The sequence below is a fragment of the Pinus tabuliformis genome, chromosome 6, assembly GCF_031772625.1.
Source record: "Pinus tabuliformis cultivar Carrire ecotype Pingquan chromosome 6, CPIR1, whole genome shotgun sequence".
Classification (NCBI taxonomy): Eukaryota; Viridiplantae; Streptophyta; class Pinopsida; order Pinales; family Pinaceae; genus Pinus; species Pinus tabuliformis.
Window position 1 is genome coordinate 1,004,085,436 of NC_142292.1, and position 72,089 is coordinate 1,004,157,524.

The window sequence follows — 72,089 nt, forward strand, 5'->3', positions numbered from 1 at the left end:
TCTTGGACTTGTAAAGGCATGAGAATCATGAATTGGGAGCTAGTCATAAAACAGAAAAAGCCCTTGGGATAAGAAGAAAGAACTAATGGTGCAGATGGTGGTGGATCCAAGAAGAGGAATAAGTTTTCAAGTGAAGACACCATGAAAGGTGGAAATATGATGGATACTCCTAAAAGGAGGGAAGGAATCCCTAAGAAGTAGTATGAAAATACACACAAAATACCACAACATCATCATCATCAGTAGCACCATGAAGAGAGGAGGGAAAAATATGATATAGCAGAAAAGTTTAAGAAGGCTAAGCCCCATACATTTGGTGAAGTGACGAAATTAGAATATGTTGAGGCATGGCTCATTGGGATGAAGAAGTTCTTTAGGATTCATAGTTATTCCAAGAACAGAAACACACGGGCTTAAAAGGTAAGGCTGACATCTGGTGGGAAGATTTAAGGAATGAAAATTCATAAAATAAGAAGAGTTTTCCTAAAAGGAATTTGAGGAATATTTCAAGAACAATTATGTATCTAGGAGATACTTTGAGAGCAAGGCTAAGGAGTTATATGAGCTCAAATTGGGAAAATGTCAGATGAGGAGTATACCACCAAATTCTTAAAGATACTAAGGTATATTCCCTATCTTAAGGAATAAAAAGAAAAGATTTAGAGGTATGTCAGTGGACTACCACAATCCTTCAAGCATATAAATGAGTTCAATGAGCCTAAGATATTAGAGGATTGATGAACACTAGTATTTCAGCAAGGATGCCACAACTCTTGGGCTACCAACTTTACTTATCAATCAAGGTTCGTACAAACTTGGAGGTGACAGTGCTATATGCACAAGTAGAAGTGAAGGTCCTGCCTATTGTCACTTGTTCATCTGGCGAGAGACCCCAGGGGTTCCAAGTTAGACTTATATAGAGTCAAAAGAAGCTTGATTCTTTGATGGAAGAGGAGAAAATCTATTCTAAGAGAGCCACTCTACTGCAATAATGAAGAAAACAACATGTAATGCTAAATCACACCATATCCTAATTAACCATTTAGATAGCTATGCTAAGAAAAATTGCTAAATCAACACTAACCTAATGCTGTTATCTAAGTTACAGAAGTAAAGAGCATCAAACCAAACTAATGTGTGAGCAAGGAAACTAGTCTAAATCTGTTTTCACTTTTCTGGTTTTTTTGATGATCGGATAGTGTTAGAGTCTGATTGAATAACCAAATTGAAACTCAGGAGTGGCAGCGTTTAAATGATATGCAGAACAACGTTCGGGAAGGAATCAAGCGGAAGAGCAAGCGAAGATCGAAATCAGCGAAAGGAAGACATAATGAAGCAATAACGCACAGGAAGATGAGTGGCGGAGATCTTATTGCGGGATATTATGTGAATAGATGGACAAACAAGATTAACGAAAAATGAGTGGCGGAGATCGTATCACAAAATATTGAGTTAATAGATGGTTGAACAGGATTAACGGAAGATGAGCGACGAATACCTTATCGCGGATATTAAGTGAATTGATGGACGAACATGATTAATGGGAGATGAATGGTGGAGATCTTATCGCAGGGGATTAAGTGAATAGATGGATGGATCACATTAAGTCACGTGGTGACAGAAGGAAAAAAATGTGTGGAATGATGGAGTGGTCTTCGTAGGTGGTAAGCAGTTTCTCACGCACCCTCAAAGCTGTAAGTGGAATTCCTAAATTTTGCGCAATTAGCCTAAGTGAGTGACACATAGCATGAGAAAACCACTTTTCTCGTGGGCTCTCGAGCGGATATTGGTTGTGCAAGAATTCGTACGAGATTGTGTGATAGCTGTTAGATCATGCAGATTGATCAACGACGGAGATCGGCCAAGTTAGTTGGTGATCGAGTGATGCGATAGCCGTTGGATCAAGCAAAACAGATCAACGATGGAGATTTGAAGTGCCTAAAGTCAAATGTTGAAATGAATATGGGTGGTAAATAGTTTCTCGCATGCCCTCAAATCTGTAACTGGAATTCCTAAATTTTACGTGATTAGCCTAAGTGAGTGACATGTAGCATGGGAAAACCACTTTTCTCGCATGTTCTCGGGCGGATATCAGTCGTGCAAGAAATCGCACAAGATTGCGCGATAGCCATTGGATCATGTGGGATTGATCAACAGTGGAGATCGACCAAGCTAGTTGGCGGCCAAGTAGTGCAATAGCTATTGGATCAGGTGAGGTAGATCGATGATGGAGATTTGGAGCACCTAAAGTTAAACGTTGTAATGAATACGCACGCGATTGACGGTGATTGGCCAGGTTTGTTGTGGATCGGATGGTAAGGAAATCTACAGGCATAATCTGATTAAGATGTGATTTATTAGCTTCCGCATATATTATGCATGGAGAAAGTGCTGAAGGAAACGAGAATATGAGTGAGATCTTATTATAGAAAGATAACGATGAAATGAACCAAGTACTGAATCAAGACGACAAACTCCAGAGCTCATGCGAGAACTAGAAATCTGTGTTTTTGGGGTTGCTGAAGGGTCTCTTCCTCAAGTCATGGTCCTAGAGGGAGGGGGTGAGGCTGAGACACCTACTCACAACCTTATGGGGATATTTTTCTCCTTGCTAACCTGGAAATTGAAAGAAGGCACAAATTGAAGCAAACCAAAACATAACCAATCTACGCTACACTATTGTAATGGAAATGCAGCTACTTAAGCAAATGAATGATTAAACCATGGATCTATGCACTACAGTGCTATAATGGAAATGCAGCTATTTAAGAAAATGAACGATTAAACCATGAATCTATGCTAGCATACATGTACAATAAAGAGGAGCCTTAGTTTCTAGGTTTGGGCCCTAACCTAAGAGCTTCAACCCTCTGAGTTAACTCAGTGCTAGCTCAAAACAAAACTCATTCTTATTATCAAAACAATGGATTACATAAAAAACTGTCACAAGTCTTGCAGCTCGAAAATAGAGTAAAGTTTTACAATCAAAAGTCTGAATCCTACTATGGTCCTAGGCCTCTCTACTTATACGATTGAAGTCTCCAACGACTTCTTTAAAACTAGGGAGGCTCGACTAGCAAACTCAAGATAAACTGGTGCTTTGACTTTCACTTGCTTGGCTGCCTTCTAGTCCTCATGATTTGGTTGTTTGCACTCCGAGCTGATGGAGGAATATTCAAATGGAGGGGTAGTAAATGAGGAGGATTTACCTCCTATAATTCCTCTCCCTTGTCCCATTTGAATTTTGACCAAGGTCTTTGTTGGACACCTAATCCTCTATGTGTTAGTGTGGAAGCAGAATAGACTAAGGAAGTCCAAGAGACCTTGGGATGTGGAACCCAATGGTCAAACCATGTACTATAAATGTATATGTTTTGTTAATAAAAAATGTACTCTCACGTTTTATCTTTCATTCTATTTCTTCCATGTGTGTGTTTAACATGGTATCAAAGTAGGCGTATTCCTGCCCTGCATAATTACTTTGAGCCATTTGTATTATGGCCTTTCTGTGCAGGTCATTTTGCCATCAGTTTTGCATTTCATGAATATTTTCTCAGCTAAATTCTAGCTGCAACCTCTGTCATTTCTCCAGACCCCCTTTTTTTAGCTTCCCTCTACTCCTGTAACTCCTATTTACCTTCATTATTCCCTGACATCGAGAAAGCGTTCTCTGCTTTCTACATTGAACAACTTGGTGTGTGTGTACGCTGGTCTGGGTGCTTAAATGAATTGAAGGCTGGACTGTGATTGTGCGTTGGCTGGACTGTGATTGTGCGCTTAAATGAATTGAAGGTTGGACTGTGATTGTGCGTTGATTATACAATCTACTCTGCACGTTGATTATGGTTGTTGAAATCAATACCCTGAACTATACCAGTGCATTGGATTGTAAGATCTGCATTGAGTTCCTTTTATATGGAAGTAAACTATACTATATGTTGAATCTATGCAAAATTTTTGGAATCCGTTGAACTAATTTCGAAAGCTGATGAATCAATTTTGGTAGTTGTGCACATGCATTGGTTCTTATTGAATACTGGATTTATGGTGCATTTGAACTATGCATTGGAACTATGCTGGTGTGATGTGCGTTGAACGATGTGTACTCCTGCAAAATCATATGTGTATGAGCCGTCATTGCTGATTGCATATATAATCCAAGTGTTGTCTTTAGGGTTGGTTTTGTGACTGCTGTATTGGAGATGGTATGTGCAATGGAAGCGTCGTGAACCTGATGTGAAAGATAGTTGTGGTGCTGGACCGCACTCTATAACCAACGGCGGGCCTACATTGAAGCCCTCGAACCGAGTGTCACTCTGTCCATCAAATTCTTCAACTTTCCCTATATGGCCGCTCTAATATAATGCGAGGGGGCAATTGCACAATCTATACATCAACATCCTTGTGTGGTATAGAATTTCCAAGGATTTGTTGTGTCTGCAGGTGGCCTGGTTCGCCCAAATTTGTCCTCCATGTGAGTTGAAGCTTGCCAAGGCTGTTGCTTCCTTCAACTTCCACTAATCTAGAGTCAACAGAAGGCTGTCTCAATTGATATAGGTAATTTCAAATTCCCCATTAGTTCTAATGAGATCTGGTGCCTTGAAGATGTCCCTAATTTTTGAATCAACTTCAGAATTATCACCATCATCTGTCAAAGCAGTTGCAGTCCAAGGTTGAACAGGCTCAAATTGGACCTGATCCATGTAAAGATGTGACTTTGTGTGATTTTCAATGCAAGCTTCAAAAATGTGCTTTCCTTGACAGAGCGCACCTTTGTTCTCACTGAAAGTGGATTAGCCACCACAAATTTGAAAAACTGAGGAAGATGCTTCTGCTCCCCATCTGCATCAGTGTACACCGCCATACAAACCAGCGTGTGTGCTCCTAATTCTTTAATGTCGTGTTCTATTATGAAATCATAGCGTCCCCCTGCTCTTATGGACTCAACGAGTGACTTTGAAGTGTCTGAAAGTACCAACCACTGTCATTCTGTTTGCATTTCTACCTTAATGACCACATTACCCTTATCATGGGAAGAATCACCTTAGTTCTGAGTCGAGTTTCTGGCTGAAGGGACGAGATCCTATCACTGTTGAGAGCCATATCGAATTCTGAGTATGAAGCTGAACCTACCTCACTAAGGGACCGATATTATGAAGTGATTTATTAGCTGTGAAGAGCATACAAGAGGCTGCTAAACCAGTTGCCCCAGCAAAGAAGCCAGCTGCAAAGAAGGCTGCTCTAGGTTATGTACATTAACTATCTAGTTATATACACTGTTGAACACTATCCATAAATATAACATTGTCCATATACATCGTATTGTCTCATTCTTTGTGTGTCTGTTGCGAGACCTGGGCGTTATCTGAAACTATATATTTATGCTGAAACTATATATTTATGCCTTGTTTGTTGACACTGGTCAATTCAAAGTGTTGAATTGGTTATGTGTGTTCTCAACGATATATATATTGAATTGAATGTGGTGAACATATATGCCTTTAATTACAAATATGTTGTTGATTCATAAGATGGCATACATTGAATCAATTGAGATTATATGATTGTATGTGCGCTGGCTATACTTTGGAGTTAAATATGTGATTTGGTTTCAATAAATTTTATATGTGCATTGAAGACAAACTTATGTCAGTAGAAGAGTCACAGTTGTAGGAGCGGTTCTGAGTTTGAAAAAATTTATGCCATTCAAAGAGTGAAGTCAGCAAATAAAAGGATTTTCCAGTAGGAACACATACTAGTATTTTGGCATTTTTGTTTGCAGCAGGTGTTGAGATATAAAAGTTTTCAATAAGAACCAATCTGCATTGTCTAGTTTGTTGGCTCCTTGCAAATTTTGGGAAAGAAAGAATTATAGTGTTGAATGAATACTTAAGCTGCTTCATGGTATGCTTCAAGACATTGCATAAGGCTTAAAGTTTATATACTTGCAGTATTTTCAATTAACATAATTTTATGGCACTTGTGTGTCATCTAAAATACAAGCAACCTATGATTTGGAGATCGAATGGATACAAACACAATCTACATATATATGCATTGATTCCTTGTTACTTCAACTGCTGCATAAGAGTTTGGTGGGTTGTATAAAGGCAATGATTGTTTTGACAAATAAAAGTAGTCTTTTGTGGAGGAAAGTTTAGTCGGTTGTATTGTCAGAACATAGTGCTGGTCATGAGTAAACTCTTATTTTTATGTAATGGATTGTAATTGGTGCTTGCTGGTTACACACTGATCATTTTCTGCACATTTATAAAGGATATTGCTGTGTACTATGAGTAGGTATTACTTTTCTACATTGAGTAGTAGTTGTGATCAATTTTTAAGGTGTAATTCTAACATTGAAAAAAAAATGGCCAGAATCAATGAAGTATTAGAGTTCCTCAAAACTCTGATATTTTCTACTACTCATGGTACATTAAGAGTCAACAAAGTTTCTCTCACAGACATTCAAGTCTGTCTACAAAATGCACAAGAGAAAATTGAGTTTTTTCAGTTTGAATCTCAGTTTCAACAAGAAAAGCTACAACATCACAAGCATCATTTTGTTTAGAACATTGAGATAAACTCCCATCAGCAGCAAGCCAATATTGTTGAAGTTCATTCAGATCCAGTGCCCAATAAAGCAACAGAGTTACATGCAAATGCAAAATTTGAGTTTGCACTTCCCAAGACCATCATCAGACTTTGGGAACAGCTTGTCCACAACAAGCACATAACTGGTCTTGGATATGACAAGGATGTGTCCTTTCATATTCCAGATTACTCAAAACCCATCCAGCTTCAGAGTGCTAGATTTCTTCAGGACAGTTCATCTTCACCTACTCTTCATGACAGTTCATCTTCACCTGCTCTTCATGACAGTTCATCTTCACCTGCTCTTCATGAATGTTCAGCTGTTTTAGATTCTGGTTCTCTTCCATAGCAGCCACAACAGATTGTGAAATGCCAACACTGTGATTGAGTTGGCCATCTGAAAGATCATTGTTTTGATCTTCATCCATGTAAGCACTGTCATAAAACCAGTCATTCTTAAAACAGATGCTTCAGAAACAAACCTCCTGCAAGAACAAAGATTCATCTTGGATGGATCGCTTCTTGGCAATGGGCATCAACAACCAAGAAGATATTCCAGTCACATGTCAGAACTGTTCAAGAGTATTGAATAGTCTTGCAGTTGAGTTTTCTCCATCATCTCACCTTATACCTGACAGGGGGGAAATTATGGTCATCTACAAGATTCAAAGCAACATCAAGCAAGCCTGAGCCACAACCTGCCACATTAGTTTCAGAGTTGTAGCCAGAGACAAAATGCCCCTAAGCATGCCTTCAGTTGGTAATCTGGGACACTTCCTTTATCAGAAAACTTCAGCGTCTTGCCAGTTTCGGAAGAATTCTAGGAATAGAGTTGGGGACACTTCCTCTAGTAGAAGACTTCATCTTCTTTCCAGACTTGGAAGAGTTCCAGGGATTGCATTAAGCATTTCAGAGTTGTTGGTCATCCTTAAACCATCGCAGGCTGAGACTTCCCTTTTCAGGTTGAAGCTCTCCCTTTTATGTGGGGTGATACCTCCCTTTATTGGTTGAAGTTTCCCTCTTCAAAACATTAGGAACACTTCCTCTAGCAGAAGAATTGAGCTTCATGCCAAACTTGGAAGAGTTTCGAGAACTGCACTAAGCGTTCCAATGTTGGCTGTCATCCTTAAACCACCGCCCTTTATACCAACATTCTAGAGAGCACATTTAGCCTAGTGTTGCCATGCATTTTTTGCACATTTTGTATTACAACTCTCTTAGACTCATACATAACCCTTCAGATTAAGGGGGGAATGTTGGACACCTAATCCTGTATGGGTTAGTGTGGAAGTGGAATAGACTAAGGAAGTCCAAGAGACGTTGGGATGTGGAACCCAATTGTCAAACCATGTACTATAAATGTATATGTTTTGTTAATAAAAAATGTACTCGCATGTTTTATATTTCATTCTATTTCTTCCATGTGTGTGTTTAACAGTCTTTGCCAAAATTCCTTGCTTTTATCCTTTAATCCTGCATTAAATGCACATTATACCACAAAAAAATATCCAACTCTAACTCATCTCATAAACAAAATATAATCAAAAGTATGAAATAAGTTGTGAGAATAGTTGGTTTGACTAAGCTAGGAGGTGAATTAAGGCCCATATAATTATCCAATGATGAGGCTCATCATCACCCCCCACTGAAAGTGTTGCTCATCCTCTGAACAACTTAGTCAATTTCCATGTCCTTCATGGCTCTGGTAGCCTCTCTGACATCCCATGCCTCTATTGTGGTCTCTTCTTCTTGTTCATAGAAGCCTACTTTCCTTTCTACTTCTTCCCACTGCCTTTTTTCCTCTTCTTCTTTTCTCCCTTCTAGCATCCCTAGGAGTAGTGGTGGACTGAGTTTTAGGCCTATCCAATTGACCTTCAACCTTTGCATTTATTGCTTATACATAGGTGTCCTGTTGAGTGCCTCTCTCAACCCTTGAGGGGAGTGATATTCTCTGATCTTCAAGTTGTGTGGAAGTGTGTTCCATCTCCTGAAGAATGCATGTATACTATCATCTCCTAACAGCCTAAACATATCCTCAAAATGTGAAAGTGCTTGCTCTTGGGTAGCAAGATATCTAGATGCCAGCTAAGGATCATTTTCAATTAGATTATGGGTACTGATTAGGGCCTTGGGATTTGATTTTTCAGCTCTGATGAAAAGAGGTTCATTCTACTCTCTGGCCAATATTCCTTTCATCTCTATAGCCCTTGACTCCTCACGGTTCATCCATGATGCCAAAGCCATTAATTGTAGATCTCCTAGCTTGGCATTAGGATCCCAAACGTTCATGTCTGTGAGGGCCATGTGTACAAGTAAAACTCAGCCATTTTGGCCCTATCCTCTGCTGTACTTTGATCACAAAGATCAGTAAATTGCTCGTAGTCCTGAAATGGCATGGTGCCCCTTTGTCCTAGTGTTTTAATCTAAAATTGCAGCCATTGTTCTTTGAGATAAAGAGCATAGGATTTAGCTAGCATCCTACATTGGATGGCCTCCAAGGAGAGGCTGGCCATACATGCTAGTTGGTTTTCCCTTTCCTGCAGCTGTCCTCTCAGCCATGCATTTTCCCTCTCAAGTTGATCTCTCATTATTGCTTCTCTGTCCCTTAAGCCACTTAGCTCTTTGTTTTTCTTATCTTCTTCCTCTTGCTGTTCTTTCTCATCTCCATCAGTTTCTTCCTTCATTTCCTCCTCTGTTTCAGCATCATCCTCCTTCTCTTCTCCTTCATCATGTTCCTCTATATTAGTTTCTTCTTCATCCATCTCATCCCCATCTAGCTCTATATCTTCTTCTTTTTGTTTTGCCTCCTCCTCACTGACAGAAGGAATAACATCATAGGTGAGGGTTTTGATGTCATCCTCTATTGGTAAGTCTCTGAAGACTGACCATGTTATAGGAATACAGAGGTTTTGGATGGAATCCTTAATGAGGATCCTGATCAACCCATGGTGAGCCAACTGTTGGGAATTCCCTTCCTTTACTTTTTTGCTGGAGTCTATGAGTGATTGCATCAAGAAATAGGGTATGCTAAGTCTTTGGTGAACTGGTGTTTCTACCCAAAATCTTAATTCTTAAAGCATCCTAAAATGGTAGCCATAAACAACACTGTATCTATGGACTTGCAGATGAGGTGACGGGGTACAATGAATGAGGTGGATGGTAATGAATGAGGGCGGTGGATGATGTGGAGGAGATTGGATGGAGTGGAGCGACTGGGGTGGCTTGCTGTGGCGGTAGGGAGTGATCCAAAATGGATCCTAAAACCTCTATGTCTTCATATACATATTATCAGAAAACACTATCGCAGAAGAAAAACCATGAAGAATGGTGGAAAACAGAGTAAAGCGAAGGTTGAAGTATCATTGAATCAGAGCCATCGGATCGGACCAATCAACGGTCCAAATCAAATCGGTGGATCGCATCGGAGGGTTTGGCGATATTGCATCGGTGAAGTGTATCGGGGACGGCCCGAGGGGAAATGCAACTGCAATCGGTGACACAGCGCGAACCGTTGATCAAGCGCGCAGATCAACAGCTGCGATTACACCATTGCATTGCAGGTTTCCAAGGGAAGGACTTACTAAAGGCCCGAAGACCATGCGATATGCGATTGCTATATATCGCATCGCAATATCGCATCACAACAATACAAAGGGGCGAAGACCCATAGTCCATGCGATTTGCGATAGCAATCAAGGCAGACTCGAAAGGGTTTGTAAATGTGGCTCTATAAATTTTGAGTTCTGATATAAAAGTGTTTGTCGGGCTTTTTCTGTGTATTGTTGTATTTCCATTATAAAACCGAAATACAAAGGAGACATGGCATATGGTGCTACAGCGATAAAACATGGACCCGAAAGGATTTATGAATGCAACTTTATGTTATTTGGGTTCTGTGGCAAAAGGTATTTTGGGCAGGCTTTAGGTGGTAAGTGGTATTGGACGGGCTCTGCCCGATCCCATACACTGACCGACATGTAGCACACAACAAGGAGAGAGAAAACCACTTTTTTGGGTGGGTGATCTCCACTCAAGTCATGTGAAATGCACATCAGCCCTCAGATCAAATGGTCGCAGATCAAAGGTGCAGAATGTACGAGCAGGTTGGATGATCGGGATGGATGTGAACCGTCAGATGAGAATAGATCTATGGTGTGGGATGCCAAAGGACCATTAACGGACAAGTCATAACAATCGTCTGATTCCTCTGTTTTAGAGTTTTTCCTGTGTATTTCTCTATGTAAATAAAGAAGCAATTCTTTGGGGTTTTTCACCACGCTAGTCTTTCCGTTTGAAAATAGGTGGCCACCATACCTTAGAGCATTTTGTAATGATTGTTTAACGCTCAACAGGGATATGAACGAACAATAGCTGGGAGCCAGAGAGCCCGAAAAGGAATGCAAATCGACAATGCTGATAGGCTTAAAAGCCATTCAATGGTAGCACAAAAGGAAGGTCAGTTGAAGACAGTCACAGAAAGACAGTCAGTCAGTCAGATTGAGGCAGATTGAGTAGAGGAACAGGACAAAGGGAGAGTTTGTGCACTCTTTTAGACTCGAGGTTTTTGAGCAGATCCCTCTTTGATGTCACTGTAGTTGAGACTCTATTTTTGAGCTCACTCTTGTAATAATCTGTTCTTAAAGACTTAATATAGAGGTCGACACTAAAAGATGGACTAGGAGACATAGCCAGGAAGTCTGGTGAACTCCTTCATTATTTTGCTTGTGTTGATGTGTGTGTTTGTTATGTTTTCTAACTGCTCATTGTCTATATTATTCGCAATCTTTTCAATCCGTTGCATTAAGTAATATAGGCATTCCTGCACATGAGTCTGTAATACCTTAATATTGATTTAAGATCTCATTTTCAGATCAAGTGGTATCCTATTCTTAAAGATTTAATATAGAGGTCGAAACTGAAAGCTGGACTAGGAGACGTAGCCAGGAAGTCTGGTGAACTCCTTCATTATTTTTCTTGTGTTGATGTATGTGTCTATTATGTTTTCTAACTGCTCATTGTCTATATTATTCAAAATATTTTCGATCTGTTGCACTTAGTAATATAGGCATTCCTGCACATGAGTCTGCAATACCTTAATATTTATTTAAGATCTCATTTTCAGATCAAGTGGTATCAGAGCATTTGGTTTTGGTTTTGTTAAGGTTAGACAATCTTGTGTTGGATTTTGAATTCTAACTAGATTAAAGCTCAAACTAGGAGAAGGAGAACTTGTTGAGACTAATCTAGAGATTGGAAGAGTATATTCTCAGAGGAGAATGGCAGAAGAAACTCCACTGGGATCAGAATCTCAGTTCATGGATAGTTTTATGGCCATCTGAGCCATGGTGGAAGAGATGTATTTGGAATTTAAGAAGCGTCGAGGTGAAAGCACTTCAACACCCAAAACAGACAAAGGAGCAAAGGAACCTTTTCTAGTTGCCCCTCCAGAAGGCATAGGGAAAGGGGAAATTCCTCCTCCACCATCTTCTCCATCATCACCTTCATCATCCTCATCATCTTCTAGCTCTTCTAAGAAGAAGAAGAAAACTTCCTTAATCAAATTAGATGTGAAGTTTGATTTGCCAATTTATGATGGAGAAATCAATGCAGAAAAGCTAGATAATTGGATAAGACAAATTGATGTATATTGCAGGGTACAAAACGTTGATTAAGAAATGAAGAAGACTCAGCTGGCTAGCCTTCGACTTGGAGGAACTGCACTAGTATGGTGGGAAGACAAGACACAAGCTGATCTAAAAAGACATGGTAAAATCATTTCTACCTGGAATGAATTTGTTTCTGCTATCAAAAAGCAATTCTATCCTTTAGCTTACATGCAGCAGGCAATGATGAGTTGGCAAACCCTTTGACAGTTGAAGGGTCAAATTATACAGAGTTATACTCAGGAATTCAGAAAGAGAGCTTTAACTCTAGGTATATCATTAGACTCACTTGAGAATTTATTGAAGTATATAGGTGGTATTCATAACTATTTAAAGCATACTATTCTCATGTTTAATCCCACTAGCTTAGATGATGCATTAGTTTAGGCCACACATCTAGAAGCTAGAGGTAAGAATGTAAACCCAGAGGTTGGGGGATCATCTAAATATTCTGTAAGCAAGAGTAAGGAAAATAAGAAATTGAAATGGAAGGAGAGGAAAGTAAACACTGTAAAGAGGGATAACCCTTCGTGCACTCATTGCAAGAAAGAAGGACATGAAGGCACACTACTAGTTTCTGCATCCAGAATGGAGACCTAAGAGGTTTGGTGGAAAGAAGAAGAAGAATGCTACCGCTATTCAGCAGGACTTGGGATTAGATTTAGGCGATGAAACAATAGTTTCAGCCACAGGTATCAAAGGTAAAGATTCTGAAGCATCCACAAGTAATTTTGCACAATATGTTGATAATGAAAATAATGAGAGGGAAAGAAATGAGCTTGTTTGTATTAGAGTAATTTCCAAGCATAATGAGACTGATACTTTATTTGATAGTGGATCACAAGTAAATTTGATTTCTGAAACAATTGTAAATAAGTTGGGATTACAAACAAAACCTCATGAGAAGCCATATCCATTAGGTTGGGTGTGTGATAAAACAAAGCTACAAGTAATGAGACAATCTAAACTAAGGTTTGCTATTGGATCAACATTTGTAGATGAAGTTGAGTTAGATATAGTTCCATTGGATATATGTGGTATTGTTTTGGGAAGTCCATACTTGTATGATAGGAAAGCTATTTTCTATAGAGCTGAGAATAAGTATCAACTCACTAAATATGGAATAGAATATATTGTAAGAGCTCATAAACTCAAAGGTAACTATTCTCTCATAAATTCAGGACAGATGAAAAGAATTGTGAATTCAAGTAAGCAGTTTTTACTAATGGTTGTAAAGGCAAAGGATCCTTGAAAATCCAATGCATTTGAAGGCTACGATTCTAAACAAAAAGCTGATTTAGTTAAAGTTGTTTCAGAGTATGATGTTCTATTTCAAGTACCAAAAGTTCTGCCACCCAAGTGAGAAATAATACATGATATTTGTTTGCAGCAAGATGCTCCATTACCTAACATTGGAATGTACAGGTTGATAGCTTTAGAGAATGCAGATATAAAGAAGCAGGTACAGGAGTTGCTCGATAAATGGTTTATACGACCAAGCACATCACCATGTGGATCTCCAATCATGCTGGTGAGAAAGAAATATGGTTCATGGAGAATGTGCCTTGATTATAGAGGACTAAATAAAATAACGATCAAGAATCTTTATCCTTTTCCTCGTATTGATGACTTATTAGATCAATTAAAAGAAGTAGTTTACTTTTCTAAGATAGACTTGCAAAGTGGTTATCATCAGGTCAGAGTTGTAGAACAAGATGCATGGAAGACTGCTTTCAAGACAAAACAAGGACTTTATGAATGGTTGGTTATGCCTTTTGGCTTAACTAATGCTCCTGCTACATTTATGAGAGTTATGAATGATGTACACAGACCATTTATTGATGACTTTGTAATTGTTTATTTAGATGACATTCTTGTTTTTAGTAAGACGTGGGAAGACCATGTAAAGCATGTAAAGCATGTAAAGAAAACTTTAGATGTTTTGAAAAGAGAAAATCTCTATGTAAAACTGTCAAAATGTGAATTTAGCAGAACATCTTTAAATTATTTGGGTTATATTGTAGGGGGTGGTGAATTGGAGATAGATCCCTCTAAGGTTGAAGTCATTGTGAACTGGCCTAAACCCAAATCTGCTACAGAGTTTAGGAGTTTCCTAGGGGCAGCACAATACTTGAGAAAGTTTATTGCTAACTTTTCTTTGATTGCAGCTCCATTACATGCTTTAACAGGATTGAAACAGGTGTTATAGTGGGAAGGCAAACAACAGAAAGCCTTCGACACCTTAAAATAGAAAATCAGTACAGCACCAGTACTAGTACTGCCAGATCTTCAACATCCATTTAAGATTGAGATAGATGCTAGTGACTATGCCATGGGAGCAGTGTTGATGCAACACCAAACCCTTCTGAGACATTTACTTATGTAGTAGTTAATTATCCCACATATGATAAAGAATTGTATGCATTAGTACAAAGTGTGAAAAAGTGGAAACATTGCCTAATGGGTAAGGAAACAATCATACACACAGATCATCAACCACTTCAATATTTGCACTCACAAACTAAATTGTAGCAATCAAGACATTATAGGTGGATGGGTTTTCTACAGCAATTTCATCTTGTCATCAGATATAAGAAGGGCATACACAATAAGGTTGCAAACATGTTATCAAGACCAATCATAAATGCATCTACTATACTTAAGCATAACTCAGTAATGCATGAAAGTTACATTGAACAATATGCTCAAGATGTAGATTTTAAAGATGTATATGCAACTTTAAGTCATGACAAGCTTTGGGATGAGAATTTGTGTTATGTTCAGCATGCTTACAACTGTGCTAAGCACTCTTCTACTTAGATATCTCCTTTTGAGACTTGTTTTGGTTTTATACCAAAGTCTCCCTTGGATTTTGTCTTTGGTAAAGACATAGCAGTTGATGGACACAGTGATGTGGACAAAGCAACCAAGTTGATTGAACAAATCCAGGAAATTCACCAGGCAGTACAAGAACAACTGGAAAGAAGTCAAGCCAAGTACAAGGAAAGACATGATAAGCATCGAGTTGAACATAGTTTTCAAGTTGGTGATCAAGTCTGGTTGTACATCAGCAAAGACAAAATGCGAGGTGAAGGTAAGAAGCTAAAACCAATAAGGTATGGACCTTTCAAGATACTTGATAAAATTGGTGAAAATGATTTTTGCCTTGACTTACCAGCTTATATGCAGAACTATTCAGTCGTTAATGCAGAAAACTTGAGATTGTATGAACCATCAATGATTGAAGATCCTAAAGAGTAAAGTCAGTTGCCTTCTATTGAGGATCTATTGCCTAGATATCTCAATGAGTTACAGGAAGACACAGTTTTGGATAGGAAGGTGAGAACTATGCGTCGAGGGGATGTTGAGTACCTGAGAGTAGGGCTCAAAGGTTCAAATCCAAGCAAAGCACGATGGATAGAAGTTAAACAAGTGAGGGAGCTATATCCTCACTTGATTGATGCCTAAAAACCAAATTTTGGTGGTCCAAAAGCTTTTCAGTGGGAAGGCGTGATCCAAAATGGATCCTAAAACCTCTAAGTCTTCATATACATATTATCGAAAAACACTATCACAGAAGAAAAACCATGAAGAATGGCAGAAAACAGAGTAAAGTGAAGGTTGAGGCATTGTTGAATCAGAGCCGTCGGATCGGACAGATCAATGGTCCAGATCAAATCAGCGGATCGCATCGGAGGGTTCGGCGATATTGCATCGGCGGAGTGTATCGGGGATGGCCCGAGGGGAAATGCAAATACAATTAGCGACACAACACGAAACGTTGATCGAGTGCATAGATCAACGACTGCGATTACACCATCGCATCACAGGTTTCCAAGGGAAGGACTTACCAAAAGCCCGAAGACCATGTGATATGCGATTGCGATATATTGCATCACAACAATACAAAGGGGTGAAGACCCATAGCTCGTGCGATTTTTGATAGCGATCAAGGCGGACCCGAAAGGGTTTGTAAATGCGGCTCTATAAATTTTGAGTTCTAATATAAAAGTGGTTTTCTGGATTTTTCTGTGTATTGGTGTATTTCCGTCATAAGACCGAAATACAAAGGAGACATGGCATATGGCGCTATAGCGATAAAACATGGACCCGAAAGGATTTATGAATGAAAATTTATGTTATTTAGGTTCCGTGGTAAAAGGTATTTTGGGCAGGCTTCAGGCGGTAAGTGGTATTGGATGAGCTTCGGCCGATCCCATACATTGACCAATACGTAGCACGCAGCAAGGAGAGAGAAAACCACTTTTTCGGGCGGGCGATCTCCGTGCAAGTAAGTCATGTGAAATGCACATCAGTCGTCAGATCAAATGGTCGCAGATCAACTGTGCAGAATGCACGAGTAGGTTGAATGATCGGGATGGATGTGAACCATCGGATGAAAACAGATCTATGGTGTGGGATGCCAAAGGACCAATAATGGATGAGGCATAACAACCGTCCAATTCCTCTATTTTAGAGTTTTTCCTGTGTATTTCTCTATGTAAACAAAGAAGCCTTTCTTTGGGGTTTTTCACCGCGCCAGTCTTTCTGTTTGAAAATAGGTGGCCACCATACCTTAGAGCATTTTGCAATGATTGTTTAACGCTCAACAGGGATTTGAACGGACAACGGTCGGGAGCCAAAGAGCCCGAAAAGGAATGCAAACTGACAGTGCCGATAGGCTTAAAATCCATTCAATGGTAGCACAGAAGGAAGGTCAGTTGAAGACAGTCACAGAAAGACAATCAATTAGTCAGATTGAGGCAGATTGAGTAGAGGAACATGACAGAGGGAGAGTCTATGCACTCTTTTAGACTCTAGGTTTTCGAGCAGATCCCTCTTTGATGTCACTGTAGTTGAGACTCTGTTTTTGAGCTCACTCTTGTAATAATCTATTCTTAAAGACATAATATAGAGCTTGACACTAAAAGCTAGACCATGAGACGTAGCTAGGAAGTTTGGTGAACTCCTTCATTATTTTGCTTATGTTGATGTGTGTGTCTGTTATGTTTTCTAACTACTCATTGTCTATATTATTCGCAATCTTTTCGATATGTTGCACTAAGTAATATAGGCATTCCTGCACATGAGTCTGTAATACCTTAATATTGATTTAAGATCTCATTTTTAGATCAGGGAGTGTACGAGATGTTCATCAGGCTTGAACCCCTCTGCAGCAATCTCAAGACACATTGATGTCATGGTCAACTGTGGGGGTTGAGCCTGAGTTATAACTCATGCTCGTTGCTCCTCCGTAGAGCACTTTATCTACCTCTCAAACCCACGCTTACTCAAATCTTGTGCTATCGCTTGAACTTTAATATGGGTCGGGGCCCCACCTTAAATCGTATTTTAATGCCATAAAAAATCACTGTTTCGGACTCTTGCATTCTCTTTTGATTTTAAAAATAATTTCCTTTTTGCCACCTGACTATTTGCTTTGTCGAAGGTGGCCAAGTTAATTGGCCACCTTTTCACTTATAAAGGACCTACCACGTAACCCTTACAACTTTTGATCAAATGATGCATATGAGTGAGTGAGTGAGAAACTTACCTGTGGTCTTGATGCCATGCTGCAGTTGTCAAAGATCAGAGGTGCTTTGTTGTTTATTTGTTGCATGGTCATTCTTCTTCCTCCTCTGCTGTCTGTTATCTGTTGTCTACTGTCTGGAGCTCCTGGATCATCCTAGAAAAGACCTATAGTTGATGATTGATATTATGTGGGATAGGCTACTACAGGACCTAACCAACCTACCATTCACCCTCGGATTGCTTCCTGTAGGTTTTCGGTGGATCCTTTAAGAAACACAGCCTTCACCTAGATAAAAGCAATGAAGTGAAAAAAACAATGAAATTGATGGAGAGATGCATGGTAAGGAGTGGAGGAGATGAATATATGTGAGGTAGAGTTTCCTTTCGATCTCTTTTCTCCTTGATTGTCTTTCTTGCCCACCTAAAAATAACAATTATGTCTTCTTCTTTTTTTAAAAACACCTAGGCTGCTTCAGAGAGGTTTTCACCCTAGTTGTTTGCCCTGGGTGCCTCAAGGAAGGTTTTCACCCAGGGATCTTCTTATTCTTATTTCTATTTTTTCTCATCCTTGGGCCGCCTCACGAGGTTTCAACCCAAAGATGGGACTCAGACGCCTCATGGAGGTTTTCACCTGAGTCCTTAATTTTTTTTGCAGTGACCTGATGAGGGAGGAATTGGAATTTGCTCCACCATCATCATGGTTTTATTGATATTGTCAATGAACTCTTACTTTGATAAAGGCCTCTTGTACATTTTCAATTAGCGTCCATTAACAAGCAATGGCATGGCTTCTTCATCTATAGTTTTGATTTGCACTGAACCATTATCATGGCATCTTTCCACCACATAAGGTCTGAGCAGTCTTGTCCTTATCTTTCCCTTGAAGTCTTTATACCTAGAATCATATAAAAATGCCCAATCACCCTCTTGAAATCGCTTCTCCTTAATATGTCTATCATGCCAGATATTCCTCTGAAGCTGAACTATCTCTGTATGTAGGAGGGCTTGCATTCTGAATTCATTCAAGCCATTCAAATGGAACAATATTTCTATCTGTTCATGACTGAGATCCAAATCTAGTTGTGCTACCATCCTCAATGTGTTATATTCAAACTCAATGGACAATAAAGCATTTTTCCCATAGACCAGCTCATAGGGTGTAAATCCAGTGGTGGTCTTCCATGTTGTATTATAGGCCCAGGTGGCCTCAACTAGTCTCTCTGCCCAATCCTTCCTGCTGCTGCTCACTACCTTGGTTAAGATGCTCTCCAATGCCCTGTTGGTCACCTCCACTTTCCCATTAGCTTGTGGATGATAAGGAGTGGAGGTCCTATGCTTGATTTTGTGATGGCTAAGCAGTTATTCAATCATGTTGGAGGTAAACTGGCTGCCTTGGTCTGTGACTAGCTCTCTAGGGTACCCAAATTTGTAGAATACATTCTCCCTTAGGAACTCATCCACCTTCTCTTCTGTTGTTGCCTTAATCACCTTGGTTTCAGCCCACTTAGTCAAATAATCAGTGCACACAATAATGAATTGTTTTTTCTTTGAAGGAGGGTTGGTAGTCCCAATGAAGTCCATGCCCCACTTGTCAAATGGTTCGAAAGTCACTTGAGGTTGTAGGGGAATTTCATCTCTTGGAGTAGGCTTTCCCATCCTCTAGCATCGATCACATTAACTAATGTACCTTTTCACATCCTGATGAAGAGTGAACCAATAATAGCTCGCTTGTAACACTTTGAATGTTGTCCTTTTTGTTGCAAAGTGACCTCCACAAGGCCCATCATGACAGGTCAGAAGGATGTCAAAAACTTCCTCTTCCCTTACACACCTTCTCAAGATTTGATCTGGGCCAAGTTTTAAAAGATTTCCCCCAATCTAGGTGAAGGGGGCGCTTTTCCTAACTATATTGCTCTTTTCTTTGGAGGGAAAGTTTGTTGGGAATTGTGCTGATACCAAATAGTTTGTTATATCAGCAAACCATGGGGAGAGAACTGAAATAACAAACAAATTCTCGTTTGGTAACTGGTCATCCACCATTCCTTCTTCACCTGCAGGCAGATTCATCCTAGATAGAAAGTCTGCAACAACATTTTCCTTATCAGGCTTATTAACAATAGTTAGATCAAACTATTGTAATAAAAGCAACCATATTATAATTCTAGCATTCACATCTAGTTGGTTCATTAAATATTTGATTGCAGCATGGTCAGTATGCACAAATGTTTGGTAGCCTGTAATGTAATGCCTAAATTTGTTTAATGAATGCATAACATCCAAGAGTTCCTTTTTAGTCACAGTATAATTTAGCTCAGCCTTTGATAGGTTCTTATTGATAAAATAGATGGCATAGTGCAATTTCTCCTCTACCTGACCTAAGGCTGCTCTTATGGATTTGTGTGAGGCATTAGCATGAATATGAAAATGGAGGGCCCAGTTTGGGCCTCGAAGAATTGGTGCAGTGGTTAATGTTGGCCCTCAGTTTTGGTCTATTTTTGCTTAGGGAAACCTACTTAATCCTTATATTTTCCATCACATCCATCTCATTTTGATGTATTTTATGCATATTCAGGTGTTTAATTTTAATTTTGCAATTTCTAGAAGTTTTTATGAAAATTGAGTTTCAAGTGCAATTTTGGACTGAATCATAAATTCCCGTAATAGCTATGTGGATGACATGTTTGTAGGACACTTGGGCTCGAGTTTGATGCATGGATGGACAGCTTGGGAACTTGGACTAAGCTAACTCCACTTGGTTCGGTCAGAACAAGCTTTATTAGGCCCGGTCAAGGCTGGTCAAACATGACTAGTCACCAGAAAATCCCTAGGAAATGGGGCAGTTTTGAGATTTTATGGGATTGACCATATTTCTTGGGATGAATTGGATGAGTTTGACTTAGATAGGTGGATATGAGTAGATATGAGTGTTAGAGATAATATAGATCAGTTTGTTTCATTAAACCTCTATTTAAAGCCAAGACTTTGATGGCTTTTGTAATGGAATTTGTATGTAATTGTTGTATAATTTGAGTTGGGAGCTAATTTGAAGAACTTGTTTCATTTCAATTTGTTGTTCATGCTTGGTTGATTTACTAAAGTTTCTGTAGCTGAGATTTCTTCAAGTGTGCAAGGCAAGGGTGGAGGGCCCCCACACCAAGCTAAGTACACTTCGTGGTTCAATTTTCATAGTTTTCATAGACTAGTTTTTGTTTCAAATGTATTTAGATGTGTGATGATTGCTGAATGAATATTGGTTTAATTCTAATCTACATATGAATGGACACACAAGAATTTAAGTTAAATTCTCCTTCTATTTAATCTTGAACTAAAACTGAATTTCATTCTCCATTTCTCATTTGAAGTTATTTATGCATTTCTGGTTTGAAGCAATGGTAATTGTGATATAGTAGGATTGTGAAGGAGGAAAATTTGGACCTTCTTAGTTAGGAGCCTCTTCTTTTACATCTTCTGCATCATAAACCATTTTTAATTAGTGCTCTTAGATTTATCTTCATGAAAGTAGTATTGTGGGGAAGGACAACTTGGTTCTCCTAAGTTAGGAGCCTCTTCCTCATATATTACATAAATGAAGTAGAAATTGTTAAAATAGGTTTATATTTGTAAGATATACTTCCTTAATTCTTCAAATTTTATCTTCTAAACTTGATTATATCTAATTTCCATATACAATGGATTTGCCTCCAAGTTTTACAAACCCGAATTGATAATTAAATACTTGTGTTAATTTAGTCAATAAATTAGCCCAACATTTTGGCGTCGTTGTCGGGGAGGCAATTATCAGCATAGTCAAATAGAAACACTAAAAATTTAGTTAAGATACATTTCTCTTAGTTATGTTTCTTTATGCCTAGAAATAGAGATCCTAAAATTAGGTTTCCAAAACAAAACCCCCCAACAAAAACATAAAATCAAAAAAACAAAACTACAAAATCCATTTACACGACAAGATCTAAAAATGATTTTAAAGAATAGGTTACAACACTACTCCATTCTTCAACATTCTTTCTCATAAAATCTTTATGATCAAATAAATTTTCATGTCCAAACATTCATTAAAGTATATTTTTCAAATTTGGATATGAGTTTACTTATGATCTTGTTACGAAAATGGATGCACTGGAAATTCTCTTATACTTGAGAGAATGAATTATTTATTTAAAAATAGAATAGGATAGGATAGGATAGAATAAATAAACAAGTAGAATGAATTCACAATAAGACTACCATAATAAATTTGTTTCAAACAATTTCTTCAAATCATTGTTCAATATTCATTTGAAAGGACTACATGGCAAAACGCAGTAAGAACAAGCCTATTTTGGGTAACCATATAGGATCATTTTGAAATCATGTTGTTTTTTTTACATATCACTTGAAATCTACTTTTGGAATCCATTTTGAAGTTCTCAATTTATATCACAAATAAAAATGTGATCAAAATCAAAACTAGGTCTCAAGTGAAATGTTGAGGACAGAGTTAGTACAACCTATATCTGAAGTGTCTAATGGAAACATTTTTATATAAAATTCATAGGGAAAATATCCCTTTGAATCTAGTTTCCAAATAAATTTGAATCACTTTAATCAGGTATTATATGAAAAAGTTATTCTTGAAATACTAACTGCTTGTCGAAAAATCTGCATGGTGACGATTCTAGGTCTTGACTGTTCATTGGCATATTTGAAGTACCAAATAATCTTCTTTTCAAAACCTGTTTATATTGGAGATATATATTCAAGTCTAGTTTAAGACACAATTTGAATCATCCCATTTGAAGATGAAATGAAGAAGTTATGCCACATTTAGTGACTGCATGTCTTCAAACCAGCGTAGTAAAACTCTGCCTCCTAGGTCTGTTCATCACCAATTTTGTGATATCAAGCCCAAGAATTTTTAAAACATGTTTCTACTGGAAATACAAAAATGAATATACTTTAATCTCCAAGTGGAATTACATTGATATGATCTTTATCAAATAAGTTACACTTCAAACAATGACTGTTGGTCTAGTTAAAAATTAACAAGCAGCTCTATCAAACATGGCACTCCTTATAATTTTTACCATATCATTTTAAACTATTTTGAAAACATGTTTATACTGGAGGTAGCCATATGAATTCACTTCAACTTGGCTTTGGAATCACTCTAATTCGATATAAAACGAATATTTTGTAAACAAAATACCGCTAGGAGGTCTAGGCTGGCCACCATTCCTCAAAGGGGTAAATAAATGCATTATGTTTGTCTATCATATTTGGACTTGTTTTCTAAGCAATGCTTGTAATGATTTACATTTTTATTGGAAGAAGAGAGACTGTACACCTCTCTTCCTCCATCATCTAATGTTGTATTGCAGGCAAGTGCTATGTTTTTGCAGGTCATAGGAAGAATGAAGGAGTGAACTCCATGGATGAAGTAATTTTCAAAGTCAAATTCATATTCTAGAATGTGAATACAAATGTTCAAGTCAAAGCAAAGTGAAATTCAACTGATGTTGAGTTCATTCAATGAAACTCAAACTCTTGAAGCTTGCTCTTAGATGCTGACCACCAACATCAACAAACCCTACAACATGATCGAGATCAAGGCAAAAAGACATGAAGCTAATCATCAGAAGAAGCAGTCAAGTTCAGTACCATGTCAAGTCACATCAATCTCCAAAGAACCCTTTCATATTGAATTCATATTGTTCATGATTTGATCCATCATCTATACTGTATGTTAAGCTCCATGACCATGCATGTTGAAGTCCAAACTTATTATCTATCCATTTACTACTTCAATATAACCTATTTTCATAAGCTTTTCATACTTCCCTACTCCATTACACCCCACCTCCATTTAGAAAAGAAAAAATAAAAAATAGAAAAAGATCAAAAATAATAAAGGAGTTTGGTTGTGAAAATCCATGAAAGTGGCACAATACAAACTCGAACTCATATTGGAAAACCAACCAGCTTGGCCAATATGAATTCTCTATTTTGTTTTACCATTTCCTTAGTTTAAGTTTGCAGGAATCATCCTCCACAATAAACAAGACTTGAGGACAAGTCTTCCCATCAGCAAGGGGGAAGGTTCGCAAAAAAGAAACTTAGTTGTGCAGCTGAATTGACGATGGAACTTGTATTGTTGGCAGTTGGGACCTGAAATATTTTTGAAATAAATTGCAGAGGGACCTAAAATGTTCACATAAACATGTATATAAAAATGTACATGACAGAAGGGACCTGAGTTATCATGAATCAATTACAGAGGGACCTGAACAACATCAACAATTAATGGACCAGAATCAATGAAGGATGCTAGAACATGAAGCATAAATAAGCTCTATGTTTCTATCTATCTATGCTATTTGATCACGACAACTTCATCCAATATTGTTCATCCAATACTACAGGGAAGTACAAGTATAGTAAGTTCTCTTGCTCTTGTAAATTCAAATTTTTGTAGAAATTTTTAGACTTTGTTAAAATTGAGTTAATACCTAAATGCATATTTTATATTCATTACATTTACCTTCATCCTATATCCATTCTTTTATGCCCATTATCCTATATTCTACACCTAATCCAATGTACATATGTACATATTTTTCATTCCATAACCCTTATAATTCTATATTCCCTTCATAATTTCCATATTCATTTCAAAAACCCTAACCCTAAGTATTTTTCTTCTAAGCAAAAAAAGGATCAAAGTGAGAATTTAATAGGTTGAACCTGCACAAACAAAGCAAGCATTAGTCCTATGGAAACAATTTTAAACATGACCTAAAAATGGTCATTTTAAAATTAAGGAGATATATTGCAATACATATGGAATAGGTGCATTTTGAGAAATAATCAAATCAAACAAATCGAAATGATTTATGTATTGAGGTTATTATGGAAAATGCAATATGATGGAAAGTGAGAGCATGACTCTTGAAGGTTTCACAATGAAGTGAGATACATAGTATCAAAATCCAGAGGGCTCCATGCAAATAATGTGCATCATGGTTCAATACGTTGGAGAAAATATGAGTTCTATTGAAAGAATAATAGTTTGCATTTGAAACATTTACCCATGTTCTTGAAAGGAAATAAAAGAATGCATGCGAAGGACTGCATAAAATATTAGCCACGTACTCATATGTTGGGCATCCAATAGAATGAGTTACAACCTTATGAAACAATTTTTTTTTTTAATTACAGCAGCCTCAATATCACGGTCAAGTTTTCAAAAAGTCTACAGTTCTGAACTTTTAAAAAATTACGCAGTTATGAAATGATGTGAGCAATGCTGATTAGCCATAGACGATACTCTGGGCTGTAGAAGGATATCCGAGCCGTGGAAAGAAGAAAATTACGAAGAAGACTGCCTAATAAACGTAGAAAGAAACCCTGTGTGGAGAAATGTGTAGCCACTTGCGTTCATACAGCACAATGAAAATATTTAACAATGAAAAAATTTAAACACGGTTGCAATTATCAGTTTGATGGTTATGCACGGCGTACCAGACTGCACTGAAATGGTCAAAAACGTTTTTTTTTTATGATCAAGCAATGTGAAGTGTCGTACAGGAAATGGGTCAAAACGTTTTTAAAAAAACACAGAGAAAAAAACCACGTTGCATTCCAGTCAGAGCACAACAAAGGTAATAAGAAAACAGTCAAACGTTTTTTAAAAAAACAACAGCGGAAACCCTGTACAGCTACAGTCAATGGTAAAAACGTTTTGAAATGAGCCCTGTACGTTCAGCAAAGAAGAGCTCTACCATTGTTGCAGCTCAGAATCATGAATTTTTTCCATCACAGCCCTTGAAAGCTCAGGAGAATAGCAGCCAGAGGATTAAAAGCGTTAAAAACGTTTTGACAGAGGAGGTAAGTAAAAATAGCTGAGTCTATGCAGAGATAAGTGGGTAAATAGTGTCGTTGGTTGCCCAAAATCTCGTGGAAACAAATCAGATAAGACTAGATTTGATTTCCTTCTACTTTGAAAAAGATTGCAGAGGTAAAGTCGGGATCATGATTGCCGAAGTCTTTGTTCAGAATTGTCTGTCATTTATTTAAAATTCCTTTATGCCACCAGTCAACAAATAAGCGTGTTTAATAGGGAGAAATGATATGAAATGCAGCTAATTGGGCCATGAATCAAGGGGATCACGACACTTCAACAACAATCTAGTAAATCGATTTCGATATTCCATGAAATCGCCAAGTCTGCTAATAAAAAGAAGTGTTTATACAATGAGCTTAAATGCACATGCAGTGGGCTTAATTGCACAATCAATAAATGGTGACATAGCCGGAGATTAAAAAAAAAAATGAAATGAACTCAGTGGTGCATGAAAAATCTTCCACGGGAATTTAAAACAGAGTCTGTTCATATATTTTGATTGCATGAAATAAGGAGCTTTGTGTAGTTTTGTAAAACGTATAGCAGCCAAGTTTACAACTACAATTTATCAAACAGTATGACAGGAATTTCAGTTTGATTTCAAAATGGAAATGATCAATGAAAACAGTGTACAGGGTTCATAATGAGAAAAGCAATTCGTTGATTATAAGGTACGAGTGCACATACAATGGCTTCAATTCAACAATCTTAAGAAAAACGAAAATCGAAAGGAGGAATTATGATATGATTTCGTTTTTTTGTATATTTCTTTTCCAAAACAGAGTTCAATTTCTTTCTTACAGAAGTGTGTATAAAGATGGATATTTTGTTTGCATGAAAAGAGCAGAGATGCTGCAAAGACAGAGACAAAGGAGTTTTTAAAAAAAAATTGATGAAACAGAGGATAGAATATAAGAAATAGATTAATAAAAACATGTTTATTATGTTTTTATAATCTTTTTATATCAAAGCTTTGTGTTTGCGGAAGCAGTAACTTCACATTTTTGGAGGATTGGTCTCATCTCTTTGTCAAGGGCATTAGAAAAGAGGTAAGCAGGATGATGGAGAAACATTTGAAGAAAAATTGATTTCAAATTGAATAATCATTCAATCTCAGGAATACATTTCAATTTTGAGAAGCTACTATTTTTCGTTGCTTTTTCTGAGCAAAATAAACTGAAATTTAAAAAACGAAAACATGGGTTTTCTTCAGAACGAGCCTAATTAGGCTCCATGCAGGCAGTTTTCTCAAATTCATTTCTATTCGGGATATTTTTATGGTTCTTTCAACCCCTATTTTGCAGATTGCATGGGTAAATGAGTGGCTAAGTTGAAAGTGAATGCCTAGACATAAAAAATTTGCTTCTTTTAATAAGATGTAAGAGCAACTGGATATTGGATCCTTTGAGTAAAATTGTTGATTTGAGAGGGACATGAATCCTGTGTCGGAATGTATTGCAAAATTCAAGTTTTATTTGTCGTCTGAAGTTGCTCATCCAGAATGATATATTGGTAAAGAAAGTCATCCACAAGAAAAGAGAAGAAGTACATGAAAGCATAGATATCCTTTTACAAGTAGCTCAAGAGAAAGCTTCATCTTCAAGGGACAGAGCCATCGGTAGAACAGCAAGGGAGGTCAGCATACAGAGGCAGAAGATCAATGAGACAAAGACAAGCATGAGGACATGCTTGAAGATCAGCAAGGGGGAGATGTTGGCCCTCAGTTTTGGTCTATTTTTGCTTAGGGAAACCTACTTAATCCTTATATTTTCCATCCATTTTCCATCACATCCATCTCATTTTGATGTATTTTATGCATATTCAGGTGTTTAATTTTAATTTTGCAATTTCTAGAAGTTTTTATGAAAATTGAGTTTCAAGTGCAATTTTGGACTGAATCAGAAATTCCCGTAATAGCTATGTGGATGACATGTTTTCAGGACACTTGGGCTCGAGTTTGATGCATGGATGGACAACTTGGGAACTAGGACTAAGATAACTCCACTTGGTTCGGCCAGAACAAGCTTTATTAGGCCCGGTCAAGGCTGGTCAAACATGACTAGTCACCAAAAAATCCCTAGGAAATGGGGCAGTTTTGAGATTTTATGGGATTGACCATATTTCTTGGGATGAATTGGATGAGTTCGACTTAGATAGGTGGATATGAGTAGATATGAGTGTTAGAGATAATATAGATCAGTTTGTTTCATTAAAACTCTATTTAAAGCCAAGACTTTGATGGCTTTTGTAATGGAATTTGTATGTAATTGTTGTATAATTTGAGTTGGGAGCTAATTTGAAGAACTTGTTTCATTCCAATTTGTTGTTCATGTTTGGTTGATTTAATAAAGTTTCTGTAGCTGAGATTTCTTCAAGTGTGCAAGGCAAGGGTGGAGGGCCCCCACACCAAGCTAAGTACACTTCTTGGTTCAATTTTCATAGTTTTCATAGACTAGTTTTTGTTTCAAATGTATTTATATGTGTGATGATTGCTGAATGAATATTGGTTTAATTCTAATCTACATATGAATGGACACACAAGAATTTAAGTTAAATTCTCCTTTTATTTGATCTTGAACTAAAACTGAATTTCATTCTCCATTTCTCATTTGAAGTTATTTATGCATTTCTGGTTTGAAGCAATGGTGATTGTGATATAGTAGGATTGTGAAGAAGGAAAATTTGGACCTTCTTAGTTAGGAGCCTCTTCTTTTACTTCTTCTGCATCATAAACCATTGTTAATTAGTGCTCTTAGATTTATCTTCATGAAAGTAGTATTTTAGGGAAGGACAACCTGGTTCTCCTAAGTTAGGAGCCTCTTCCTCATATATTACATAAATGAAGTAGAAATTGTTAAAATAGGTTTATATTTGTAAGATGTACTTCCTTAATTCTTCAAATTTTATCTTCTAAACTTGATTATATCTGATGTCCATATATAGTGGATTTGCCTCCAAGTTTTACAAACCCGGATTGATAATTAAATACTTGTGTTAATTTAGTCAATAAATTAGTCCAACAGTCAACTTACCCTTTAAACTGTCTAAGGCCTCTTGACAGCTTTTTGACCATATAAACTCGGAATATTTGACCAACAACACAAATAAGGGAGAGGCCAACTTGCTGAAGTCCTTTATGAACCTTCAGTAGTATCCAGCTAACCCCAAGAAACTCTTGACATCCCTCTTCTTTTGTGGAGGTGGGACCCTTTGGATGATTGCTATTTTGTTCGGGTCCACCTGCAGTCCTTGCTGAGATATTGAATGACCTAGCATGGTCCCTTCAGTCATTAAGAATTCACATTTTTCTGGACTGAGAGACAGGTTCATTTTAATTCATTTGTGCAATAATTTGCCTAGGTTAGTCAGGGCTTCTTGAAAATCAAATCCATAAGGTGTAAAATCATCCATATAAATTTCCACCACATCATATACTAATTCAGCAAAAATACTCAAGACTACTCTCTAGAAAGTGGCAGGAGCATTGCATAGGCCAAAAGGAAGGACCCTATATGCAAAATTACCCTAAGGACAGGTGAATGTGGTCTTATCCTGGTCTTCTAGGAAGATTTGGATTTGGTTGTACCCACTGAATCCATCTAGGAGAGAAAGAAAACTTCTTCCCTGCCAAGCCATCTAGCACTTGGTCAATGAAGGGGAGGGGAAAATGATCCTTATTTGTGGATTTGTTCAACTCCTTGTAATCGACACAAATCCTCCACTTACCATTTTTGTTGGGAACTAACACTAAAGGAGGGACCCATTCATTGTCAGAGATAGGGTAAATGAATCCTGCATCTAGCAGTTTTTGCAGTTCTTCTTTGACTATATCTTTAAGAGCTGGATTCATCATCCTTTGTGGTTGTTGGATTGGCTTGCAACCTTCTTTGATGTAAATGTGGTGAGTACACACTAAGGGGTGTACTCCCTTAATTTCCTTGTAACTCCAAGCGAAGGCTTCTAGTTTTTCTCTCAACATGTTTCTTAGATTTTCTTCTTCAAGAACATAAAGAGATGGATTAATTTTCAAAGTTTTCTCTGGGCCGAATTCTATAGTTTTGACGGGTTGGAATTGGCCAAGCATAAGTCAATTGGATGATTGTTTTGGGTTTCCCTTCTTCTTCCAATGGTAATGAACTAGGAGTTGGACTTTGGAGCAGGTGTTCAATTAAGTCATCCTTATCTTGCTGTCCTCCTCCTATGGTTGCTTCCAAAGCATAAAGTTGGGTGGAATAAAACTCATTTTCCTCCTCCTCTCCAACCATAAAGGTAAATCATGCTCTAGAGAAGGTTGAGCAGGAGGGTATAGGACTAACTATTTGGACATATGCCCATTCTTGATGGTCATATTCCTAGATCTGCAGCTAATGTAAGCATCAACTGTGGCCAACCATGGCCTCCCAAGGATGAGAGGGTAACCAGTAAGCTTAGCCTTAGGCTGGAGAACTAGAAAATCTACAGGGTACTCCCAGGAGTCAATGGAGACCATCACATCCTCCACAATTCCCTCAGGGGTGACTGTGAATTGGTTTGCAAGTTGCAGAACTATTGTGGTCTTCCTCAATGACCCTTGGAGGTTGAGCTTGAGCATGGTGTCCTTGGCATCACATTAATTGCATCCCCAAGATCGATCAGAGTGTGTGGGACAATGGTGCCATTGATGTGTACATCTACTACAGGGCTTCCAGGGTCCAAATATTTCGGATATATTACCTGCCCCAGCGTTAAGTCATGCAGCTACCCAATGAAATTAATGGTAGGGGGATACCTTTTTATTCTTCCTGGATGCTTGAAGCATTTCTCCTTAATCAACTTATTGTAAATGGGAACATCTTTTATTGCCTGGAGAAGGGGGATCTTTACACATAGATTTTTCAATTCTCCCAGAAGTTTAGTTTCTTCTGGGTAGGCTAGAGTGGTTGGGCTAATATCTCAGGAAAGGGTGGATTTACTTTAATGTTGCTTTCCTCTCTTTCTTCCTCAACCTCCCTATGTGGAGAGGGAGGTTGGTTATCTGGGAGAATTCTCCCAGATCTTAGGTTGATCTCCTGGATTTCCATAGCATAAGCTAGGTATGATGTCTCTTCATTGTATACTTGTTGAGCCTACCTATTGTTCAGGCTCGTATTTGGCTGGGTAGGCATCTGGGGTTGCTTGGGTGGTGCAGAGTGTAGGAGTTATGGTTGGGTAGGTGGTGGAGGCAATATAGATGGAGCATTGTTGTATTGGGGTCTCCACCCCTAGAGTGGGTTATTCCACTGAGGTTGTTGCAATATGTAAGGTTGAAATGACTGGCTGAGAATGATACTAAGATGCATAGGACCAAGGAGGGGGTGTAGACCAGGAAGGATGAGCAGGGGGTCCCCAAGAAGGTATAGTTGTGGTTTGGTTGGGGTTGTAATATGCATGGGATGACCCTTGTATACCCTGCTGGTATGGTCTAGGCCTAGGAGGTCTCCTTTGGTTGATGTAGCAAAGATTCTCAGTGACCCCTTTAGCTCCTTGATATACAACTTTCAGTACGGGTAAAGAAGGACACTTGTCTGTGGAGTGGTTTTCTTCACAAACCGAGCAAATCTCAATGTTGTTCAATGGACATTCGTTCCTAGGATGCATCCTGGTGCATCTAGGACAAAAGATGGCCAAGACTCTCTCTGCTTCCTCTTGCTTCCTTTTGATGTTCATGGTGTCCAATTGCAAGGCAAGGGTTTGCAGCATCTCACTTTTGAAATCTTTTAGCATATTTCCACTTTCACCCTTGATGGATGAGTTGGAAGATGATGTACTGGCCATAGGTTGACTACTCCTACCCTTTTTCCTGACTGCCCTAGAATGGTTTCTAAAGACAATCTTGGTATCCTCATAGGATAATTGATATATATCCCCTCTTGCTAACAAATTTAAGGTATCCATAAGGTCTTCCCTTACTCCTCTAAGCAGGACCAACTTTAGTGACTCGGGGTCAAGTGTGCGCTTGACCCTTTTGTAAATGAGCTAGAATATTTCTTCCTAGTCTTCTAAGGATTCATCCTGGCCCATGGTCATCCTAAAAATATCTTCTTTAGTATCCTTTGACCTACAGTAGTCCCTATATTTGTTGTTAAGAGCCTGTTGCATCTAAGCCCAAGTTGCGATGCTATCTCCAGGTAAACCCATGAACCAGTGCAATGCTGCATCCTTGAGGGTAGATGGAAATAGTTTTAACTTTCGCTCATCATCTATATAGTCATAGGTTTGGCATATAACAAAAAACTCAATTAGGAAAGTGTCAGGGTCCTCTATGGTCAGGCCATGGAAATGAGGTAGAGCAGAGGGGCTTATCTTCTTCATCTTAGTGTCTATATTGGTTTCCCTGATGAGGAAGGCACCCTCAATTCTCTCTCTATTGCCTCTATAATTTCAGTTTTCATCCATTGGTTCAGTAGGAATAGATTCCTATTCTTGTTCTTCCCCTGTAGGTTCTTCAAATATATCAGCTTGCTCACCTAAAGGTTCCTCTAGTTCACATCCACCGAAGAAGAGAGAAGGTTGGTTGTTGGATGCAGTGAGAGGTATTTGGCAAGAATTTCCCTACATTGTCCCTACTCCTACGAGGCCTGAAAGGAAATGTTTTTGGGTTGGTTTTTGTAAAAAAAGATTCAGCTGGAAAGTACTTTGTAGAATGAAATTGTTGATTGAATGAAAACTACTAATAGAAAAAAAAGAAAGTTAATTGCTAAATTGAAATTGTACTTGTAGAATGGAAAGGAAAGCAGATAATGACAACTAAAGGAAAGGAAGCTACTAGATTACTTTTGCAAAAATAAACTAATGGAAAAAAATTGAAGACTAGAAATAGAAGAAAAGAAAGCAGACTAGAAATAGAAGAAAAGAAAGTAGTACTCACATTCTACTCAGACACCTCCCCGGCAACGACGCCAAAAAGTGATGAGCACCAGTATTGCAGCAAGGATGCTACAACCCATGGGCTACTAGCTTTACTTATCAACTTGGGGTTCATACAAACTTGGAGGTGACAGTGCTATATGCACAAGTAGAAGTGAAGGTCTGCTTGTTGTCACTTGTTCATCTGGCGAGAGACCCTAGGGGTTCCAAGCCAGACTTTTATAGAGTTAGAAGAATCTTGATTCTTTGATGGAAGAAGAGAAAATCTATTCTAAGAGAGATACTCTACTACAATAATGAAGAAAACAACATGTAATGCTAAATCACACCATATCCTAATTAACCATTTAAACAGCTATGCTAAGAAAAATTACTAAATCAACACTAACCTAATTCTGTTATCGAAGTTACAAAAGTAAAGAGCATCAAACCAAAATAATGTGTGAGAAAGGAAACTAGACTAAATCTATTTTCACTTTTCTGGTTTTTTTATGATCGGACAGTGTTAGAATCTGATTGAATAACTGAATTGAAACTCAGGAGTGGCAGCATTTAAATGATATGCAAAACAATGTTCGGGAAGGAATCAAGTGAAAGAGAAAGCGAGGATCGAAATCAGTGAAAGGAAGAGGTAGAAGCATCAATGCACAGGAAGATGAGCAACAGAGATCTTATCGTAGGAGATTACGTGAATAGATGGATGAACAAGATTAACGAAATATGAGTGGCAGAGATCTTATTGCAGGAGATTGAGTTAATAGATGGTTGCACAGGATTAATAGAAGGTGAGCGGAAAATATCTTATCGTGGAGTTTAAGTGAATTGATGGACAAACAAGATTAATGGGAGATGAATGGCGGAGATCTTATCACAGGGGATTAAGTGAATAGATGGATGGATCACATTAAGTCACGTGGCAACAGAAGGAAAAAATGTGCTGAATGATGGAGCGGTATTCGTAGGTGGTAAGCAGTTTCTCGCGCGCCCTCAAAGCTGTAAGTGGAATTCCTAAATTTTGCACGATTAGCCTAAGTGAGTGACATGTAGCACAAGAAAACCACTTTTCTTGCATGCTCTCGGGTGGATATCGGTCGTGCAAGAATTCATGCGAGATTGCGCGATAGCCATTGGATCATGTGGGATAGATCAACGGTGGAGATCGGCCAAGATAGTTAGTGATCGGGTGATGCGATAGTCGTTGGATCAAGCAAAACAGATCGGCGGTGGAGATTTGGAGTGCCTAAAGTCAAACATTGAAATGAATATAGGTGGTAAGTAGTTTCTCATGTGCCCTCAAAGTTGTAAGTGGAATTCCTAAATTTTACGTGATTGGCCTAACTGAGTGACACGTAGCACGAGAAAACCACTTTTCTCGCGTGCTCTCGAGCGGATATTGGTCGTGCAAGAATTCGCACGAGATTACGCGATAGCCATTGGATCATGTGGGATTGATTAACGGTGGAGATCGACCAAGCTAGTTGGTGATCGGGTGGCGAGATAGTCGTTGGATTAGGCGAGGCAGATTGACGATGGAGATTCGGAGTGCCTAAAGTCAAACGTTGAAATGAATACGCATGCGGTTGACGGTGATTGGCCAGGTTTGTTGTGGATCAGACGGTAAGGAAATCTATGGGCAGAATATAATTAGGGCATGATCTATTAGCTTCCGCATGTATTATGCATGGAGAAAGTGCTGAAGGAAATGAGAATATGAGTGAGATCTTATTACAGAAAGATAACAATGAAATGAACCAAGTACTGAATCAAGACGACAAACTCCAAAGCTCATGTGAGAACTAGAAATCTGTGTTTTTGGGGTTGCTGAAGGGTCTCTTCCTCAAGTCATGGTCCTAGAGGGAGGAGGTGAGGCCGAGACACCTCTTGACAACCTTATGGGGATCTTTTTCTCCTTACTAACCTACTAATTGAAAGAAGGTGCAAATGGAAGCAAACCAAAACATAACCAATCTACGCTACACTGTTGTAATGGAAATGCAGCTACTTAAGCAAATGAATGATTAAACCATGAATCTATGTGCTACACTGCTATAATGGAAATGAAACTATTTAAGCAACTGAACGATTAAACCATGAATCTACGCTAGCATACATGTACAATAAAGAGGAGCTTTAGCTGCTATGGTTGGGCCCTAACCCAAGAGCTTCAGACTTCTGAGTTAACTCAGTGCCGGCTCAAAACAAAACTCATTCTTATTATCAAAGCAATGGATTACGTCAAAAACTGTCGCAAGTCTTACAGCTCAAAAATAGAGTAAAGTTTTACAATCATAAGTCTGAATCCTACTGAGGTCTTAGGCCTCTCTACTTATACGACGGAAGTCTCCAACGAATTCCTTAAAATTAGGGAATCTCAGCTCCCAAACTCGAGATAAACTGGTGCTTCGACTTTCACTTACTCGGGTGCCTTCTAGTCCTCATGATTTGGCTGTTTGTACTCCGAGCTGATGGAGGAATATTCGAATGGAGGGGTAGTAAATGAGGAGGATTTACCTCCTATAACTCCTCTCCCTTGTCCCATTCGAGTTTTGACCGAGGTCTTTGCCAAAATTCCATGCTTTTATCCTTTAATCATGCATTAAATGCATATTAGACCACAAAGCAAAATATCCTACTCTAACTCATCTCATAAGCAAAATATAATCAAAAGTATGCAATAAGTTGTGAGAATAGTTGGTTTGACTAAGCTAGAAGGTGAATTAAAGCCCATATAATTACCCAATGATGAGGCTCATCAAGGATGCAATTCACAAGTTGAAGTATTATTATGAATATTCAAAGTGCATGCTAGAATTCAAGATGGATTAGAAGGTGAAAGGAAAAATGAAATATAAATAAAAGGGGTATAAGAAAGGATGGAAATCCAAAACCATAGGAAAGAGATAAAATATAACTTCATTGTTCAAGGTCAACCTCAGCAGAGAGGAAAATCAATAGATATAGGTCATGTTAATCATCCTGTGGGAGGAGAGAATAATGGTGATGACGATGGATCCACTTAAGTGTTAGACTTGTGGATAAAATCACCACAAAAGAAATTCTCCATAGAAAAGGGATGTTGGGCTACGTCTTTACAAAGATCAAGACGCCCAATTAGTGGGAGATATATCTCGTATTTTTCCTAGAATGTATGCTGTAGTGGATAATAGGCAGGCTAACCACCAGGCTTCCATAATCAAAATGGAAGGTAAGCTATCCAGTCAATTCATTTTTGTTTTAATGGACCCTAGATCAATTTACACTAATATTAGCCCAATACTCATAGAACAACGTTAATTGAATACACAAGCACACGCAAAATCATAGTTAGTTAAATTGGAAATAGGGACAAGGAGAAGAGTTGAATATTGGGTGAGATATTTCCCAATTGAATTGAATGGAATTTCAAACATTGTAAATCTTAATGTGTGACCACTAGGAGCATATAAAATACTTTGTGTATGGACTAGTTATACATGCATTGTACCAAGGTAGCTTTCTTTGAAAAGGAAATCGAGTGCTTAGATGAGTGTGTGGAAAGAAGGATATTGTAGGGAAAGTGAAATCCCATATCATTAAGATTAGTTATATCCATGCAAGGCAAGAGAAGCTATAGGGAAGTGATGCATTATATTTGATGTGAAAATTTTCATCATTGTTGAAGCTAACAATAGTGTTAGTGAGAGAGACAATGATATTCTATCAAAATATCCAATTCTAAAATAGTCCTAAGATGTCTTTCCTAAAGAGATACATGGGTATCCTCCTCATAGAGAGTTGGATTTGATCTATACTGAATTAATTCGAATAATAGCTCCAAAATCCAAGGCTCCATATAAAATGAGCACTCCGTAATTGGTTGAGTTGAAGCTACAGCTCAAGGAGATGTTGGACAAGGGCTGCATAATGCCAGAATTGTCTCCATGAGGAGAACTAGTTCAATTCGTGAAGAAGAAGGATGGCACACTCAGACTATGCATCAACTATATAAAACTGATTAAGGGGATCATCAAGAACAGGTATCCTTTGCCACAGATTGGTGATATATTTGATCAGTTAAGGGGATCAACAGTCTTATCCATGATTGATTTGAGATTAGGCTACCGCCAGGTGCACATTAAGGACGAGGATATCCATAAAATAGCCTTCAGAATAAGGTATGAGCATTACAATTTTGTAGTAGTTCCCTTTGGGCTTACTAATTCCCTTGCAACTTTTATGTGCCTTATGAACAATGTGTTGTGCCCTTACTTGGATAAGTTTGTAGTAGTTTTTATTGATGACATTTTGGTCTATTCAAAGACCAAGGAGGAACATGAAGAGCATTTTGTCGCAGTACTATAGTTGCTAAGAGAGCATAAGATTTATTCAAAGCTTAGATAATGTGATTTCTTTCAATTGTTGATCCATTATTTGGGGCACATTGTCTCAAAAGAGGGAGTAGTTGTTGATCCAGAGAAGGTTAATGTCATCATGAAATGGCCAAAATCTAAGAATGTGGCTAAAATTAGGTCCTTTTTGGGCTGGCAGACTATTATAGGATGTTCGCTAAGAACTTTTCCAAGATTGGATATCCAATCATTGTATTGCAAGGGAAATAAGTTTGAATGGATAGTTGATTGTGCTGCAAGATTTTATTAGCTAAAACAATTGTTAACTAATGGGGCTAATGTTAAGAATAACATATTCTAAGAAGGATTTCATCCTATGCATAGATGGTTGCAAGGAGGGACTTAGTTGAGCCTTGATGCAAGAATTCCAAGAGGTTTGTTATGAGTCTCGAAAATTAAATGAACATGAGAAAAATTATGTAACTCATGAAATGGAATTGGCTTCCATCATCCATGCATTGAAAATGTGGAGACACTACGTTCTTGGTAGAATATTTACACTAATGACTAATCATGGAGGGCTGAAATATATGTCTCATCAATGCAAGGTGGGCTAGATGTTTGGCCAAACTCGTTGAGTTTTATTTCAAGATCAAATACCTTAAAGGAAAAGAGAACATATTGGTCAATTCACTCAGAAGGTGAGTGCAAATAAACCATATAATAGCCATAAGTTCCTATGGAACTAATCTTGAAGAAAGGATCAAATATGTTGCCAAGAAAGATGAAAAATATCAGTAGTTAAAAGAGAAATTGCAACAAGGGTATGAGGGTGATCAAGACAAGGAATATTTCCTCTTAGAAAATGGATTGGTTGGATTCAAGAATATAATATATGTGCCAAATCATGGCAATCTAAAGAAGTTGATATTGAAGGAATTTAATGTTAAACCATACTCCAGTCACCTAGGTTATCAAAATACTCTGTCAACCATCAAGAAATTTACTATTGGCCCGACTTGAAATGGAGGTGGTTGATTTCATCTCCAAGTGCATAGAGTGCCAACAAGTAAAGGCTGAGTGCAAGAACCCAACTAGATTATTGCAACCTATTCCCATTCCAGAATGGAAGTGGGAAGTGATTTATATGGATTTTATTATAGGGATTCCAAATACTTCTAAACAACATGATGTAATCATGGTAGTGGTTGACAAGTTGAGAAAAGTGGCTCGCTTTGTAGATGTCAAGTCTACAAATTCAGCGAGTGATGTGGCTCAAATTTTCATAAAGGAATCGTGAGATTGCATTGAGTTCCCAAGAAAATAATCTTGAATAGAGATGCCAAATTTACTTCAAAGTTTTGGAAATAAATATTTGCAAGTTTGGGAACATAGTTGGCCTTTAGTACAACTTACCATCCTTAAACTGATGGGAAAATAGAGAGGACAAACAAAATTCTTGAGGACATGCTAAACACATATGTAATGCACCATCCAAGGAAGTGGGAAGAATATCTTCCACTTATATAATTTGCATATAACAATGGATATTAGGATTCACTAAAGATGAGCCCATTTGAAGCACTTTATGGGAGGAATTGTAATACTCCTACCACCTAGAGTGATCTAGTGAATAGGGTCATCATTGGGCCTTATATGTTGAAGGAAATGGAACAATAAACGCAAACCATCAAAAGGAGTTTAAAGGTGGAAAGGGATAGGAAAAAGAGTTGTACGTACTAGCATAGAGTTCACAAGGAGTTCCAAGTTAAGGAATATGTATACCTGCAAGTTAGACCCAAGAAGAGCTCCTTGAAATTTGGGTCATGTGCCAAGTTGGCACTATGGTTTTTTGGGCCATTTGAATTACTTGAAAGAATAGGGCCAGTGACCTATAGGTTGGGCTTAACACCATCGGTGAAACTTCATGATGTTTTCCATGTTTCCTTTATTAACAGATATGTACAAGATTTTAATTATGTAATTGATTGGTCTATGTTATAGGTAGAACTAGAGGGAGAGTTCCAACCAAAACCTCTATTCATCTTAGATCAACTCACACTCCAAAATTTGTTGAGAAATATAGGGCAATAGCATTGTGATATTTCTCTAGAATGATAACTGCTTGTGAATTCTTTTTACTTCTTTTGATTAGGTTCTTCTCTTTGTTTATATTATTATAGTGTTATTATTCATCAAACAACTACCAAAGCATAAATAATATAGAGACAAGAGACACATAATGTAGGCGATCAACGAGGGCCAAAACCTCTGCAACTTGAGAGGAAAACCCAAACAAATTCTTCTTCTTAAAGAAACTTCAATTGATGAGTACCAAGACAAGGACCCTTGACACAACAATAGCTCCAAGACCAAGTCACAAGCCTTCTTTAATTCCTTCTTCCTTGAGTCAACAATGGTAAACCTTCTTACTTCTCCCTCCTTCTCATCTATCCTTCAGATTTTGGCTTCTTGGATCAAACCTGCAACCCTCAAGCTCTTCATAAACCTTAGTTATAGTACATGTGATGGATATTGATCAAAATTTTCCCTTTCTTGCCTTCGCTCGGATGGAAATAATTTATTCTATAATTTAGCTTGATGAAACTCTTGTCTTCTCCCTAGATTCAGCCTCTGGGATGACTTTGCTAGCCTCGGTCCTTTTATGCAGTAGATGACACCACTCCTCTTCGTATGTATGAGGTATACTAGCCCAAAACATGTCAAAATTAACTCAGTTATGATCCTCCTTCTTTTTCTTGATAATTAACTTCTTATCTTGTGAACTTTGCACTCAATTTTCTATCTTTATACTTGATCGAATTCTATGCTAAGTGAGGTCAAACTCACCCCATATATAGTGATCTTTTTCCTTGAAATAGGCCGACTTGTGCCATGGGGTAGTATGACTTGTCATTATGGAAACATCTTCATCTCTTTTGAAGGTTGACATGAGGGAGAACTTGTGACAAGGTCTTGGAGAGTTTGTGACACAATTAATTTCACTTTTTATAATTTATAATATGCCCAAATGGGTCTTCAACTTTTGAAATTGACTCAATAGACTTTATGACATGATGACCAACCCTAAAGGCTCACAATGGGAGCTTTAACAATAAAATAAAATCTATTGAGCATGAAACCCATGACTCAAGCATTACCAAATAATTTTATTTTCTTCTTTACATGAATTACATAAAATCATGATTATACTTGTCATTATGAAGACCAAACCTAGTTACATTTTTCAACATAATCGAGAAATAGAGCAATTCAAAGTGTAGTGGAGATACTTTGGACCTAAGGAGTCCACATTGGAAATGACTGACCAGATGTAGGAAACATATCCTTTTTTGTCTGTTGGTTGGGGAAAATGTAAATAAATGTTGTAAATGTTGTATAAAGCTATGTATATAAAGCTCCAAATAAACTGTGCTTGGTTTTAAAGCATGTTTCTATTTTGCATTTGGTTATAGAAAATTGAGGATAGTATTCCTCCAAGGGAGAGGGGTTTGTGATAGCCCTAGGCTAATTCCCCTTCATTGTAAATATTTCATATAATTTGATTATAATTAAAAGGGATGAGAGTTGGGAAACAGATTCTAGACTTTGAGGAAGGAGATTTCTTGGGATTTGAAGGAACCTTAACTGGTTTCACGATAACCATTAAAGGTTGGAAGGTGTGCCTTAAATGGACTAGATTTATAAATTAATTGAGCAGCTAAGAAGGACAACAAATCCATGCCTTCCTTGGATAAATACACAAGGAAGAGAGGACAAAAAAATTAAGGAGGACAACTTATGTTGACAATGGGTATAGCCTGAAGTCAACAAAAAAGAAGTGGAAGGGGAGTTGGCACAACAACATCCCCACCACCACTCAGAATTGAGAACCACCGTGGTTGAGCTAGAGAATGGGCGATGATAATTTTTTCCCATGTAACCCAAAATAATTACAGCAGTGTAATAGAGGACTCATGGAGGGGGGAGCATCTCTCAAGTTACTTCACACATTGAGGAGAAGGGAGGATCATTCTACACACATATGGAAAAGAATAGAGAACACAAGGAGAAATCTATATGGACAAGAATAGAGAGGAGATGGTAAGGAAAAATGTTTCATTAAACAATTGCAAAAACCATAACTATGCTTACAGAGGAAGAGAAAATACACATAGTAAGAAGAAAAGAGAAGAAATCTCTATGCTACTATTAAAATGCAAGGAGCATAGCAAGCATTCGATTGAGCATTGGGAGGTGGAAGAATATCTCTCCTTTGAGGACAATCATCTCTAGATTCCCTGTTAGATTGGAGGGTGGAGATGGTTTTGTCTAAATTCCCTTGACAACTTGGGTGGAGGTTTATTCCTTAGACTCCTAGAAGGAGAGTTCTTTAGTCCCCTCTGCTTATTTTCTTGGTTTTTATAGTGAGATCTGGAATCCCTTACTAATTTGTGGGTGGAGGTATAACCTCTGGATTCCCTTGTTGGTTGAGGGTGGAGATATAGCTCAGGATTCCCTTCTTGATTGAGGGTGGAGGTATAGCCTCTCTGATGTAGGAAAAAATTAAAGTTTCCCGCAAATTCAACTACTCTAGATCACACAACAAATCACTTCATCATCAAGTCCTTAATTTGTTCTGTAAAAGTATTTCATATAAAAATCCTAATTTACTTACTGTGAATTCTAAAACATGCACAAATTATAACCATTATCAATCACATATATACCCCAGATAATTTGTGAATATAATGAAAATTCCTTTCATTAATAAAATCAAGTCCATAAAATTACAAAAGTATTCATTCCTCTCTTGGCTTGATCTCACATTCATTTGGCCATTAGCTTTTCTCGTAGGCTTACAATGATTAAATACAAAGTTAGAATATTTTTCTACATCCATAAATCACTCCTGATTTATTCCCTAAAGCTCTCATGATTTATTCCATAAAGCTTTCATGCTTTTCAAGATAAAGTAGTTTTTTTCCTTATGGAAAAATCTTTCCTATCCATAGCTTTTTCTAAAACTATTCTATAATAATTAAAAGAACTAAGAATATTTACTATTAAGGAATTACAATTCCTTTACAATATAATAATTAAAATAACTAAGAATATTTACAATTAAGGAATTACAATTCCTTTACAATATTGAAACCCAGTTTGGAGCTTTATCTCCAAAAATCTTGATGACTTGGAAGCTCTAATGCTCCTGCATGAGACTCCCAAGGTAGAAAAAATTTCATGGTCTCCTGACCATGAGTTGTTGTTGTTGACGTCCTCTTGGATCCCATACATAGTTTTGTTGTTGAGTATTGACTTTGTCATGTCATTGTATTGTTCCTTCTTGAATTCCACTATAATTCATCTTTTTCCTTCCTTGCTGCAAACTGGTTGTCTTCACCATGTTGTTTCTCACTTTCTCAAGTGAAAGCCTCATTTCATGCTTGTAAAGTTGCTGCCTTAATTCTTTGCCTTGCTTCAATCTATTGATTAAGCTTTGTTCCCATTCTGCGAGTAAATTCCACGTCCTTTTAATTTGTTGTATTTACCTTCATAACAACTTTTGTAAGTTTTTCACCCTTGGTTTCTATTCCACTTGCATCAGTTTGAAAAATGATAAGCACTTTTGTTGCACCTGCATGCACACAATCAATATGAAGACTGAAATTCGCATCTGCCTTTGGCTCATCATTCTTTATGAGCATCCCATTCAAGTATTTCTCCTCCTCTGTCCTGAGAATAAAATTTGAACTTTGTTCTCCTCTATATTCTTCTTTATTCATGACAATTTCAAAGGGTTGGTCATCATCAATAACACCCACAACCATAAGCAAATCATCAGAGATAACATAAGGATTTGCAGCCTCATTTGATGTCTCAAACATCAAATTTCCATTAACATTGCTATCTTCTCCATGGATTTCTCCTTGCTCACATTCACCTCTGTGAATTGTCTCCTCACTCTTAGTAGCTTTGAGTTCTTCCTTCAACCAGTGCCTTAGCTTCTACCTTTGCTTATTTCCCCATAATCTTTCAATATGCCACTTAACCCTTTTCCTTCGTTTCCATCCATACCTGTGGTTCTCCTCATTATGTTGTAGAAACTCTATAAGCGCATTCAACCATGCTTTTATCTCAACCAATTCCCTCTCAAATTCTTCATAACTCATTTTCCTTATGCCATTTGCTTTGGCATTTCTGTGGCTTCCCTTTGAATTATTTAAATGACTTCTCATAGTCATCTTCATCTTCCTCTTTCATGAGATTCTCGCTGCTCACTATGACCTGCAAATCACCTCTGTAGTAGTAGACCTCTTTCTTGCTACACATGCCTCACCAAGCTTCCCACTTGTACTTGGTCTTTTGGCATTCATGGTTCCCTCTTGTGGATCCCCTTTCAAGCACTCCTTGCTCTTCAGGTTTCCACAGTCACTCTGTCACTGTCTTAATCTCATTCTAATTTTTCCTCCATACTTTTGTGCAAAATTATTCTGATGTCTCAAGATCTCCTACTATGGTACCACTCGATGCAGGAAAAAATTTCCTTCAAATTCACCTTCTCTAGATCACACAACAAATCACTTCATCATAAAATCCTTAATTTGTTCTCCAGAAGTATTTCATATAAAAATCCTACTTCACTTACTGTGAATTCTAAAGCATGCACAAATTAGAACTATTATCAATCACATAGATACACCAGATAATTTGTGAATATAATGAAAATTCCTTTCATTAATAAAATCATGTCCATAAAATTACAAAACAATTACAAAAGTATTCATTCATCTCTTGGCTTGATCTCACATTCATTTGGCCATTAGCTTTGCTTGTAGTATTACAATGATTAAATACAAAGTAAGAATAAAAAAATATTTTTCTACATCCATAAATCACTCCTGATTTATTCCCTAAAACTCTCATGATTTATTCCATAAAGCTCTCATGCTTTTCAAGATAAATTAGCTTTTTCCTCATGAAAAATTCTTTCCTATCCATAGCTTTTTCTAAAACTATTCTATAATAATTAAAAGAACTAAGAATATTTACTATTGAGGAATTACAATTACTTTACAATATAATAATAAAACAACTAAGAATATTTACAATTAAGGAATTACAATTCCTTTACAATATTGAAACCTAGTTTGGAGTTTTATCTCCAAAAAGTTTGATGACTTGGAAGCTCTAATGCTCCTGCATCACTCTCATTTCCCTTGTTGATTAAGGGTGGAAGTGTAAGCCTTTGTATTCCCTTGTAGATTGAGGGTGGAACTATAAGCCTTTGGATTACCTTGTTGATTGAAGGTGGAGGTATAAGCCTCTAGATCCCTTGTCGATTGAGGGTGAAGGTATAGCCTTCAGATTCCCTTGTTGATTGAGGGTTGAGGTGTAAGCCTTTGGATTCCCTTGTTGATTTGAGGGTGGAAGTGAGATATTATGGATTCCTTTGTGTTGAAAAGGGTGGAGGTGGAACACCTTTGGACTCCCGTGTTTTGTTGGTCGGTGGAGGAGAACCTTTGGATTCCCTTTTTGCATCATATGATGGTAGAGGTAGAATTCTTATTGAAGTAGTTGAAGGGTGGAGGTGGTGGACCTTTGGATTCCTTGTGAGAAACTAACTACACCAAGTAGTTGGTGGGTGGAGGTGGATGGTGCTATGAAGTCCCTATTTTAGTTGGAGGAATTGGTTTATTCCCTTAATAATTCATCCTCAAGCTCTAGAATTTGGCTTAGGGATGACAACTGCAAAAATGGCTTGGCTACAATGTGTCTAAGATTGGGTGGGGAGTTGAAGTCCCAATCTCACTTGTTGAGCACATTTTCTAACATAAATGTATACTCAAGCCTTTGAACACTAATTTTTATGCATAGGTTTGATGTGTTATTTTAAAGCCTATTTACTATTGATTCAATGTGTAGGGTGATGCCTGAGATCTAATATGGAATGTGATTTCCTGCATGTTTGAGGAATGTCGATTTCCTGTGTGTTTCTTGGTAATTGAAAGGATTTTGTATGCATCCATGAGTTTATTTTTCTTCTTATCATTAGCCTAAGAGGCATGTATATATTTGAACTATTATGAGCATGAATTTTGTTCAATGGGCCTAATAATAATGAATGGACAGATATTTAACAAGATTCTTTTTATGTAGTTATAAGGTTGCCTATCAGACCTAGATGTATTACTACCAAGCTCAAGAAGGATAGTTTTTCCTATATGTATAATATATATTATATTGCATGGGATGGGTCGAGCCTTGTTAAAAGCTTAGGAGAGATATTAGTGTTATTCATACATATATCCATTTTTAGGACTAGGTCAAAGTCATCTGCCAGCTCAGGGGGCATAATCTGTATAATATATAAATATGAATATACATTAAAATATTAGGAGGGATAGCTCTAAAATATTTAAAACTATATGTATAAACTCTTATGGAAATGAGTGGGGGTTGAGCTTAAGGAAATAAGGGGTTTGTCCTTTGTCCATGTGTGCAGGTGTTGTAAACAAGCGCTGGGGGCAGAAGAGCCTGAACCATACAAAAGTGTCGTGGGGGCTGGAAGTTTAGCGCCCAAAGGAGCATGGAGATTTAAACCTTATAAGCCATATGGCCAAGATCCATGTCCATGGGTGCATAAGCGAGAGATATCCTAGCCTTTAGATGTCACAAAGTGTTAGTGTCATCCATGTGTACCGCAGGAATTACCTCAATGATTTCAAACATGGAAAATTTTAAGGATGGAAATTTATCTTAAATATTAGACACCTTGGCGAATCTTAGTAATCCATAATATGCAAAGTATAAAATGCTTGGTGATATTTTAGTGAAAATATTCAAACATCTAATGATTTTATATAGTCTCTATAAAATTTTGGCGATTTTTAAGGTACATTTTTTTTTGCTTATCAAATTTGGGCAAATCATTTTTAGGAAAAAATGGGAATTGGTGAATCTTTTTTTGTGAAAAATCATGGAAAGTTAGCCCATCTGCGAATATTAGCCCCTAAAATTTTACCTGATTTCGAAGGGTTACTAGGATGATTATGCCAGGATTAAATTGTTAGGATGACATGGCACGGTGGGGCTTGTTGTGGTGAGGTGGAGGATGCTCGAATTAAATATAACTTGAATTTCTAACTTTATCACACAATTTAGGACCAAGTGGAACCCATGGCTAGTGTGACAGGCGACGTGGTCTTTCGGTGACGTGGAAACCTAGAATTGAGACATGTGTCATATGGAATTAGGGTTTTTTGGGGCCAAGTGGCCTGTGAACAAGTGACACGTGGAAACCCTAGTGGGGAGGCATGTGGAGGGTGTGACATCACCCTGACGATAAAAGTTGTTGATGTCACCCCGATGCCTTGACCCCATTGATTTCTCTTTGAGTTGGGTACAATCCCATCAGGATTTTATTCTTGAGGTGAGGTGGCAGTGGTGGGGTCCACTTGCATAGATGTAAGAGAGTTGCTTGGTTGAGGAAATGTTGAGGTGGAATATGGCTAGGTCGATCTTCCATGTAACCCCCGTAGTTTGAATGCATCACAAAGTGGTATCAATCAAGACTATATTGCAAGGTGGAGCCTGAGCGTGTGTCCATAACAAGTAACGAGACGACACATGGAGGAGTAGTCAACCATGGGTCCATGTGACACCGGAAGAACTTCCCCAACAATTTCAACTGGGGACTACATTGGAACATGACATGATTTTATTCCTAAGGTGATGTGGCCATAGAAGGGCTCAAGTCCTCGTACTCCATTTATATAATATATATGTGTTATATGTTGGACCTTTCCACTAGTACAAAATGAGATATTATTGACTACACGACTAAAAATTTAGTCACCACAATTATTTCAAGTGAATTACTACTAAATTTGTGCAATTTTAAGTGACCCAACTAAAAACGACTAACTTAAGCAACTAATTTAGTCCAGGGATAAAAAATATGACTAGATAAGTTACCCAACTAAAAATGACTAACTTAAATGACTAATTTAGTCTAGGACTAAAATATAGGACTAGATAATAAGCGACAAAATTAAAAGTGATTAATGTAAACAAATACTATAGTCCAAGAATAAAAATATGGCCAACTAATAAGTACAACATATGAGGTGTAGACCAGTTGGTTTGTGTGGGGTTTAGTACCCACTAGATCACAAGGTCAAACCTCATGGGGAGGGGCCACTTTGGGGGAATTAAACTTCCCAAGGGGTGTCCATGTTGGACGAAAGCCTTACACAATTTTGATGACAAGAATCCCATTGTGGGTGGATTGGTCTTCTTCCAACCAATATGCAGGTTAGCCCTGGCCTAGGCTTTGCCTAGTTACAAAAACAAAAACAATAAAAATAAATGTTTGATTACTTAAAAAACTACAATATCATCATGCCAAAAATCATAAGAGGCCATTATGAGAAATGTGGGTTAGCTACATGGAGGTTCCTTTGTGCTAACATACCTCAACATGCGAACATAGGACGAGAGGACAAGGACTTATCAACAACACAATTCAAAAATTAATTTAGTACCCGAATGTAAATTTTATTTTTATTAACAAGTTACTAGAAACTTTATACATTACTAGATAATTATGAATTGTTGCATCGAGAGGGGGCTCTCCAGCCTAGTATGGAAGAGATGACGTAATTTCCTATTAGTAATTTTTATTTTTTATGTAAACATTTTGACTTGGTCAAATTACATAAAAATAAATAAAAATAAAAATAAGAAAAATAAAATAAAATTAATAATTAAAAAATTTTCCCCTAGCCTGAACATTGGTTTAGTCTTCATAAATAAACATAAACCGTTTCAAACCGGCCTAGATCCATCTCAACTCTAGATATATCTAGATTTGATCCCTCTTGATGCTTGGTAAATCCAAAATTAAGATGAATCTAAAGTAACAATATATTCACTTAAACTAATAAACAATATTTACCCATAAAGTTGCAATCCAAAGTCAAAATATCCATTATGAAAACTTTCAATCCGAAACCTTGCCACAAGGAAAGGATGAATGGAAACATGCACATTTAAAAGGTTGAGGTTATAATTTATTTATTTCACGGATTTATCATTATATCACAATTACTTCAAATAATTTCACATTTTAGAATTTAAATGTGAATATAGGAAGTTAGAATGGTATTGCATATGAAGCACTTAAATCATTTTAATTTTTATTTTTTTTTTGGAAACCAAAATTTCATTTTATTTAATTATATTTAAAAAATTAATAATTTAAATTATATTAAAATTAACCAAAAGCCTCAAAAACATTTTTTTTAATAAACAAGTTTCCCCAAAACAAAAATAAAATTTTAACTTGGCATATAGTTGAATTGGGTACCGAATTTAACGGGAGAAAGAGGAAGGTATGTGTGCCCCTTGTGACTGATGATAATAACATACTGCAAGCTGTAGCATTATCCAATCCTCTTCCCTCCCACAAATGACGTGGAGAAAAAAAATTAAATTAGTAAATACACGTGTCAAAGTCGACCATGTGGCAGTAAAAGAAAGCTTCGTGTACCCCAAGAATTAGTTATGATGCTATTAATATTCGCAGGGTATATATCATACCATCCCACCCACAAGAAAGGACCCTCATCTATTTTCACATCTACAACCCAGATCGGATCTAATCATATTTCTTCGCAATCTCAATTGTTTCCATATTCTAGAGCTTTAACCTTATCTGATTACAGAGTATAGCGCCACATTAAGTGGATATTTTTTCTTCAGGGCATTTGATTTTCATTGAGGTCATATTGAGATAGAAAGAGATCATGGGGAAAGGAGGGCTGACAATATAGAAGCCGAGCATAAGAGATGAAATTTTGGAGGCGCAACAATAATTACAGATCACAGACCAGATTAAGTCTCATTTCAAATTTTTGGCTCCAAAGAGCCAAAGGAAGCCCCTTCACAGCAAGAGCTCTGATAATTATCTTGATTTAAGATGATCTAAATGTTCTAAATGTTGTTTTCGAAATGTCTTCAGTCTTCATTCTGATTTGATGATATCCTGAACGAAGATCCAACTTGGTGAAGTAAATTGATCCATGCAATTCATCCAATAATTCGTCAATGACAGGAATGGGAAATTTATCTTTAATAATGAGCTTGTTGAACTCCCTATAATTTGGACACATGCACCATGATCCATCCTTCTTGTGAACCAATACTACTGGAGCAGAGAAAGAACTTTGACTAGGTTGAATTATACCATCCTCTAGCATTTCTGCGACCATACGTTCAATTTCACTCTTTTGGGAAAAGGGATATTTGTAAGGCCTTATGTTTGGAGGAAAACTTCCTGGAATCAAATGAATAGCATGATCATGATCATGAATAGGTGGGAGGCCTTTGGGAGTCTCAAATATATTGGAATGATTGTCCAAGACTTTTTAGAGATCTAGAGAAATATAAGATTTCTATGTGGCAACCTCTAGCGAACATAATTGTGCAATTATGCCTCGCTGTTCTTTCTTTAGAAGCTTTATCATTATGTTAGAGATGATTATCTTTCCCGGTTTCCCTACGATTCCCCTTAATTCAACTTCCTTTCCTTCTGAAGAAAATTTCATGAAAAGGTCTTGAAAATTAAAAATTATTGTACCCAAGGATTGTAGTCATTGGACTCCTAGTACAACATCAACACCAACCATTGGAATGGAAAGCATTGGGCTATTCAATACATATTCTCCCATGAATAGCCTGATATTATGGAGCTTTCTAGAGCAATTTATGGTTCCTCCACTTGCAACCATCACTTTACACTCTAGTGCTGGATATAGGAAGCAATTCAATTCCTTGGCTATCCTACAATGAATAAAATTATGGGTACTGCCCAAATCAATCAACACTATTACCTTTTTCTTCTTGATATGTCGTTCTATCTTGATAGTTTGAGGAGTGGTAAATCCGGCCAATGCATTGTAAGATATGTTCGGATTCATTTCTTCTTTCTCTAGGTTTTTTTTCCTGGTGTATATCCTCTTCTTTTGACGTTTCTTTTTCCTTTTCTTCCTTCTCTTCACAATCTATGTAAATAATTTATTCTCAGCACACTTATGACCTTTAGTGTATTTTCTATCACAACTGTAACAAAGCATTTTTGCTCTTTTTTCTTCCAATTTTTGTGGTGTCAACCTTGTAGGTTGTAGAAGGCTAGGGGAAACAACACTTCCATCTTTATAATTGTGAGTGGTAGGCTTCCTTGTTGCCACAATTTTTCTTTCCATTTTTATTTCCAACCTGAACGCCTTCTCTAATGAATCAAGTTCCTAAAGATGAACCTCATCTTGGATGTTATCCTTTAAAGTCCCTACAAACACATCAATCCTATGCTCCTTTGGAATATCTTTTACCCTTATATTCAATTTTTGGAAGTCCTCAATGTGCTTCATCATTGAACCCTTTTGTTTGAGATTTATCAATTAGCTAGAAAAAACATTTCTTTTTGTATCCTCATAATGTGATATCATTTCATCTGTAAAAATTTCCCAAGTGACAATTTGTTTACGAGAGAAAAGCCATCGATACCATACAAACTATTTTGGTTCCAAATATAAAGTTGCAATGTGTACCTTTTGTGTGTTTTGCACATTATGGATATCAAAATATTGCTCCATCTGTAGTATCCATGTTATGGGATCCTTGCCATCGAAATTCCTCATATCTATATTTGGTACATGGTGGGTCTTCAATCCAACGTTAGAGTCTATGAAATCATGATTAACATTTATTTTGTTCTCATCATGAGTTTCCTTTACTACCCTTTCTCCATTAGTAAGAATTTCTTGTAGAAATTTTGTCAAATCTGTCTTCAAATCTTCCATGTTGCCTTTAAGTTTTTCTTCTAAACCATCCATCTTAGCTTCCATGCCATCCATCTTAGCTTCCACGTCATTCATATTAGCTTCCATGTCATTCATCTTAGCTTCTACACCTTTCTTTAAACCATCCATCTTAGATTCCACACCTTTTTTTAAACCATCCATCTTATCTTCCACGCCATCCATCTTAGCTTCCACGTCTTTCTTTAAACCATCCATCTTAGCTTCTATTACTTTTTGTGAGAGTGAAATTTGTTGCACTTTGTCTTGTAATTTTGATATATCAAGTTGCATTTATTCCTCTTCTTCATGAGTCATGCTATACCTTTCAAGTTTCTTACTAGGTGTTTCCATTTTCTTTCTTCATGACATCAATTAATGATAATTATGCTTCACTATGCCCTTTGAATTCCTTCAAACTATTTTTTCAACCAAACTTATGCAAAATTTTAAAAAAATCCTACACACTTTTTTTCACTTTGTAGGAGCTTGATAGTGTATCTGATGTATCTTTGAAATTTCTGATCTCCAAGGTCTCAAATTACGAAATATGGTAGCCCTCTGAGTCCTCTTTCAAACGCCACACGTCTTATCGAAATTGGATTCTCCAAGGAAGCGTTATGCCCAATCTCCCAAAATGACCTGATTACACACTTTTTCAGTAGAGTGAACGTGTACGACGTGCTACGGGTCACTGTTTACATCTCTCAACCTAAAACTGATGTATAGAAAACTAGAGTTTGTCCTATTTCTGTAACTTCTTACAAAATTTCAATATGATACTCAGAGAAAGTTATGACGATTTTCCCAAGGTCACCTGTTTGGGATGTAATTCGGGAGCCTGCAAAAATCCTAACTTCCTTGGATCATATATCCAAAAATCTAGTGAGACAAGATCTGAAATTAGGACCCGAGGATCATCGAGATTTTGTCTCAAATGGGTTTTTTTTGTAGCATCTGAAACATTGCAAAAAAAAATTATAGCGAAACTTCCATGATGACCTGTTTTGGAGCAGCGAAACCCTAGAATCCAAAGCTCTGATACCAAATGTTATGAAACCATCTCACAAAAAGATAGAAAAGATAGATCAACGACTTAGAAATCAACCTCTTCAAGGGGGAAACCTCCTTTACATTACACAAATGAACAATTATTGGATGATACAAATGAAAAAACCTCCTTTCTATATATAGGAGTCTAAGGGGTCACAATATAATCGAAGCCGACATAACAATAATAATATAAGAGCACAAAATTAACAATAGTGGGTTTCTATGGTGCACAATAATAACAATATGGGGACAATAGGGGCACAACAATAATAATAAATGCTACAATGGCAATAGTAATGGGGAATCACTAGTATTATAGGGACCTAACAACATCCCTCCAGAGCTCGAGAAATACCAGGAGCTCAAATCTCACTATGGGTCGTTATTTGTGAGCGAAAAGGGAGAGAGGTTTGTAAAGGAGTTTGTGGAAATCAACTATTACAATGACTTGAATGCCATCGACAAGGTGCATCACCCGCCTGGAGAAGCATTTATAAAGCTGGATTGCAATGGTGGATCGTATTTCTATTTGGATTATCAAGAGGAGACTAGATTAATAGAACAAATTCTTGTTCTTAGCAACCTAAATACCAACGAATGGGTTCCTTCTCCTGTAGATGATCAAGAAATGGTGTTGAGGGTTTCATTTTATTAATGTTTGATTTTAATTAGTGAAGTGAGGTGCTTTGTACATTTCTAGGGATATCTAGTGTTCTACTGCAGCAAATTAGGGTTTTGGCTTTTGGAATCAATTTGCAGTAGTCCCACCTGTGTATCATTTTTTAAAGATCTTCTTAATGATTAATAGATCCATGGTCTGGTATGGATTTTTGATTGATCCTGGTTCTGAGATAGATTTATGAGATTAATAAATCCCTGTTCTGAGATTTATGATATTAATAGATTGTTGGTCTAAGAATTTATGAAATTAATAGATACCTAGTTTGAGACAAATTGATATCATTAATAGATCCATGGTCTGAAATTTATTAATAAAAATCTCCTTGGTTGTGATTATTGATAGTATGGAATGGTTCTTGATGTGGCCCAGGTTATGCCTATTTCATCGAAGCCTGTTCGAAGCGGTTAAAGTTTGGGTGCGCATTCATTCATTATTTGATTGTGTAATTCCATCCAAACCTTTTGAAGACGAGTGATGGTTTGTGTCACAAGAGAAAAAATGTGTTGCAATTGCACATTGTTGGGCATGGAATCCCCCGATAGCATGTTTTGGGGCTCAAAGTCCAAGTTTTGAGTACTATTGTTGTAAAGATTCCGCAAATTGCGGGAACGGAGCGCAAATTGTATGTTAGATTCATATGGTTGTCCGCCCTAAGTTTTGAATGTAGTGTTGGCCTACCCATTGTCCGCGGACCATGGGATTGTATAAATAGAGCAAGGCTCCAAGTTGTAAAGATAATTAGAGATATATGGAGGAAATGAATGAAGTTTAGAAGATAGAAAGTATAGAGTAAGAATCTAAGTGCTTTGGGTTGTAGTAGTAGGAAGAGGCTCTGCAGCTGAGTGCACAAAGGCCTAGTAGAGTCTGCAACTGAGTGCACAGGGTAGAGTCGAGTCTATAACCAGATAAAGAGATAATAAAGAGAAGTTTGATTCCAAATCTTGTGTATCTGTTTTGAATTATCATATGGTTGATATCTTCTACAATTATACTGTTTTGTTTATCGCGTGTATGGATGTTGAGCACTGTTAAGTATAACTAAACACATACAGATAAGCTAAGTTGATCGATTAATATCGAGTTAATAATAAGGATTTGGGTAATAACACTATTCGGGCCTCGGGTAGGGCTGCGTGAAGGCAGCATCGCAGGCTCCGAGGTACAGATAGGTGCACGTAGCAAAGTGTGTGCAGGGTCAAACCGCGGACCACTTGAAATCATCAGACATCTCTAGGGTGTGAAAACCTGGTTCTAGCACCCTCCCATACTACTTCGGGTGAGACCTCAGTCCGCACTCCGTGGACTGTTGCTGAAAGGGCCAGTAGTACCGGGATTTGTTTGGCTAAATCACCTCTGAACCTGGGTCAAGCCCCTACAAGCCAACAAATGGTTCCGTTGCCAGGACCGGGATCTGCATAAGGGATGTCTGATGTCATGTCATTGGAATCCAATAAAGAAAGAAATTGAAGGGTGGTTGGACAAGAATATTCACAAGTTCATGGCGTAGGAAAATAGGGATCCATGAGTATCTAAGGAATAGTGGTTGGAGCTCTACTTATATATAGAAATCCATGAAATTTTCTTTGCATCCTTTCAGCTGTATGAGTGGATCACGAAGCTAGCAGACAGTCAGGGAAGGTGTAGGCTCGACAAACCAATTGTGTGGACTCCGGAATTAGTGCGCAAACTAGAATCGTCAGAAGATAAGATCACGTGAGCTGTGGACCATTGGATCGATCGAATTATTGGAGGATTTATCACCGAGTTCATTGTAGATACAACCGTCAGCTACAGTGAGGTGGAACAACGCTTCCTTAAAGGACCACAAGGTAAGTATATTAAATCTTTGAACACTTGGTTTAAGATCTATTGTGTGAAAAGTTGGTTATGCGAATAAATTAATGTTTGGGACTACGCGAAGTGGGAAGATCTACAGAAATGGAAGTAGTGAAGAATTAGAAACTAGTCCTTTAATTTCACCCTCGTGGGAAAGCAAGGAAGAGCTCGCGAAATTTTCTTTGAGAAGCGCAGTGATAAGCCCCAAAAATGGGTAACTTATTGGGCTCATTTTTCCTATTGTTCTCCATTTATCCGCCATTCTTCATATTTTATGTATGCTTTTGAAGTATGTTTATGTTAATTGAATGAATGAGAATAGTCACTTGACCATGAAGGCTAATACGTGTTTGTTGCAGATTTTTGGACAAATTTTGGACCAAGGTCAAGCATTTATGGCCCATTTGATAGCCAAATACAAGGGTACAAGGTTGAGGATTCATAGGAAGGGTGTCTCCTACACTAAATTACCCCTTCCTCGAGTTCTCCACCATCAGCTCAGAGTTCAGCAGCCCACCAAAGTTGATTTCCAAAGGCAGCCGAGCATCTTTTATGGAGTGGCTGAGTACTGCAGTTTTGAGCAGCCAAGCCCCTTGAATTAAGGAGGGCTACTGGAGGTCCTCGCAGTGCATAAGTAGGAAGGCTTCCAGCCTTCGTAGGTTACTTGTTTAACATTTGTATTTCGCACTATAGTGCTGCTTTATTTCTGAGCCTATTTTGGAGCTTCTGCTGTAACACATTTTGGACATGGTTGTTTTCTGAGTAATGGAAACCAGTTTTATGTTGCATCAGTTCTGAGCTTCTTTTAGGAGCCTGTAGCTCTTGGGGTTGGGCCCAACCCAAGTGCCAGGACCTCCTCCATGTACTGTTATATGTTTTTCTTTACTGTCTTCATAAAATAGTTTCTGTTAGTAGATTAAAATCTTGCTTGGTTATCTAGGTCAGTTTTGATGATTGAAAAAGCTTTCATGTTTCAAAGTGATGTGATAGGTTGATAGCAGAAAAGATCTTTGAAAAAGGCCATCAAGCAACCTTGGATCTCACCTCTCCCTCCTCGGGACCATGAGCTGAGACCATGGTGTCCTTGTTGCCACAAAAACACTGTTCTTGCTTCTTCATGCAATTGCTAGTGTTAGTTTCTCATTTGTAAAAGTTGATACCACACATGATTACATGCTTAAATTCATTCTTGCTTGGTTTTCATAAGTTGTTTCACATGATTTTCTACCAAGGGATTCCTGTTCATCTTGATTTCTAGTTCCTAGGTCAAATTAGGTTAGAATAGCTAGATACTTGGTTTGCATGATCTTTGTTTGGTCAGTTTCAAGAAGTAGTGTGCAGAACACCTGAGAAACCTCCCTGCTTACCCTTCCTCCATCAGCGCAACCTGTTCCATCCTCTAACTCAGATTCTTGCTTTTCGTTTGCCACACTTTCTCACTTTGACCTAATTTCCATATTTTTGTGCAACATTGCTCTACCCCTCCTTGAACAAATCCAACCATCCTCATCACTTCTCAGCTTCACCTGCCAGGTTCTAAACCTCTTCACACCCTCATCCAACCTCCATTTCCACTTCTCCACCTTTCTTCCACCATCAACCCTCCAAAATCTCCTTTCGGAACATCCTGTAGAACCCCTGCAGACTTCCTGTAGAAGATCACGAGAGCGGTTTTTCGAGATCCGATCACTGTGAAACTCTCTGGAAGGGTGTTAGGGACCCCTTAGGCCCTCTTCTCACCTTCCCAACCTCCTGCAAGTGCCCTCACCATTTCCTTCCATCAATCAACCTCTACACAGTCAAAACAGTTAAGCACATGCATAATAATTCTACAAGATTACTCAAAAATACAAAAAGACATTCCTTTTTAGATTTCACTATAAGAGTAGCTTAGTCACATGCATTCTATATTTCTAGAAGCCAATGGCATCCATTTCTGTTGCTTTCATCTTTTTCCTTGCACCAGTAGGGTTAGTCTATAGAACTAGGGTTTGCTAGGGTTTGCATTCCTTTTTCACTTTCAGCTTCTTTCTGCAAGTAGACTAGCTTCCTTTGAGTTAGCTTTCATCCATCACCATTAAAAGCTTCTTCTAAGAGCTCATAGAAGTTGGATTAAGCTCCTAGCGGACTTGTGCCAGCTGATCCAGTGACAGCTACAGCAAGAGCTAGTACTTGTGCATATAGCACCGTCGCTTCCAAGTTTGTTACAAACTACCGGGTTGATAAAAGTAAATAAGGGAGTCCCAGGAGTTGCAGCATTATTGCTGCAATACTGGAGCCCACCACGCAGTCAGTCTGATAAGGCAGCGAATTCCGCGTTTACCACCTCCACCTACACTGCCACCAGTCTCACCATATTCACCTCCATCTCTACCCACCCCACCGCTGCCACCACCACAGTTCAGTATGGCGAGCACGATCAAATTGTTGATATTAAGAGGAGTAGGGAACGAAGATCCGGACCAATTTTTATTCGTGGTAAGGGTGGTATGGGAAGCACAAGGAGTCGTGGATGACAATATAAAGAAGGCTACGTTGGTAAGGCTTCCTTTGAGTTAGCTTTCATCCATCACCATTAAAAGCTTCTTCTCAGAGCTCATAGAAGTTGGCTTAAGCTCCTGGCAGACTTGTGCCAGCTGATCTAGTGACAGCTACAGCAAGAGCTAGTACTTGTGCATATAGCACCATCGCTTCCAAGTTTGTTACAAACTACCGGGTTGATAAAAGTAAATAAGGGAGTCCCAGGAGTTGCAGCATTATTGCTGCAATACTGGAGCCCACCAGGCAGTCAGTCTAATAAGGCAGCGAATTCCGCGTTTACCACCTCCACCTACACTGCCACCAGTCTCAGCATATTCACCTCCATCTCTGCCCACCCCACTGCTGCCACCACCACAGTTCAGTATGGCGAGCACGATCAAATTGTTGATATTAAGAGGATTAGGGAACGAAGATTCGGACCAATTTTGGTTCGTGGTAAGGGTGGTATGGGAAGCACAAGGAGTCGTGGATGACAATATAAAGAAGGCTACGTTGGTAAGGGTGTTGCAGGATCGTGCACTAACATGGCACATTAAGCATTCTAATGACCATCCAAACACAGGAATCACAGAAATCCAGGTCGTGCTGGACAGGGAATTTAGTAGGCCAAAATCAGAGACACAATCAATTATCGGGTTTAAGGAAATCGCGATGCTCCTAGGCGAGACCCCCTGGGAGACCAGAGACTAAAGATTATGATTCACGAAGCCAACATGACCTTGACAGATAGACAACACCGTGCATGGTTTGTAGCATCACTAACACGACATTTAAGGACGACGTTGTCACAACAAAAACTTTCCACCCAGGCTGAAGCTTTGGAGATGGCAATGAGATTGAATGAGACACCTATACAAGATCCTGGTCTGGGAGTCCAATAAATCCATGCACAACTGCAAAATTTGTGTCTGGAAATATAGAGTTTGAAATAAGACAGGACACCTCGGCAAGAGGCATGCAAGGAGATATGGTGCATAAAATGCAAAGGCCAGGGGCATGACAAGGACCACTGTCTAGTTTTCATGAATTACTTGGTGGGAGGAGGGCCGATGCTGTTAAGACCTGAGGCAAAAGCAGGACCGAGCATGGCACATGCATTGTGGTGCGTGATCTATCAGATAGGAGGGAAACACACTATGTATAATTGTCATCTATTGCAGAAGTATACGCAGATGTCCCAGCAATTGTTTTGTAATTTCTGTAGGTCGGTAGGCCATGATGAGCGCACTTGCAGAAGCTACAAACTAATGATGGATCTGACTCTCGCCTACAGAGTACAAACCGAATCGTGAGCTCTCGACCCAAATGCAGGAATGGTAGGCGCTGGATTTCAGGGGCATGGACGAGGTCGAGGTGGAATGGGACTAGGAAGGGGTCGTAGACAACTAATTTGTTACAATTGCAGAGGGCCAGGACACTATGCCCGCAATTGTACAAACCCGGCGAGAACATCATGTTTATACTATACTTAGTTTTATTATGAGGTAGAAGACTACCCTACATTGATAGCGAGGCTACGCAAAAAAGGGGTACTCTAGCCCCCCCGACTCAGAATCTGCAAATGATGAGGCCTGAGCCATGCGAAGAATACCGAAATGTAAACATAGTGCTTAGAAGTGGTATCACAATTGGCGATGATAAAGGTAAGAAGTCAGAAGAAAGTGCGTGCGTTCGTAAGGCCCCTACAAAGGAACTTGAATTTGATTTGGAGCGTGTGAAGGAGACATTCATGGAAGCTAAGAAGAGCTTCACAGAGGCTTCCACTTCAGGTAGTAAGGATCAACTAGAACCAGCGATGGATCCTTCAGTGCTCACTACCTTTCTGGAGACATGCATGAAACTGCTGCGTGACAGAAAGGCTCTCAAAGGACTACAGGAACTTGTCACTAGGTGCACGGGGTCAGGAGAATCGCGCGTGGTCTGGAAACTTGGAAAGCATGCATTGCACATAGGAAGGGAAATGAGATTGACTGCACAAATCAGAGAGTACAAAATGGATCAGGTAATTCTGGACCTCGAATTGGATGCGAATGTATTGCCAAAACAAACATGGGAAGCATGGTGATGAGCCTCAAAAATGGGTAAATTATTGGGCTCATTTTTCCTATTTTTCTCCATTTATCCAACATTCTTCATAGTTTATGTATGCTTTTGAAGTATGTTTATGTTAATTGAATGAATGAGAATAGTCACTTGACCATGAAGGCTAATACATGTTTGTTGCAGATTTTTGGACAACTTTTGGACCAAGGTCAAGCATTTATGGCCCATTTGACAACCAAATACGAGGGGACAAGGCTGAGGATTCATAGGAAGGGTGTATCCTGCACTAAATGGCCCCTTCCTCGAGTTCTCCACCATCGGCTCGGAGTTCAGCAGCCCACCAAAGTTGATTTCCAAAGGTAGTCGAGCACTTTTATGGAGTGGCTGAGTACTGCAGTTTTGAGCAGCCAACCCCCTTGAATTGAGGACTGCTGGAGGTCCTTGTAGTGCATAAGTAGGAAGGCTTCCAACCTTCATAGGTTACTTGTTTAACATTTGTATTTTTCACTATAGTGCTGCTTTATTTCTAAGCCTATTTTGGAGCTTCTACTGTAACACATTTTGGACATGGTTGTTTTTTGAGTAATGGAAACCAGTTTTATGTTGCATCAGTTCTGAGCTTCTTTTAGGAGCCTGTAGCTCTTGGGGTTGGGCCCAACCCAAGTGCCAGGACCTCCTCCATGTACTGTTATATGTTTTTCTTTACTGTCTTCATAAAATAGTTTCTGTTAGTAGATTAAAATCTTGCTTGGTTATCTAGGTCAGTTTTGATGATTGAAAAAGATTTCATGTTTCAAAGTGATGTGATAGGTTGATAGCAGAAAAGATCTTTGAAAAAGGCCATCAAGCAACCTTGGATCTCACCTCTCCCTCCTCGGGACCATGAGCTGAGACCACGGTGTCCTTGCTGCCACAAAAACACTGTTCTTGCTTCTTCATGCAATTGCTAGTGTTAGTTTCTCATTTGTAAAAGTTGATACCAGATGTGATTACATGCTTAAATTCATTCTTTCTTGGTTTTCATAAGTTGTTTCACATGATTTTCTACCAAGGGATTTCTGTTCATCTTGATTGCTAGTTCCTAGGTCAAATTAGGTTAGAATAGCTAGATACTTGGTTTGCATGATCTTTGTTTGGTCAGTTTCAAGAAGTAGTGTGCAGAACACCTGAGAAACCTCCCTGCTTACCCTTCCTCCATCAACGCAACCTGTTCCATCCTCTAACTCAGATTCTTGCTTTTCGTTTTCCACACTTTCTCACTTTGACCTAATTTCCATATTTTTGTGCAACATTGCTCTACCCCTCCTTGAAAAAATCCAACCATCCTCATCACTTCTCAGCTTCACCTGCCAGGTTCTAAACCTCTTCATACCCTCATCCAACCTCCATTTCCACTTCTCCACCTTTCTTCCACCATCAACCCTCCAAAATCTCCTTTTGGAACATCCTGTAGAACCCTTGCAGACTTCCTGTAGAAGATCACGAGAGTAGTTTTTCGAGATCCGATCACTGTGAAACTCTCTGGAAGGGTGTTAGGGACCCCTTAGGCCCTATTCTCACCTTCCCAACCTCCTGCAAGTGGCTTCACCATTTCCTTCCATCAATTAACCTTTGCACAGTCAAAACAGTTAAGCACATACATAATAATTCTACAAGATTACTCAAAAATACAAAAAGACATTCCTTTTCAGATTTCACTACAAGAGTAGCTTAGTCACATGCATTCTACATTTCTAGAAGCAAATGGCATCCATTTCCACTGCTTTCATCTTTTTCCTTGCACCGGTAGGGTTAGTCTGTAAGAACTAGGGTTTGTTAGGGTTTGCATTCCTTTTTCACTTTCAGCTACTTTCTGCAAGTAGACTAGCTTCCTTTGAGTTAGCTTTCATCTATCACCATTAAAAGCTTCTTCTCAGAGCTCATAGAAGTTGGCTTAAGCTCCTAGTGGACTTGTGCCAGCTGATCCAGTGACAGCTGCGGCAAGAGCTAGTACTTGTGCATACAGCGTCGTCGCTTCCAAGTTTATTACGAACTACCGGGTTGATAAAAGTAAAGAAGGGAGTCCCAGGAGTTTTAGCATTATTGCTGCAATACTGGAGCCCACAATCTTTTTGGCGCCGTTGCCGAGGAAGCGTCAGAGTATTGGTGATTGCTGCTTTTCGTCTATTTTCTACTACAATCTTCTGCTAAATATTTTATTTTAGCAATAGTAGAGTAGTTGTTTCATTTCCATTCTACAATTTCATTTCCGTAAAAGTAGATTAGACATTTCTTGCTTTCATTTCATTTCTGCAAGTGTAGATTAGATATTTCCCGCTTTCATAGATTAGCATTTCAATTCCGCAATTTCAATTCTGCAAGCATAGATTAGTATTTCAATTCCGTAATTTCCATTCTGCAAGTGTAGCTTAGCATTTCATTTCTGCATTTCATTTCAGCAACATAGATTAGTCATTTCCTGCCTTCATTTCAATTCCACATTTTCATTTCAGCAAGATAGGTTTTAGATAGTTGCAGTTCAATCTATTTCAGTTTTGCAGGTACAAGTAGAAAAAAACAAAAATCCACCAAAAATATTCCATTTCATGCCTCGTAGGAACAAAGACAATACAGGGAAATTCTTACCCAACACCCCCACCACATCACTGAGTCACCCTTCTCTCTTCTTTGGTGGCAGTGATTCAGAAGAACCTATAGGTGAACCTCTAGAGATATACAAAGATCTTATAATAGAAGAAGAGCAAGAAAACATTCCTCTTGAGACCATGGCTGAAAACAGAAACGGTAGAGAAGACGAGGAGAGAATAGAAGGTGCCTTTCCCATCAGAGAGACCAATGGGAACATGAAAATGAAAAACATAAGTCCCTCAGCCTTACCTCATTTCCATGGATTCACCACTGAAGACCCTGATACCTTCCTGTTTGAGTTTGCTATCCTTTGTCGAACTTATGACTATGCAGAAGACGAGCAAAAGTTGAAACTCTTTCCCTCTACCCTCAAGGATGCAGCACTACGCTGGTTCATGGGGTTACCTGGAAACAATATCACAACTTGGGCTCAGATGCAGCAAGCCTTTAACAACAAATACCGGGACTACTGTAGGTCAAAGGAAACAAAGGGAGAGATCTTTCGAATGACCATGGGAAGTGATGAGTCTTTAGAAGACTATGAAGAAAGGTTCCAACTTAGTTATAAAAGGGCCAGGTGCACACTGGACCCCGAATCTCTGAAGCTGGTCCTGCTCCGAGGAGTCCCTGAAGACCTTCTAGATACCCTCCATCTGCTAGCTGGAGGAGACATCTACCAACTACCTTATGAGGACATAAAGACTGTGTTTAGAAACCACTTTAGGGCAACCCGGAAAAGAGGTAGGGGGAATCCACTTTTAGCTAGTGCCACCTTCTCCAAGCATGAGTTTGCAAATCAGATGGAAGACCTCAAAAGTGAGATGAGACAGACCATTTCCATGCAACTGGATACCTTCTGAATCCAACAGAAGAAAGAGGAAGCTGAGAAGGCTTTGGCCATCTTTTTTCCCAAGTGTACAAGGAAGCATCCTAAGAATGAGTGTCCATTGCACTTAGTGGAGGTATGTTTCTTTTGTGAGGAAGACCACCCCACAAACCAATGCCCAACCTTACCCGGACTTAAAGCCATGTATAAAGGGGCTAAAGGGGCCACTGAGCCACTCTAATTCCTTAACCAAAGGAGGCCGCATGGATCCAGACCTTACCAGCAGGGGATGCAAGGAACATCCCAAACTTATTACAACCCCAACCAATCCACTCACATGCCTTCTTGGGCCCCCCTGCTCATCCTTCCTGGTCCGCACCTCCTCCTTGGTCTTATCCATCTCAATACCATACTCAACCTTCTGCTCATTCGTTTCACTCTCATGTTCAGCCACAACCTCAGTGGAATGCACCTCAACCGGGGTGGAGGCCCCAATATAACTTTCCTCCCGCTATTTTGCCTCTACCTCCTGCTCAACCACAACCATTACCTCTTGCTCCTCCAAGAAAACCCCAGGTGCCTGCTCAACCGAACCCGAACCCCAACAATAGACAGGCATAGCAGGTATACACTGGAGAGACAACATGCCCTACCTATGCTATGGAGATTCATGAAATCAACCTACGATCTGGAAAGGTCCTTCCATATCACCACCCTCCTCCCCTGGAGGATGAGGAAGGGAAACAAGAAAGTGAACCCAAAGCCATTCTTTCCTGAGAGACTAACAGTAGCCACGCAACCAAACCCAGAGGAGACTAAACTTCTGGGAGAACTTAAATAGTTGTGTGTGAAAATCCCACTTTTCTAAGCCATAAAAGATGTACCAATATAAAACAAATTGATCAAGGAGAAGTGTTTCAGGCACCCAGGCAGGCTCAAGAGAGATGCCTCGACTATCAATGTCATAGGACAACTGTCTGATCTAATGTTGGGGCAAATAATCTGTCCAAAATATTTGGATCCTAGGAGTCCTGTAGTAGATGTCCACATCAATGGCACCATAATCCCCCACACCCTGATCGATCTAGGGGTTGCCATCAATGTGATGACCAGGGACACTATGCTCAAACTCAACCTCCAGAATTCCTTAAGAAAGACCTCGACAATACTGCAGTTAGCAGACCGCTCCACCGTGACTCTCGAAGGGATTGTGGAGGATGTCCTGGTCTCTGTTGATTCTTGGGAGTACCCTGCAGACTTTTTGGTCCTTCAGCCAAAGGAAAAACTCACTGGATACCCCCTCATTTTTGGAAGGCCTTGGTTAGCTACTGCGGATGCTTACATCAGTTGTCGAGCTGGGAGCATGACCATCAAGAATGGGCCTATGTCCAAACAGCTAGTCCTATACCCTCCTGCCCAACCTCTGCTAGAACATGACTTACCTCTCTGGTTGGAGGAGGAAGATGAGGATGAAGTCTACTCTGCACCAGTGTGCACAATGGAAGCCACCTGGGGAGGTCCTCAAACCGAGGACGACCTAATTGAGAAGTTGATTCAAAATCCACCTCCCGGTGTGCTGCCATTAGAGAAGTTGGTGGAAAGTACCCAATCCCGCGCTTTAGTGGACCTCTGTGTGGCTGATCTGACCTCTCCCAGAGTTAAGAATGTGGAATTTGGCCCTAAAAGAACCTTGAAGATCAGCTCATCCTTATCTCCCTCTCAGGAGAAGGAGCTATGTAGCTTATTGAACCACCATTTGGAGGCTTTCGCTTGGAGCTATAAGGAAATGAAAGGAGTCCATTCGTTGGTTTGTACCCATCACATTTACATTAAAGAGGATTGTAAACTAGTCAGGCAGCCTTAGAGGAGAATGAATCCAGACCTTAAGGACATCGTTAAAGAAAAATTGCAAAAGTTTTTGGATGCAGGATTCCTCTACCCCATCTCAGACAGCGAATGGGTTTGACCTCTGGTGCTTGAGCCCGAGAAAAATGGGAAGTGGAGAATCTGTGTAGATTATCGAGAACTTAACAAAGCCACCAAGAAGGATCATTTCCCTTTGCCTTTCATAGATCAAGTGCTAGATGGGTTGGCAGGGAAGAAGTTCTTTTCTTTCCTAGATGGGTTCAGCGGGTATAATCAGATCCAAATCAGCTCGGAAGACCAAGATAAGACCACCTTCACTTGTCCATGGGGAACCTTTGCCTACCGGGTCCTTCCCTTTGGGCTATGCAATGCTCTTGCCACTTTCCAGAGAGCAGTACTGAGCATATTTGCTGAGTTGGTTCATGATTCGGTAGAAATATACATGGATGACTTTACTCCTTATGGGTCCAGCTTCCAAGAAGCATTGACTAACCTGGGAAAAGTTTTAACCAAGTCTATTGAGATGAACCTGTTCCTCAATCCTGAAAAATGTGAATTCCTGATGACTGAAGGGACCGTTCTAGGCCATACAATCTCTCAGCAAGGATTGCAAGTGGATCCTAACAAAATTGCTATTATCCAAAAGGTTCCACCTCCTCAGAAGGTAAGAGACATTCATAGTTTTCTAGGCTTAGCAGGATACTATAGAAGATTCATCAAAGACTTTATTAAGCTAGCCTCGCCATTGTTTGGTCTTTTGGGGAAAGATGTTGAATTTAAATGGACTGACAACTGCCAAGAGGCTCTGGATGAGTTAAAAGATAAACTGGTAACTGCCCCAATCCCGAGAAGTCCAAACTGGGTCCTACCTTTCCACATCCACACGGATGCCTCGAACAAAGCCATAGGGGCAGCTTTAGGACAAATTGAAGAGAAGCTACCATATGCCATATACTTTGTCAACAAAAACCTTTCCAAGGCAGAATTAAACTATACTATGACCGAGAAAGAGCTCCTAGCTATAGTCCATTCCCTAAATAAGTTCAGACACTACATCACTAGTTATCAAACATTTGTACACATTGATCATGTTGCGATAAGGTATTTGATGAATAAACCTGATGTGAATGCTCGTATCATTAGATGGTTACTTTTATTGCAGCAATTTGACTTAACCATTGTTGACAAGCCAGGAAAGGAAAATGTCGTTGTTGATTTTCTGTCTAGATTAGATTTGCCTGCAGATGAAGAAGGGACGGTGGATGACCAGATGCCAGATGAACACCTGTTTGCTATTTCAGTACTCTCTCCATGGTTTGCTGATATAGTGAACTACTTGGTCTCAGCACAGTTCCCTCCACACCTATCCTCGAAAGAAAAGAGCAGAATTGTGAGGAAAAGCGCCCCCTTTACTTGGATTGGGGGAAACTTGTTCAAACTCGGTCCAGATCAGATCCTGAGGCATTGTGTTAGGGAGGAGGAAGTTTTTGACATTCTCCTAACCTATCACGATGGACCCTGTGGAGGCCACTTCGCAGCAAAAAGGACTGCCTTCAAAATTCTACAAGCAGGCTACTATTGGCCCACTCTTCATCAAGATGTCAGAAGATACATCAGTTAATGTGACCAATGTCAAAGGATGGGGAAACCAACTCCGAGGGATGAAATGCCCCTCCAACCTCAAGTGAATTTTGAGCCATTTGAGAAGTGGGGCATGGATTTTGTGGGTCCTATCAACCCTCCTTCAAAGCAAAAGTCTTACATCATTGTGTGCATAGACTACCTAACAAAGTGGGCAGAAACGAAGGCAATCAAGGCAGCGACACAAGAAAAAGTGGTTGAGTTTTTAAGGGAAAATATCTTCTACAAATTTGGCTACCCAAGAGAATTAGTCACAGATCAAGGAATTTAGTTCACCTCTAACCTGATTGAATACCTGCTCGCTCATCACAAGATCAAGCACAAAACTTCCACCCCTCATCATCCACAAGAAAATGGGCAGGTGGAAGTCACTAATAGGGCTCTAGAAGAAATTTTGACTAAGGTGGTAAGCAGCAACAGAAAGGATTGGGCAGACCACTTGGTTGAGGCCACCTGGGCCTACAAAACCACTTGGAAAACCACAACAGCGTTCACACCTTATGAGCTAGTCTACGGGAAGAAGGCTCTACTTTCTATAGAGTTCGAGTACAACACATTAAGGTTAGCAGCTCAGCTGGACCTAGATCTCACCCATACGCAACAGGGAAGGTTACTATAGCTGAACGAATTAGATGAACAGAGAATGCAGGCCCTCCTCCACTTAGAAGTAGTTCAACTTCAGAGAAAGATATGGCATGACCGGCACCTTAATGAAAATCAATTTCAGCCAGGAGATTGGGCGCTGTTATATGACTCAAGATACAAGGATTTCAAGGGGAAGCTGAGGACAAGGTGGCTGGGACCATATGCAGTGGAGAAATGCAATGACAATGGTTTAGTCCTTATCAGGACCATTGATGAAGAAGCCATCACCATGCTCATCAATGGGCACTGATTGAAAATCTACAGGAAGCCCCTTTCCAAGCAGGAGTTCATTGAAACTCTAGATAAGTCAGTGCTGGTAGTGGAGCAGGGCCTTGTCTCTACTCCACCCACACCTTGATCAAAAAAAAAAAAAAAAAAAGAGAAAAAAGAAAAAACAGAAAAGAATAAAAATATCCTTGGGTGAAAACCTCTTATAGCCGCCCGGGGTAGACAGTGAGGGTGAAAACCTCCTGGAGGAGCCCCAGCTGTCTCACTAAAAAAAAAAGGGAAACATGCCTAATTTATGTTGAATAATTGCAGGTTGCAGGGAAGACATTGCAAGTTCGGGGGGGTGTGCAAAACAAGGATAGAGGTCAATACCAGACTACAAACATCCCTCACACACACCTCCTCCATGACCACTCCCCTTTCCTAGGATTTGATTGTATTCAGGCTAAGATTTCACCTTCTACAGGAAGTTCTATATCTTCTACAGGAAGATCCTGTAGAACCTCCAAACAGGCAAAAATTGATCGTGGGAGGGAATCCAAAGTTTGGAACATCATCAACCCTTCAAAATCTCCACCATAAACCTTTCTTCCATCATCAACCCTCCAAAATCTCCTTTTGGAACATCCTGTAGAACCCCTGCAGACTTCCTGTAGAAGATCAAGAGAGTAGTTTTTCGAGATCTGATCACTGTGAAACTCTTTGGAAGGGTGTTAGGGACCCCTTATGCCCTCTTCTCAGCTTCCCAACCTCCTGCAAGTGCCCTCACCATTTCCTTCCATCAATCAACCTCTGCACAGTCAAAACAGTTAAGCACATGCATAATAATTCTACAAGATTACTCAAAAATACAAAAAGACATTCCTTTTCAGATTTCACTGCAAGAGTAGCTTAGTCACATGCATTCTACATTTCTAGAAGCCAATGTCATCCATTTCCGTTGCTTTCATATTTTTCCTTGCAGCAGTAAGGTTAGTCTGTAAGAACTAGGGTTTGCTAGGGTTTGCATTCCTTTTTCACTTTCAGCTTCTTTCTGCAAGTAGACTAGATTCCTTTGAGTTAGCTTTCATCCATCACCATTAAAAGCTTCTTCTCAGAGCTCATAGAAGTTGACTTAAGCTCCTAGCAGACCTTTGCCAGCTGATCCAGTGACATCTGCGGCAAGAGCTAGTAGTCGCTTCCAAGTTTGTTACGAACTACCGGGTTGATAAAAGTAAAGAAGGGAGTCCCAGGAGTTGCAGCATTATTGTTGCAATACTGGAGCCCACCACATGGGAAGACCCATGCTCTAATGGTCTCCTATTCAATTGCGAATGGTGAATTAGCAAAAGATCATGGGAAGATTGCAAGGAGTAACGGTGGATATTGAAGGTGCGAGCGTGCTGGCAGATTTTGAAGTAATAGAGATTGTCAATGATAGCAATCCCTATCCCATGCTACTGGGCATAGATTGGGCAACTCATATGAATGGAGTCATAAATCTGAAGAAGCGCAAAATTATTTTTGAGAAAAAGTCATTACGCATAGTAGTACCGTTAGATCTGACTGAAGGAGCGCAATACACTAAACCGATGCGCGACGATGATAGTGATGACAATCTTGATTTTATCTATAAGACAACTGTGCGAGAAAAGGATTGGGTGAATCCAATAGCAGATGGTAGGATTTTATGGGAGCGTGAAAGCTCCTACACTTCGGATTTGGACGAAGAAATAGAATGATGGTAGAATCGGCTACACGAAGTAACAACACTCAATTGGAACATGATGATAAGATCACTGCACTGCATGAAAACAGAGATAAGGGATCTGCCGAGGTATGATGGGTTAACAATGGTGGATGAATTTCTGAACAAATTTGAGAGCGAAGTACCGGAACAGCAGCATTTTGACGCTCTAAAATGGGCACTGTGCACTACACCTGCAAGATGGTGGGGAACGCACCAGCAAAATTTCGAGGATTGGCGCGAATGCAGAAGGATGATGCACCTATGATTTGGAAAACCCCAGCTATGGATGAGAGCTGGTTACGAGGGGAAAAACAACTTGCGCACCCACCTTTCCTGATGGGTATAGACATATGACATGTTGCCTACACGAGCACACACCACTTTTAGAATAGAAAACCAGAATAAAACACAGCGGCAGAAAAGGCGAAGCGCACCAAAGATTATCCATGGAGAAGCATTTGACAGGATGTGTGAAGTGTTGAACAGGGTTCACCTAGTGAGATGCATTCACTGGGACCTGCGCGTACCAGCGGTCTGATGGGCCTATAGGACCATGTGCAAAACCTTAACTGTGAAAACGATTCCAAGGCTGCGAAATGAAGCAGGGACTGTAATCGCTAAGGTGCATGCAAAGATGAATCCACACATAATAGCACCTGTAGGTGCAACAGTGCACGAAGCCCGGGATGAAGGAATCACCCAGCTACGAAAAAGACTTCAAGAAGAAATTCAGTAAGGGAACCTTAGACTTTGCGAACTTGAAAAGGACCAGGTATGGCTCAGGAAGAAAAGCGTTTTGATGGATGCAGAAGTCAAGAGGCTGGAAAATGAGATCAAGGGAGCATGTCTCGTCGATAAACCAAGGATGGCAAGGCAAGGTGCGGATGATCATACTAATGAATTAGAGGACTATAGCCGAGAATTGATTAGTCTATTGTCGTGGCTAGGACTGCATATTACCAAACACAACAACCAGGGGAGCACACCACAAATAGTAGAGCGCGTGGCGCCAATCACCATAATGAAAAATGAGGATTTTCCACGGACTATACTAGTGAGTGGGATGGAGCCCTGCACAGGTGGTGCAACCACCTAACTAGCCGTATGAAGAACTGTCTTAGCACTCTAGGCAGCTGAAAGGGAGTGCGGGACTATAAATTATTCTTCCTGCGAGCTTCGCACTCTAATAGGTGCGCGTAGGAATAGCATGTCCCAAGGTTCACGCCTGCGCATGAAGGACTACGTTGCCATGTGGGTTGGCTGGGAAGTGACTGTTGGTGTCACTGTTCATGACGGGATGTCCGATTTGAGGCCAAATGGAGCGAGTGGCAGGCATTTAAGGCAAGAGTTATGGGAAAGGTTTCGGAAAATCGACTTCCCTGTAAGGGAAAGAACCTCGCGATGATAGCCGGGAAAAGTAGCGATTTGGCTCTCGCAGAGGCCATGAAGGCAAAGTATAAGCTTGAGAAGAAAAAGAGGGGTTACACTATCACTAGTATCAAGGACAAAGGGGTGCACGTAGCCACCCAACTCCTGGCTGATAAACTAATGAGAAATTGTCACGTCGATGAAGTACCAGCGCGATGGTTGCATTGGCCGAATAGTGTGTAGAGGGGGTCTAGTTCAACTGGGCCGAGTTCCTCTATGAGGAATTTCTTCTCAACAGTCGCGCGGCCCAGGAGCAAGGTAAGACCTTCCACTACGCATGGTTGCTCTTATCCATCTTGCTGGTAGCAGGAGAACTATCGGAGGATAGTCATTTCCCAAGCATTGACCAAGAATTACTAGAATCCGCAAAGTACACTTCGCTCTGGGCCACCAAGGACATGAAACGGATTCACGATACCAAGATTTTCTGGGTGCTCATGGAGGTGAGCATCCAAATTTGGATTAATAGGAGGCCACGACTATCCCCTATAGTGCACAATAGCCTGCAGAGTTTTGTAGACTTCAAGGCAGACATGCACAACATATACATCAAGGCACGAAAGGATCCGGTGCAGCAATGGACAAAGCTCCCATTTATAGGCACTGACGACGTGATCTATATGCTGTTAGAGACATGGCCTCCCGAGTGGTGCGCCCTAGATTTAGTAGAGCTGGAGAATATGGCAGCATAGAAAAGGAAGGATGATGCCAAGTTGTGTGTCACCCAACTAGCCGAGAGAAGGCGGAACGAAAAAGTGGTAGACGAGGTAAGGGCAGTCCGTGAAGCGGCATGGGAAGTCACGAAGCAAAAGAAGGATGCAGAAGTAGCAGCAACAGTGCAGACAACAGAGGCCGCAATAGTGCAGGTAGAGGAGGACCAAGCAGTGTCTACAAGATAGGGGACAGAGGACACAGAAATTGCAGAAGAGAGCGTGAACCCAGGGACTGCCTCTACACAGTTCAAACAAATGCGCATCACAGAAAGAAGGTCAAGGCCTCGAAGTTGGCCATCGACCCGATCACCTTAATTGAAGGTGATCTCCATGACATCGGCGAGACGGTTCACGATGTCACCAGTGAAGCACTCCAAGAGTTTATGACGGAGCAACAGACTGTGTTGGGGGCCCTAAGGGCATAGTTGCAGGAGTTACAGGTGTGGTCCCCGCAGGAAGGTACCTTGTCTACCCACGTCACAGTAGGCACATCGGCAGCAGAACAGATGCTACGCGTGAAGATGGCAAATACGATAGTATTGCTAGATGGAGCACTAGTCTCAGAAAACATGATGGATTGGCTGACACTCAATACAATGAAAGGAATTGGCCTTAATTTGGTCGCCCTTCCCCACGACACACTATATCAGCTGCAGGATGGGATAACGACAGAACTTCTCACCAGAGAGAGCTGTGCAATCCAAGTTTTGAGTGAGCAGAAGATTAATATATAACAACATAGCTTGCAGCACGACGAGTTGGTGTCATAGAACTGACAGTCGGTGAAGACAGTTGATGACGTTTGTCGGCGCGTCCCAAAGTTGTCCATTGCAGCAGACCTACCGGTAGAAGTACGAATCCATTGTTTGGCAAGTGGATTCTGTAACCCATGAGAAGAAACAACAAGAGTGCAGCTGGAGCTGAATCTCCAAATTGCTGAGCTGCGGTTGAAGGCCCAGCCTTCCACTTCCCTAGAGGTCAGGAGCAGCGCGCCAACACTATTGCAGCAGGGATGGAAGAGATTGGAGGTGCAGTCCGCGACTGTACCAACATGTTGGAGTAGGCGCTTGAGGTCCTCACGACGTTGCCGGAGGTCCCCAACATCCAGCAACTGGAGACCAAGGCACGCGAACTCCAGCAACAATATGATAGCATCAGAGGGATTGTGCAGACAATAGTCCTTACTCAGCGGCTTGCAAGAATGCATCAAGCCAATGCATTAAAAGAGCAGGTGGACGCGGTGCACCACAAGGAAGCAGTTCTCAAAGCGCACGTCCAGCCATGGATTGACGAAGCCTTCACAATCACGACAGATATTGAAGGAAAGCTTGCGCAGATTCAGGGGATGCATGCACAGATGTAGCGCAGCACACCAAAAATAGAGGGTTTAGAAGTGAGAAAGCAGCAGGTTCAGCAAGCAGTAGCTTACTGCGCTACAAACATCCACACTGTTCGAGACCAGCTGG

At 39.2% G+C, this 72,089-nt stretch overlaps 2 pseudogenes; one reads left to right on the forward strand and one right to left on the reverse strand.

The window, feature by feature from the left end:
- Positions 1-4,332: 4,332 nt before the first annotated feature.
- Positions 4,333-43,075, reverse strand: LOC149262394 (uncharacterized; annotated as a pseudogene).
- A 5,637-nt stretch (positions 43,076-48,712) lies between these two features.
- Positions 48,713-52,907, forward strand: LOC149262395 (uncharacterized; annotated as a pseudogene).
- Positions 52,908-72,089: the final 19,182 nt, after the last annotated feature.